The sequence below is a fragment of the Leptosomus discolor genome, chromosome 9 (genome assembly GCF_034619465.1).
Source record: "Leptosomus discolor isolate bLepDis1 chromosome 9, bLepDis1.hap2, whole genome shotgun sequence".
Lineage (NCBI taxonomy): Eukaryota > Metazoa > Chordata > Aves > Leptosomiformes > Leptosomidae > Leptosomus > Leptosomus discolor.
Window position 1 is genome coordinate 36,959,681 of NC_141399.1, and position 70,843 is coordinate 37,030,523.

At 53.1% G+C, this 70,843-nt stretch overlaps 1 protein-coding gene across 1 annotated transcript; it reads right to left on the reverse strand.

The window, feature by feature from the left end:
• Positions 1-15,296: 15,296 nt before the first annotated feature.
• On the reverse strand, positions 15,297-46,090 carry FRMPD3 (FERM and PDZ domain containing 3). The gene is made up of 14 exons (XM_086470020.1): positions 45,940-46,090; positions 45,590-45,692; positions 45,206-45,251; positions 43,931-44,035; positions 42,760-42,867; positions 42,081-42,212; positions 41,407-41,526; positions 41,125-41,261; positions 40,165-40,288; positions 39,383-39,472; positions 37,804-37,983; positions 26,587-26,731; positions 18,950-19,771; positions 15,297-18,160 (listed from the first exon to the last, which is right to left on the reverse strand). The coding sequence occupies exons 1-14, from the start codon at positions 46,088-46,090 to the stop codon at positions 15,297-15,299; spliced, it is 5,127 nt and encodes a 1,708-aa protein (XP_086326146.1).
• Between the last annotated feature and the right edge of the window lie 24,753 nt (positions 46,091-70,843).

Below are 70,843 nucleotides of genomic sequence, written 5' to 3' on the forward strand. Positions count from 1 at the left end.
AACTCTTATGTGGACATCCTTATTCAGAATTACGTACCTAATTCCAGTTGGCTTGCTTCATTCTGAAAGCAAAATATAATACATTGAATTATCTACTTCCAATCTAAAGAATTTTATTTTATTTTCTGTGGTTTACAATGTGAACAAGCATGAGTTGGTTTTGCTAGTGCAAAGAACAAGGTCATAGGCTAAGCTGCTGTGTTCCCTCATGTTTTGGAAATTGTGAAGTAAATTACTGCCCGACTAAGGAGAACCTGAAAGCACACAAATAGCAAAAAACCCTCTTTTTATTTACTTGATTCTATGGAGATGAATTTGACCAGAAATACCATTGTACATCATACCCTGAGAATATCAATTTTCCAGGAAGTTTTAAGCAGTGCTTTAACACATCAGATTTCATGGTGATGTCAATCAAGTAGCCCTTGTCCCTCTCTTGGCACATTCCTGCATACAATTGCCACTCAATTACCACCAGCCACTCAATCAAGGACACATTTTCATTCTGAAAGCCTGTGGCTGAGGTTGTTTTTTCTTTCTGTTGCCTTGTGACTTGCACTGCCTCAAAGCCAGTTCTGTTAATGAATGGCACTTGATAGGAACAACAAAAGGCTTTGCCCTTTGCCTTGATGGCTAAAAGAAAAGCAGAAGTTGGAAAAAAAGCGAAGTCCAAAAAGGAATGGGAGGCAGAAAGAAAAGCAGAGGTGGAAAAGGGGTGGAGGGTTGCATAGGGAAGTAGAGGATGAGAAAAATTAAGACCAAAAGGGGTTGCAGGGCTGGAAAGTGAAGGCTGAAAAGGGGAGGGAGAACGAAAGAAAAATAGATGCCAAAAAAGGGCTGGGAGGCCTCAAAGTGGTGCGAGGGCAAAAAGTGGTGCGAGACTGACAAGCCATGGGAGGTCAATAAGGGATGTAGAGGTTGAGAAAAAGCTAGGACTGAAAAGAGGTGGGAGGCTAAAAAGGAGTCAGTGGCTCTTGGCGCTGGGACTCCGAGCGCACGACGTACACCGGCGTCACAAACGTCTCGATGAGGCTGCTTAGCACTTGGAGCCTGCTCGTGATGGCGGAGAGCATGTGGGTAGGACCCTTGTCAACGGCTGCCATGCGGCGGCAGGATGCCCGAAACTCCTTGAACTTGAGAGCGAGCTCTTGCTTGTACTCAGACAGCTGGGAGATGCAGGGTTTGCAGTCCCGGACATCAGGGCTCACCACACACTGCCTCAGGATAGTCAGGAGCTCATTGGCGTCCAGCTGCACTTGCAGAAACCCCTTGGAAAAGCTGTAGGCATGGCCTCGAAGGGTGTGTATGATAAAAATTTTGTCCCAAACCAGGTTTTTAAAACAAAGTTTCCAATTTATTAAGTGAATACAGATAAGCAAACAGCGCTGGGTGCGCCGGGAGTCTCTTCTCTACCAGGACACAGGTAGCAGGTAGCACACCAGGACGCTAAAGGCAGCGTCTTTTATATTCTTACACCAGCGCCCTGACCAATTCCCTTTTCTGTTGGGTCTTTTGAAAGTCTCGAGGGCTTTGTTCCTTGGCGCGCTTTTCTCCTATTGGATCCTTTGAAAGTCTCATGGTCCCATCTTTCGGCGGGCTTTTCTAAGCAGCGGTTACATCAGCTCTAAGCGGGGGTTTTTAAGAAGTGGTTACACCGTTCCAAGCGAGAAGCACACTTGTCTATATTTTACTCTTACAAATTCTTAATTTGATTCAAACATTCATCACAATTACGATATAAGTTATAGTGATTACAAATTACTTCCGATACTACCCGATACACAGGGTACAACAATTACATTTATCACACCATATTCTATTTTTACACGAATCATGCCTATGTTTTCCACAATTCCCCCCTTTATTTTTGTTTGTCTCATTGATTCGTGTCTTGGTTTCCAATTCGATAATGGCTTTCCATGCTGCAGTTAAATTTGGGGTTGTTTCAGTCTCCAATACCATTAATGGCATTCCACCATTCTTTATTTCTGGTTGCATAGTTTGCACCACTGATCGTATCAATTGAATAAAACATGGAATTATACAAGGGATAAGTAATAACCCTCCAAATATTCCAAGGAGTACAATACCCACTTTGGTAATCCAATCACCATTAAAGAATGACATCCATGATCCTAAATTTCCGATGTTAAATCCATTCCACGTTTGCACTGGAACATGGACTACCTTCTTCATGTCTCTAACCAGTTAATCTATAGCCCTTCCTTTGTCATCTATTTGTATACAACAATTGGTAAGATTAAATTTCGCACAAACTCCTCCTTCCTGTGCCAACAGGTAGTCCAATGCTAAACGATTTTGGTATATTGCAGTTCTCATATTTGTATTTTGTTTTGCAAGTAGACTTAAGGCATCTCCGGTTTTGTTTAATACTGTTTCAACTACTGCTTGTAGCCGTATAATCCTGTTTAACATATATATCGGAGTTTGGTAGCCCCAAGACCCATCCTCTGCCCATGTAGCTGGATCGTAATAGGCTATTATTCTCTCTGGAGGCCATTCATTATCTTTCCAATTCCCAATTTGTAAATCTCTCTTGTGTCTCTCAAACTCAGCAGATTCTGTATACACTGGAACCCCCAATCGTTCTCCCTTACCTCTTGGCAACAGGAAGAAGCTAGGTCTAACTGTACCTACTATACATGACTCAACCCAATTCTTTGGTAAAGATGCAAATACTAATTTTCCACAGATCCAATAATGTCCTTCCGGTGCAGGCCAACCATTTGGTATATTGTTCCCATTTGTCCAATTGGCCATTTGTGGATTTATCTCCATTGGGTCCCCCCATTTATCCCAGTCCTTCCTCATTTTATTCCACTTATATCCTCCTTCACAAATTAAATTTCCTACTGGTTCCCCTCTTTTAGCTAGGTGTTGGAAGCAGCTTCTCCCTATTATATTAGTTTGTAATATCCACTGTTGTTTTCTATCCTGACTATTTACCTTCCAGATCCTAGGGTCAGTTATATTGCTCTCTAAAGCTTCCCAAGGCCAGTGTTCTCCCTGATTTGTCCCTCCACACACATAACAATTAGTTACTCTTAGTGCTTTTGCGATATTTTCGGCAAGGTTGACAAACAGATTTTTAGCAACTGTGGGAATTTCATATTTGACTCCTGTTTCTATTTCATGATAAAACGAGTTAAATAACAAACGATGTTGTATGGTTTGTTTTACTCTTTCATGATAGATTATTCGGACTTGGGCTCCTGGGTCATAACCGGAGGCCCATATCTTAATTCCGAAATATGTTACCTTTGTCTTTATTCTCCAAGACCAAAGATCTATAATGGTTAGACTGACCAGCGTACAGTTATGAAGTCCACAAGTTGGGCTCGCCTTTATCTTTTCTAATTTAGCCTTCAGAGAGGGACAATGATATTCATAACCCCAGTTGGCAGTTGCCCAACACACAGCCTCCCACGTATAGCCACATAAGTGGCCTCCGTGGACCCTGGATGCCAAATAAGAATTTCCACGATTCATACACACGTATTTTTCAGTTTTCCCATATTGTCTTCTTTGATTTATATTTCCACAGTCAGCTGAGAAATAGTCCCGATCCACCGCCTGGCAGACATCAAAAATGACTGATACCGATGAACTAAGGCTATAAACCTGATTACTCACTGCTAAAGATTTCCACCCATCATATTTTCCTTTATCTTTCCCTTTCTTTATCCATCCTTCTGTTTTCAATTCTATCCAATATAGGGTTGGAAGTATTTCAGGATCATAGCACATGATCTTGTTGGTTGAAGGATCCTTACAGAGTTTATATTTGGTTTGATTATATACACAGTCACCCATAATTTGCCCTTTACATTCGTAGTGAGTATGGTAGATCAATGTATGGGAGACCATATCACCTTGCATCGTTACAGCAATACACTCACTACAATGGTCAGAAAGAGTGTCCACACCTTCCCACAGGGTTCCAATCACGACCCATATCAAGAGAGGTCCAGGCAGGATCATAATGCTCGGCAGTTACCGCCCCAGGGGTTGCAGCCCTCGGCAGACCTTGTCAGCTGCAGCACTGATTCCCTCCGGTCTTGCCCTCTCCAGTTTTTACGGAGGTGTGCCTTTCTTTTCCTTTGTGAGTAATAGGAATTATTCCATTCAATACTGGACTTTCAATACAATCAACACAAATAAAGGTTTGGGAAAAGTGGGGAAAGTGGACTCCTTTAACTTATAAAAAAATGGTTTTCTGTATGTTGAATTTTTATAACTTCAATTAGAATTTACCCTTTTACAGAAGTCAATATGAATTTCCCTCAGTCGTTACATCAAGCTCTTTTAAAGGTAAGTTTGGTGTCCCCAGGTTCAGTTACGACCCTCCATTCCTTCATAGGTCCCTTTACCCTTGAGGCATGTGTCTAAATACTTAAATGCCTCCTATTATTGATTGATTGTATGCACTTATTTTTAGAGACCTCCTTTATTTATTAACTATACTCTACCCAACTATTTTCTATTATTACAACTCTGTTAGTCCGACAGCAAAAATATTTCCTCCTTCTTAATACTTCTAATTGATTAATATGTTTACATCTAATACACAAAGGAGACAATGTATTTGCTAAATATACTTCCTGTGACCCATTAAACTGGATTATGTATTTCCCACAATAATAACAATGACAAATAAGATACAGGCTATATCGATGACAGATGGGACAAGGTTGAGTACTAGCCCGACTTGGGGTTCTGTTGTCCTGCGCCATTAATTGAGGTGTTCCTCCCATGCAACAATGGCTCCGAACTAAAAGTTCCTTCTGGTTCGGGGTCTGTATAAACACACGTATATTTCCTACTGGCCAATTGTACATACGATACAATCTTTGTTAAGGAGCCTGATGGTTAGCCTGGTTTCTCCAGGTTCAGGTGCTATCTTCCACTCCTTCACTGGACCTTTTGCCCGTGACATGTGTGTCCATCCTTTTTCAGCAGTTCTTACGGCTGTCTCTGTAGTTAGTAAAACAAGAAAAGGTCCTTCCCAAAGGGGAGATAAATTCTCTTCTTTCCATGTTTTTATTAGGACTTTATCTCCTGGTTTAAGTTGATAGATGGCAAATCCCAAAGGTGGCGTTTGAGCCATTATTCCTATTTCCCTTAGTTCTTTTAGTCTCTCCCCAATGGCAACTATATATTTTTGCAAATCGTAGTCTTCAATAATATTGGTCCCCAGGATTTTGCCACAAACTATGTTCTAAGAAGCGCAGTCCCAGCCACTGTATTCGGATCAATTCCAGAATACATTTGTAGGCTTTTTCTTAACCTCTCTAACCATTCTGTTGGAGATTCATCTTTTCCCTATTGTTCATTAAATGCTTTATTAATGTTTTGTCCCCGAGGCACCGCTTCTCTTATTCCCCATATAATTAGCATTCTTAAATCCCTCATATTTTGTCTCCCTTGGGGTTGTTGGTGATCCCAGTGGGGATCCACATTCGGCCATTTCTGATCCCCCGGGGGTCCTACTTGATTTTGTCTTTCCCAAATTCTCATTCCGGCTTGTCTAATCATCCCTTTCTTCAGCGGTAAATAAGATCCCTAAAATGGACTGTATTTCCTCCCAGGTATAAGTATTGGGACCTAAGAATTGATCCAGTTTTTCAGCTACCCCGAGGGGATCATCTAATAGGGTTCCCATCTCTTTCTTAAAATTTCCTACATCTGTAGTGTTCAACGGGACTGCTACGAACCCGATGCCTCCCTGATTGCCTCCAAGGGGCACCTCTCATAAGGGATATAGAGAGGCTTCCTCAGATGCTGCACTTCTGCTTCTTGTACATGGAGCCGGAGGCTGCTCCGCTTCCGATGCTGTGGGCAGTGAGAACAGTACAGGCCCCGAGGTGGGGAGCCACCGGAAGGTGGGGGGGAACCGCCGCCGCCGCAGCCGGATTATTAAAATATGGAGGCGGCAGATTATGCAGTGGTTCCCAAATATCATCTTTTTCTTTCTCCTTCTCATTTTTATCTTCCTCCTTCTCCTCAAACTTCTCATCTGTTTTTAATCTAAGTATTGAAGCAGGAAAGGGACGTGAAGTCCTGATCCATAACTTTGCGTAATCACTCTCCTCCTGACTAAAAGTTTCCTTTGAGTTAACATATGTATTTAAAACCTGGCAAATCCAGTCCTCAAAGGATCCAAAAACAGGCCAAAAGACATGTGGTCTTAAAGGTTCCTTTGGCCATTCAACCATGCAACATTGAACCAATTTTAATTCACTTTTTCCTCTTCTGGGGCCCTTTTGATTCCAGTTCCTAATCATGGTTCCTAATGGACTTCCTGGTGGTGTATCTGGTAATTTGCTCTTTTTTCCAGTCCCAGGTCTTGACTTTATCTGACCCATCCAGGAATCTTACTGTGGCAATTCCTACAGCCCTTGGTCGCCACTAAGTGTATCTTGCAGGGGTTTTGGGACTTATTACCCACCCACAAATCCTATAGGAATCACTTTGGTCCTTCACCGGCCAAGTCCCTCCTCCACAATCACTTCAGAACCAGGTTCCATCTCAGCCACACTCTTACACACACAGGCAACCGAATCCCACCCAACTGAACAGCATACGTTTTCAATACTTACGGCTCCGCTGTCTTCGTTCGGATCTTCGCGTGCAGAATTACGGGCAAAATAAACCGCTGCAGCCGGCAAGGGAGCTCATAAAAATCAAATTCTTTGCTTGTCTCTATTCGCGTTCAGGATGGTGTTAGTCCTGACCCGACCCAAAGCTACCGTATGGTGGGGCAACCCTCCTAGATCAAGTCAGAACTCAGGAACTAAGACCACCCCAGACGAGCCCCCAAATTGTGATAAATAATTTTGTCCCAAACCAGATTTTTAAAACAAAGTTTTCAATTTATTAAGTGAATACAGATAAGCAAACAGCTGGGAGTCTCTGCTCTACCAGGACGCACACCAGGACGCTAAAGGCAGCGTCTTTTATATTCTTACACCAGCGCCCTGACCAATTCCCTTTTCTGTTGGGTCTTTTGAAAGTCTTGAGGGCTTTGTTCCTTGGCGCGCTTTTCTCCTATTGGATCCTTTGAAAGTCTCACGGTCCCATCTTTCGGCGGGCTTTTCTAAGCAGCGGTTACATCAGCTCTAAGCGGGGGTTTTTAAGAAGCGGTTACACCGTTCCAAGCGAGAAGCACACTTGTCTATATTTTACTCTTACAAATTCTCAATTCGATTCAAACATTCATCACAATTACGATATAAGTTATAGTGATTACAAATTACTTCCGATCCACACAGGGTACAACAATTACATTTATCACACCATATTCTATTTTGACACGAATCATGCCTATGTTTTCCACAGTGCGGATCTTGGCCAAGCTCCCCTCAAAACTGGAGGTCCTTGAATCCCTTCCCTGCGTCTGACTGTCATGAGGACCGCTGCGGGCTGCTGCTCCGGGAGCTGTAGTGCGGCCCCGCCCCCGCCTCACCATGTCTCCTGGTTGCTGAACTTCTTGGTGACCACCTTGCCCAGCTCCAGGCCCAGGCGGTCGGCGATCTTCTGGGACAGGTCCTGGTGCGAGCTCCCGCTGAAGATCTTGATGTTGGGCATGATGGCGGCTGCGGCAGCGGCGCTCTCCTTCTCCTCCTCCTCCTCCTTCCCGCTCCGCCTCGCGCCGCGACCGGCTGCCGCGCGGGGACCCACCCGCCTCCTGCGCGGGGACGCGGCACGCTGAGCACAGGCCACGCCGACGCGCCCCTACTCCGCCATCTTACCCCTTCCCGCCAGCCGCCAGGGCCCTTTATCGACTCCTCGCCCCCGACGACACGCCTCGGCCCGCTTCCCATTGGCTCTGTGGCAGCCAGGGGCGGGGCCCCGCCCCGGCGCGGCAGGCGTGGCTCAGAGGTCTCCTCCCGCCGCGCCGACCGCCTGAGCCACGGCCGCCGGGGGGGGGGGGGGGGGGGGCGGGAGGGAGGCGTGCGCGGCTGCTGGCCCGCCCCTCCGGGGGGCGGGGCGCAGGGCAGGAGGAGGCCTGCGATTGGTCGCTGCCTGGCCGCCTGGCCTACGACTGGTCACGGCTGCCGCGGAGGGCAGAAGGAAACAGAGGCCGGAAAGGCGCGGGGGGCTGGGGGGGGCCGGTAGGGGGAAAGGAGGGCGTGGGGAGGGGAGATTTACTGCCTAAGGGGGGCGGGCGGGCGGGCGGCAGAAGAGGGCTGCCCCGCCAGGGTTGTGACTTGCTTGTCGCTCCCCTCCCCTCCTCTCGCTGAGGCTTCAGAGACCCGAGGCTGTTCGGGGCGGGGGTGGGCAGAAAAACCGGCCCTGGCTTGTGGGAACGGTTCTGCTGGCTGCTCGCTCTCTGCCTGCTGCTCTGCGTCCTCCACTTGCTTCACAGGGCTTGTTTTTAGCTAAATCCTCTCTCTGCTACCCAAAGCCACTCAGATGCAGTGAGATCCCTCTTGGTTTGTGTTTTTACTGACTCTCCAAGTACCCCCTGTTCTTTCCTTTGGAGAGAAGATCACTTTGTCACAGGTATCCCACTGGGCCCCGCGAGTTGTATTTAGGAATGAAGCTCACCTGTAGTACTGTAAATGCTACCAGAGTTACACAGGACCTAGATGAGCTGGAGCACATCCACCAGGAAAAAGCACACCATTTGGCAGGAAAAGGAAAAAAAACTTTGGGAAATAAATGGTATTTTCAAGTCTCCACTAGAAACAATACAAATGTACAGATGAGAAGTTCTTTAAAGGATCCTGAGCGGTCCTTTTGTGTTTTTGATCTTTCTACTCAGCATTTTCATTGTGTTTTTCCAAGAAGCCCAGTTGAAAGTTTGAGGATGGAGTCCTGTTGCTCTAGCAAGAGATGAATATCATTAGATTCAGGAGTGTTTCCAAGGTGCTTTTAAAAAGTGGAGTTTAGTGAAGCATTATAAAGTGTCCTGGACCGTGTATGTAGACACGGTGCATATTCCCAACCCTTTCATCTCTCTCCCCAGCCCTTGGCATGTTCAACAAACCTCAGAGAGGCCGCACTGGGATTTCTGCCACTTTGAACGCAGCCTGTTTGCTTGTTAATGACTTTGTAGTCCAGCTGCAGAACACACCTTCCCTCTTCACTCCGTCACTCTGGCAGGTGACGGCAAGGGACAGCATCTCAGCTGGGCTGGAAGGTCGTGCAGCGGCTGCAGTGGGATGAGGCATGGTCAGGTTCCTCGTCTGCTCATGCCCTGGCATGTAATTACATAGACTGACACAAAACCTTTGGAAAAGTTTTCTATTGTGTGTACGGACTGTTTTCATATGCAGTATATAAGGTTGGGTGATGCAAACAAGCTGATAACACCTGTCTTCCCTGGCAGACTTCTCCTGTGTCCAATTAAAGCCATTGGTGTCCCAGCCAGCTCCACCGTGTCTGCCTACGTGAGGAATTTGTTAGGATGTTTTACGCAGGAATCCAGACACTCTGCTTGAAATGAGGCTAAAATTTAGACATTACTCATTTCTATTTGACTGTCAGCTCCCTTGGGCATGATGAAAGCAGCCGTGGGTCCCAGCTATTCAGCTTGCCCCGCTGTTGTATCTGAGGCTGCTGCGGTTCCTGTGTAGTGTTGCCAGGACCTTGGAGAGGATGGAAATCCCGACAGGAGAATGCATCTGCTACGCCGTGGGGATTAGAGTTCAAAGTGCTTTAAACCGTGTTGTCCAGTTGTTGTTTCCAGCTGACAATGACCAGCAAAGTCCACAGAGACACGAGCAATTTTATCCAAACCTATCTTAGGACTACTGCTTGAGGTCTGCTAATTTTCCAGCTCCTGCTTTCGACACTTTAACCCCTGAAAGCCAGGTCTTCTGTTTTTCTCATGTCTATTAGAGGGACCAGCGAGGGACCAGTTTTTGTTTCTTTTCGATCCATTGTCACTGATAAAGTGGGAAGTCTTTGGGAATGGACATAATTTAGAGAAGATTAAGGGAGGGAGCAGACTGTGGGAGCGCAATGACATCAGATGGTCACGAGTGCATGCGGAGCTCATGGGAGCTGTGAAGGCCCTGGAGGAAATCTGGGCCAGCTGTAACACTACAGTAAAAAACTCAGGGCAAAGGCAGTGTGAGAAGGGCGGTTACTGCTGGTGCTGCTCTGAGAGGATGCTAAAGGGCAGGCAAACACAACCTGCCACGTTTGCTCTGGTGAAAGGGGATGGAGGAAAATTGATTTATTTTTATGCACACACACCTACAAAACAATATTGTCCTTTTCCGAGAGCTGTGTACTTTGCTTTAACTTGCTGGGGGACAGTGGCTCCGATCTGAAGAGATGCTGGTGCTAAATGAGAACAAGGCAGTTTGCAGGTAGATAAGGTAGATGGACAGTGAAATGGGAACTAGATTTGGAAAAAAAATGTTACCTTTAATTCTCTCTGTTGTGTAACTGAGATGCATTTTTTTTGAAAAATCTGTGATTCAAAAACATTAACAACATTTTACTTGCATCATTTCCTTTAAGAGTGCCCTTAAAGTGAGTGCCCCAACAGAGTGAGGAGACAAGGACAGCACCTAAAACACGAGTAGAGCCATAACAAAGGCAGGGCTTCATCATCCTTCTTGGGTACGTACCAGTATAGCTCCTCCCTTCACACAGGGACATTTGAGTGATCCTGGAGCACCTATCTCCACAGCTGTGCCAATAGTAACAGTGTGCTGTGAAGAACTAATTCCTTTCTGACAGGATGCTGATTGCCCACTAGATGGTACTAAGCATTGACTCTGAAATTGCTGATTAAACTGTCTGCTGTCAATAACATTTTCAGGCTCTGGGGGTTGTTAGAAAACTTCTTGGCTTTTTCATTTTTTTGATCCATACCCAGCTTTATAAATACGTGAGGTTTGTCCCATTCAGTGTCATTGTTAGTTAGTTCAGCATGGGAAATGCTGTGATCCAGATTAAAATAATGAGCCTGGAGGCACAGAGAACATGTGTGAGCGGCTGCCTTTGCTTTAGACAACACATTCAATCCCTGTACAGAGAATGAACCAGTTCCTACGTTTTTTTTGTGTTGAATCTTGGCTTTTATAGTTCCTGGAGGCTCTAGGGCACAGAGGGCACATGTTAATGCCTTCCTCCCTGATAAATAGTGAGTTCATTGTACCAGGCAAAACGTATTCTCAGAGGGAACGGGATATTGGAAATGTCATCTGTAGCTAGGAAACTGTTTGCCTTGCTCAGATTTCTCCCTGGGTCTGGCATTATGCTTTTGCTGGGCTTTCCTCTGCAGACATGCCAGAGCAGTCCCACAGGGCAGCAGAACCATCAGGCCACTGACAGCAGGTCAAACGCTGTCAGGTCTTCCCAGCAGAGCAAATGCCAGGCAGAGGCTGCAACTTGGCTGAAAACACACTGGAGCCGGTCAGTGGATGCTCAACGTGGCTCTTCCGAAAGGGATCAGGCAGGAGTTTGCTAACAGAGGGGGGTTAAAGCATGTCCCGTCTCTCCCCTGCTTTAGGGGCAGGAGGGTGTCCTGTAGGCACCAGAAGGACCACGCTTCCCCAGCACTGCCGCAGTGCCCAGCGCCAGCGGTGAAGGGGTGAGTGCCGCTGGAGGGGTACCCCTCCCGGATGGGAATTAAGACAAAATGCCCATTAACAACACAAAGCTGTGCCAAGTCAAACAGTTCATTTCAAACTTGCATTTTTGCTGCTTCATGGCTTCCTTCATAGCCTGGTACTTAACCACTGTGGAGTCCAGCGACGTTGTGGAGTCCTTATGCTGCCCCCTTCCAGTACGGAGATATGTGCATTTCCATATCAACAAAAATAAGGGGTTTTGCTTACGAACAGTGTTATTTATATAGCTAAGAATAGCCAAATTTCCCCACAGTTCTTTAAAAAAGACACAAATGCTAGTTTGGATATTAAGATTAATATATTTAATCTTTCTTGTTTGTAAAACAAGACATAAATTTGTGTATATATATAATTTATATATTTTTATTTATATATACTATGTACAGACAATAAAAAAATTTTCCTCTGTATTAGACTGAGAGATTTATGGAGGAATGATATAGGCATAACGTGGAGCTCGAAGAAACTCAGAGTTTTGTAATAGATAATTCACGGGAAAAAGAAAAACACGGCTCTGTGTCGGCCTTCAGCATTATAACAGGCTTTGCCCACCACAGACTGAAATCCGAACTGGCTCTTCCACTGTATGTTTGCTACATGGTTCTTGAAAGCAGGAGGCTGTCCCCACAGCAGGTTCCTCTCTGCCTTGCTGACAGCAATGGCCAAAGTCCGGGACAGCCATGGGCCAGGGGAGGTTATTGCACTTGGTAGAAGATACGCATGTTAAAAGCACATTGTGCATTTCCATAACTCCTATGGAAGAACAAGAGATTTCGAATGTGCGTATTTATAAAAAATAATAGAGATGGGAAGCGATTGATCGTACGGAGATCCCTGATCATCCCCAAACGCTGGGGCAAGCTGGCTGGGTTTGACAACTGGTCTCACTCCTGGCACCGTGAGGCCGATGCCATGATCTCCCTTTCCAGCTGGAGGTGGGTGCGATGGGGAGAGGCACAGGGACCCCGGCAGGACCTGCTTTCCCCATGCACGTGAAGTGCAGTGGGTGGCAGGGTAAGGGCAATGCAATGTGTAACCTTGCATTTTTCTCCTCAGTTTGTTTTGGAGGGTGGGTGACTGCAGTGAAGCACCAGTTAAGGCGGTCTGATTGATTAGGTCTAGAAGCTAGACTGAGAGGAGGAGGGGAAACTTGGTGTGCGACAGGAAGCAATTAGGAATCATTTTACCATTCGCCTGGAAGTGAAAAAAAACAATCCAAAAACCCCAACTCCAAATAAATAATCATCACACAGTAATAAAGAATGCTTCTTATGGCAGTCAGTCTGGTGGAGACCCCAACACGCTGGCAAGGAGGGCAAGTCCTTTGCTGGGTGCCAGTAGCACTGCCTGGCTCAGGGGCAAGCCGTGGCTCACAGGCAAAGCTGATCTGGGGTTCCTCTCTAAAGGACATGGTGCAAGGAAATAGGAGAGAGTTTGGGCTGAGCCTTGGAGGCACAGACCTGACCTCTGGAGAATGGTGTGAAAGAGGTCCTGTCTCAGCTGCTAGCCCACCTTCTGGCTTGCAGTGGTCAAAGATCAACCTGGGTTCCTTGCAGGCTCTTTAGTGTGGACACAGCTATCCAGCAGAGGATGGGGGACATAGAATCACAGAATCATTAAGGTTGGAAAAGACCCTTAGGATTATCAAGTCCATCTGTTAATCTAACACTGCCAAGCCCACCACTAAACCATATCCCTAAGTGCCACATCTACATGTCTTTTAAACACCTCCAGGGATGGAGACTCTACCTGATGGTGATTCCCTGGCCAGCCTCTTCCAATGCTTGATAACCTTTCAGTGAAGAAATTTTTCCTAATGTCCAATCTAAACCTCCCCTGGAGAAATTTGAGGCCATTTCCTCTTGTCCTATCACTTGTTATTTGGGAGAAGAGACTGACCCCCACCATACTACAACCTCCCTTCAGATAGTTGTAGAGAGTGATAAGGTCTCCCCTCAGCCTCCTCTTCTCCACACTAAACAACCCCAGTTCCCTCAGCCGCTCCTCATAAGACCTGTTCTCCAGACCCTTCACCAGCTTCGTTGCCCTTCTCTGGACACGCTCCAGCACCTCAGTGTCCTTCTTGCAGTGAGGGGCCCAAAACTGCACACAAGATTCGAGGTGTGGTCTCACCAGTGCTGAGTACAGGGGCATGATCACTTCCTTACTCCTGCTGGCCACACTGTTGCTGATACAGGCCAGGATGCTGTTGGCCTTCTTGCCCACCTGGGCACACTGCTGGCTCATGTTCATCCAGCTGTCAACCAGCATGCCCAGGTCTTTTTCTGCTGGGCAGCTTTCCAGCCACTTATCCCCAAGCCTGTAGCTCTGCATGGGGTCGTTGCGACCCAAGTGCAGGACAGGGCACGTGGCTTGTTAAACCTCATACAACTGGCCTTGGCTCATCGATCCAGCCTGTCCAGACCCCTCTGTTAAGAGTCTTCCTACCCTCAAGCAGATCAACACTCCTGCCCAACTTGGTGATGTCTGCAAACTTCTGAAGGTGCACTCGATCCCCTCATCCAGATCATTGATGAAGATCTTAAACAGAGCTGACCCAAATATTGAGTCCTGGGGAACACCACCTGTGAAAGGCCACCAACTGTATTTAACTCCATTCACCACAACTCTTTGGGCCCAGCCATCCAGCCAGTTTTTTACCCAGCAAAGAGTATGCCCATCCAAGCCATGAGCAATTTCTCCAGGAGAATGCTGTGGGAAACAGTGTCAAAGGCTTTACTGAAATCTAGGTAGACAACATCCATGGCTCTTCCCTCAACCACTGAGCGGTTACCTTGTCACAAAAGGAAATCAGGTTAGTCAATCAGGACCTGCCTTTCATAAACCCATGCTGACTGGGCCTGATCACCTGGTTGTCCTGTGCGTGCCATCTGATGGCACTCAAGATGATCTGCTCCATAACCTTCCCTGGCACTGAGGCTAGACTGACAGGCCTGTAGTTCCTTGGATCGTCCCTACTTGCACGCATTAAGCACTTGCCTTTCGCATAGGCAGTATCTGTGCTCAGGACTAGGGCATTGGTGCCTAAGCTGTGAGAGTAGAGCCAGCTAGGGTGACCTAGCTCTGCCCCAGAATTACGGCATTCTGCCTGGGCAAGGACTACTTCCCAGGCTGTAGCATAGCAGCAGGGACCTGCATCCCAGAGGTCCCTTCTGCTGCTAATTACGTTGCATTTGTGGGCCAGGAAGACCCTGGAGGCAGAAGAGCTGTTTACGTGGCAAGACACTGGTTTGGCTCCAGACTGCCCAAGTGAAGGCAGGAGATCTCAGCTCAGTTCCTGCTAACTCACTGGCCCACCGCACACTGTGACAGGTCTTTGTACAAGTGAGGCCCAGAACCACACGAAACCAAACTAGCGTGGAGACGAGGTGACTGTGCCTCCCAAGTACCATGACCAACAAGCCAGCATGGGAGAGCAAGCAGAGCAGCTGCTTGAGACCCCCGATGAGCTGGTTGCACAGCCTGTGACAGGGCATGAATTTACCCTTCAAAGCACCACCAACACAACCATCCATTCTGCAGAGATAAAAGAGTGTCTTGGCTACTGCAAACCCCAGTAAATGTGGGCCTGTACACATGCATCCTCATTCGACCTAGGCGATTTGAGAACCACTAGCACATGGCCCGGCACACACTGGTTTGTTGGTTTTCGTAGCTGGCTTACTTATTGATCAGTGTCTTTAGGGAGCGTGTAAGCGTGCTCATGACAGTGGCAACTGTGGCTGACTGGCGGGCGAGCTGCTCCACCGTCTGCTGGTGGCTCAGCATTCTGGCCGTGGACTCCTCCGCAGCCTTCAGGAGGAAGGTGTAGTTTCTCACCACTTCCTCCACCTTTGTCAGCAGCTCTTGGCGCTGGGACTCCGAGCGCACGACGTACACCAGCGTCACAAACGTCTCGATGAGGCTGCTTAGCACCTGGAAGCTGCTCGTGATGGCAGAGAGCATGTGGGTAGGACTCTTGTCAACGGCTGCCACGCGGCGGCAGGATGCCCGAAACTCCTTGAACTTGAGGGCGAGCTCTTGCTTGTACTCAGACAGCTGGGAGATGTAGGGTTTGCAGTCCCGGACATCAGGGCTCACCACACACTGCCTCAGGATAGTCAGGAGCTCATTGGCGTCCAGCTGCACTTGCAGAAACCCGTTGGGAAAGCTGTAGGCATGGCCTCGAAGGGTGTGGATCTTTGCCAAGCTCCCCTCAAAACTGGAGGTCCTTAAATCTATTTCCTGGGTCTGACTGTCATTAGGACTGCTGCAGGCTGTTGCATCTAGGACCTGAAGAGTCCTGCTCATGACTGGGACCATCTGATTGTCCAGCTTCATTCCTGGGAGTATCTGCATGGGGATGGAATAGGACAGCTCATCCTTCTCACTGCCATCATCTGCAACATCGCATTTCCTGTAGTAGAAGCAGTACCGGATAGAGCAGCACTTCTCATCCTCCATGTCTTCATCCCGCAGCTCAGCAGGACTTGGATACATCTCCTCCTGGACAGAGTACACTGCTGAACCCTTCTGGTTCTTTTTCTCCTGTGCTATCTGGACATAGGAGGGGTCAGCCACTCCAGAGGCTTCCTGGATTTTGCTCTTCAGAACAGGACAAAGGATGCTGGGCTCAGGCTCTTTCTGGGGGCCTTTCTGCTTAGTTGTATAGATGTTCTGGTAGATGTCAGAGGACAGGGATGTTCTATCAGTCTTATCTATTTCACTGACACTGTAGCGACGCAAGAGCTTCCTGTAGTGTGGAGCACCCATGCACTCCCCCTGGGAAGCGCACGTTGTCAAACAGGACACGCTGTTCTCTGGGTCTGACCGGTAGTCTCTGGACTCCAAACTTGTGGATCGTATCCGCTTGCCTTTGGAAAGGCTGCTCACGCTTGTCAACCTAATGGCTTCTGCCTGCTTCTGATCATCGGTAACTTTATCCCTCCCTCGCTTCTCCAGTTCTGGCATCACCAACTGGTTAGGGGGTGGCCTCACCCCCCTGCAAATCCGCTTGCAGTCACAGCTGCGCCTTTGCTCCCTGGACATCCCTGGCACTTTTTGCACAGGACTGCTCCTTAGCTGGCAGCTGCAGCGCCCAGGGGCAGGAGGGTGCAGATACTCCTGTGGTGGGAGGTCACCTTTGCTCTTTGGCTTGAGCAGCTCTTCAAGGAATTCCAGCTCATACTGCTTCACCTTCTGCAGCTGGGCCTGCCGCTCGTCTGTCTCCTTCTTCAGCCGTGTTGGAAATGTGGCAGAGAACAGGTTCCTCAACCTGAAGGGAGCTTTTGGAGCTTTGGGTTTAGCTGGGACATCAGCATCTTGTTGGGTCACCTCCAGGACTTTTTCTACTTTTTTGGAAGGCACAGTGCTGACCTGCAGGCTCTCGGATCTGGGCACCAGCTGGACTGGCCCTTTGGGTTCCTCACTGGTGCTCCTGAAACTGCTACCAGGTGATGGAGAGTGCAGATTGCCACTCTCAGCTTTTAAGCTTTTGGCTGAACTTTCCTGTTGCATTTTCTGTCCTTGGTTTGAAGGAGCTGTGTGTTTCTGAAAGACAAGGCTCGTGGCTTCCCCACCTGCCTTCTGACCTGGCTCTCCATTTGTGGCTTTTCCTGGAGCATCTCTACTCACTTTTTGCTGGTAGCTTTTAGAAGCAAAAGTCTTATTGGGCAGCATTTCCTCACCTGCTGAGGTGAGGTGGAAAGCTTCAGCCTTACTGCCATGAGCTTCCTTAGGACATGGAGAAACTTCACAGTGCTGCTGCGGAGAGAGTTGCTGCTGCTGCTGACAGTTGCATAATGTCTCTGAAGTTTGTGGACCTCCTTTAAGTTTCAAAGGCTTGCTGCTGGCTGATGCACAGCTGCTGGTACCATTCATGTTCTTGTCTTCTTTTGAGGCTGCTGCCACTTGGGGAGCTGAGCCTTTTGCATTTGCCGCTTGCTGCAGAGGAGCTGAAACGATGGCTGGAGTTACAGCACTTTTTTGTTCCAAGAGGAGCTTGGAGCTAATCTGGATCTCTTTGGGCATCTTCTCTTGTAGATCCTGTGCCTCCTCCCTGCTTGGGGCTGCTGTGGCATGCAGAGATTCCTCAAAGGCAGCTTTTGTGTGGCCTGCACCTTTGCATTCGGAGCCTGGCACTGCAGCCCCCCTGTTCTGCTCATTAAGCTGGGGGGTCAGCACCGGCTGGACAGCCAAGGTGTAGCTCCGCTCAGCATGCTGCGGCTCCTGTTTGCTCTTGCAATTGGTAGGGTTGGGGTTTTGGTGAGAGAAAGCTGTCTTCAACGAAGGGCTTGGCTCCTGGCAGCTGAGAGGGTAGGGTGAGGAGAGAACAGCCTGGGCAGCACAGCTCTGGATTCGGAAAGGCAAGTCCTTTCTGGTCAGGAGGTTTTCTTTGTTGATGTGTTGAGCAAGGAAGTAGGCTGCATTCTGATGCTGCTTCATAGCAGAGACCATCTCTGAGACATCAGTTAGCTCTGAAGAGTTGGTTTCATGGCCAGAATCCAAGGATGACTCAGGAGTGATGGCAGCCAAGACAATAAGACCTGAGGAGGGACACAAAAAAAACCCCCACGACAACACTCACACCACACTGCTACATGGAGAAGAGGGGAGCTCCATGTGGCAGGAGAGTCCCAGGAATGCAGGACACAGCATCCCATTAGAGAAACTTTAGTGACTTCCTGCAACTAAGGGTTAACGCTTTTAAGAAAGATCACTTGTCAGCACTGAGCTGGCTTGCTAGCTCAATTCAGCAAGAGCTCTTGGCCCAGGAAAAAGTCCTGGGAAGCTTTCCAGTGTTAGCAATGGCACAGCTACAGGGACTTGTCTGGAGAAAGAAGGAAAATCGGGCAACAGCTACTCTGCCATAGTGAGTAGGGCAGCCAAGGCGGGGAGATGGACAAAGGACCATGCTGTCATCAGTCTGGTCCCAGAGACACCCATCTGACAGCAGGTTTGCCCTGTGAAGGGCTCACACACTGCAAAGACCGAGGGCCGAAGGTACCAGCTGAGGGGGGTCACAGCAAGGAGGAACTCATGCTTACAGTACTGGTTAGTGCCTTATCCCAGCATTGTGGCATGTGGACCTGGGTAGATAGGGGATAACCAAGAGACTCCTTCAGCCACTGTCAGGGAGAGGAGTCCCATCTCAGCTTCTTAGAAATCTTCTGAGCAGCAGCTTGGCTGCTCCTGCTACAGCCTGTTGCCACAACTTAATTTTTTCTAGAAGCTGCTCCACAATCACACATAGGATGGGAAGAGACTAAAGGGAAGGATGTACCACAGGAAAGAAAGGCTATAGAGAAAAAAGAAAGTCACAGCCACTAAAATACCTGCTGTCTGCTGTGGTGGGGGATGTGGACAATCCTCTGAAGCAGCCAGGGCTTCCAGCGCCTGCAGGGTGGACACCAGGGCATCATCCAGCTCTTGGGCATGGTCTCGGACTGTCCGTGGTTGCACGTTGTCTATCAGCGTGACAGGGATCTCGTCGTAGAGGATCCCACAGAGGTGCCGGCCCTGCTCCTGGCTCTGGGCAGCTGCCCGGCGCTTGGGGTCGTCCTCATCTGAGCTGTTGTCTCGGAAGCCGGGAGGAGGAGCGGCAATGGCGGGGAGCAGGGATGTTGTCTCGTCTTCTTCCTCATCACTCCCAGGAGGGGGAAGTGACATCAAGTCCACCATATTGTCCCGGGTGCTGCCAGGCTTGCCCCCCTTGCATGAGGCCAGACGGCTCTTGATTTTGGCTTGGCAGGACTCACAGTAGAAGTGCGAGGCGTCACTCCGCAGGTGGGTGTCTATGGTGTGTGCCCTGGCCCTGCTCCTGTGCCTTTCTTGGTCATGGCCATCTGGGTCGTACTCGTTAGCTGCCCCATTGTAGCCTTGGCCAGAGCTTTTGGAAGTGGGGTCGGATTTGGTCCTGGGACGAGTTTCCTCAAAAAAAATCAGGTTTTCATTGATATCTGTCCTGCTCTCTTTTTCCTTCCTCTGCTCTCGCATGTGCAGGTAGCAAAAGCTGATGAGCTCTGAGTCCGAAGCCCTGGCGGCTGGAGCCCCGGCTGCTCCGGTGCCGGCAGCAGAGCCACCCACCAACCCGCTCTCTTTCTTTCCCGTGTGCCCCGCCGTGGCAGGCCGGTGGAGGTTGTGTGCGTTGATGTAATCTAAACCAAAACCACAACAGGCACATTAGCAGCAGCACCCGGGAGAAGGGAAAACATCATGGGGAAGCTCCTGCTCACCCTGGAGAAGCATCCACATGCTCTCTGTCCTCCAGCCCTTGGCATGCTGGACTGCAGTGGGACACTCGTGTTCCCTGTGGAACAGCCAATCCACCTGGCTGGTCTTTTGAAAAACCATCTTCTGCACCCATTGGGCCTATCTGCCAGTAATGAGTGCAGAAAGAAATGTCCTACACATGCAGAACATAAAATAGTTTGGGTTGGAAGGGACCTTTGAAGGTCATCTGGTCCAACCCTCCTGCAATGAGCAGGGACAGCTTCAACTAGATCAGGTTGCTCAGAGCCCTGTCTAACCTGACCTTGAATGAATGGGCTATCTACCACCTCTCTGAGCAACCTGTTCCAGTGTTTCACCACCCTCATCGTAAAAATTTTCTTCCTTATATCTAGTTGAAATCTACCCTCTTCTAGTTTAAAACCATTATCCCTTGTCTTATCACTACAGGCCCTACTAAAAAGTCTGTTCCCATCTTTCTTATAAACCCCTTTAAGTATTGAAAGGCCACAATAAGGTCTCCCCAGAGCCTTCTCTTCTCCAGGCTAAAACCCCCACTCTGTCAGCCTGTCCTTCTAGGAGAGGTGCTCCAGCCCCCTGATCATTTTCATGGCCTCCTCTGGACCCACTCCAACAGGTCCATGTCTTTTCTGTACTGAGAACCCCAGAGCAGGACACAGTACTCCAGGTGGGGTCTCACCAGAGCAGAGTAGAGGGGCAGAATCACCTCTCTCAACCTGCTGGCCATGTTTCTTTTGATGCAGCCCAGGATACGGTTGGCCTTCTGGGCTGCGAGTGCACATTGCTGGCTCATGTCCAGCTTTTCATCCACCAGTACCCCCAAGTTCATCTCAGCAGGGCTGCTCTTTATCCCTTCATCCCCCAGCCTGTATTGATATCAGGGATTGCCACGAACCAGGTGCAGGACCTTGCACTTGGCCTTGTTGAACCTCATGAGGTTCACACAGGCCCACTTCTCAAGCTTGTCCAGGTCCCTCTGAATGGCATCCTGTCCCTCAGGTGTGTCAACTGAACAACTCAGCTTGGTGCCATCTGCAAACTTGCTAAGGGTGCACTCAATCCCACTATGTCGATGAAGATATTGAACAGTACTGGTCCCAACAAAGACCCCTGAGGGACACCACTCATCACTGATCTCCGACTGGACTTTGAGCTGTTGACCACTACCCTCTGGATGTGACCATCCAGCCAATTCTGAATCCACCAAACAGTCCATCCATTAAATCCCTATCTCTCCAATTTAGAGAGAAGGATGTTGCGGGGGATCGTGTCAAAGATGTTACAGAAGTCCAGATAGATGACATCTGTAGCTCTTTCTGTGCTCACTGATGAAGTCACTCCACCATAGCATGCCACTAGGTTGGCCAGGCAAGACTTGCCCTTGGTGAAGCCATGCTGGCTGTCTTGAATCACCTCCCTGTCCTCCATGTTCCTTAACATAGCTTCCAGGAGGATCTGTTCCATGATCTTCCTAGGCACAGAGGTGAGGCTGACAGGTCAGTGGTTCCCAGGGTCCTCCTTTCTACCCTTTTTAAAAATGGGTGCAATGGTTCCCTTTTTCCAGTCACCGGTGACTTCATCTGACTGCTGTGACTTTTCAAATATCACCGAGAGTGGCTTGGCGATTACATCAGCCAATTCCCTCAGGACTCTGTGATGTATCTCATCAGGTCACATAGACTTATGTATGTTCAGGTTCCTCAGGTGGTCACGAACCTGATCTTCTCTTACTGTGGGAGGGACTTTGCTTCCCCAGTCCCCGTCTTGTGGCCCATCCACTCGAGAGGTGTGGGAAGAGAGGTTGCCAGTGAAGACTGAGGCAAAAAAGTTGTTGAGTACCTCAGCCTTCTCCTCGTCCATCGTTACCAGTTTGCCAGTCGTGTTCATCAGGGGCGGTAGGCTTTCTTTGACCTTCTTTTTCTGGATGACATACCTATAGAAGCCCTTCTTACTATTTTTTACATCCCTTGCCAAGTTCAGCTCCAGACACACCTTGGCTTTCCTGACCCCATCCCTGCACAGCTGGGCAGTGTTTCTATACTCCTCCCAGGATACCGGTCCCTGCTCCTACTACCTGTGCATTTTCTTCTTGCTTTTCAGTTTAACCAGCAGGTCTTGACTCATCCATGCCAGTCTCTTGCCTTTCTTTCCGGATTTCTTACACCTGCTGATGGAGAGCTCTTGCGCTCTATGGAAAGCGTCCTTAAAGATTTGCCAGCTCTCTTCTGCTCCCTTGTCCTCGAGAGCAGTTTCCCAGGGGGTCCTACTGACTAACTCCTTGAACAGATCATGGGATGGAAAGGATTTTGGGTGATCAGCTTGTCTGTACCCCACCTCTGAGGCAGGAAAACTGTAACTAAAGCAACCTTCATAAACGCATATGTGATGGAAGGGAGCACATTCCCATGGGAGGCTTTGTATGTGCCACACTTGCCTTGGCCTCCCTACCTGAGTGTGTGGGTCTCTCTAGAGGAAAGTGTTAAGCCCTGAGAGATACCACACATGTTGCCACCAAGGGCAGGAGGAGACTGCTGACATTGAAGACAAGGAACCTTCTGGCTCTGAGACATCAACCCCTCCCTGCAATATGGAAAGGAAGACCTGGAGGAGGCAGACAGGAGAGGGACATACATGGTGGATGTGGAAGATGGCCAGCTTAAAAAAGGCCTGTGTGGTATCGAAGAAGCTGACATGCCTTTTTTTCCTAAATCAATAAAATCTGGATTTCTATTAACAAAGAGCTGTTGAAAGTGGTTTAGGGAGGCCCTTAGGTGTTGCTGGGGTACAGTGATGATGGAGGCCAGAAGAGCCTAGAGGGTGGCTGGACAGGATTTAGAAGCAGTTGGGCTCCAGCCAGCAAAAGCCCTGTGACATGCTGACAGAGCAGGCCACCTCCTCATGTGGTTTGCTCCGTTGTCTCCAAAATGATTATGTGCTATAGAGTTTAATCAGATAAATTTAATGCAGTTAAATATTATGACATTTATGATAAGAAAGTATTGACCCTAAAGCTGTTTTTTGTGAGGAATTAGATCAATGACATCATGGACCAGCAGCTCAACTGATCAGTGCCCTTTTACAAACAACCTTTAGACATCAGAAATATTGTCCTGTTCCTCCCTCTCCATCTCCCCACCCATCTTTTTTCTAGACTAACCACAGCAAATTTCTTTAACCTTTCCCAACAGGTCTGCTTCCTAAATATCTCAGCCTTCTTACTGCTCTGGGCTGGACTCCATCCACGTCAGCTACCTGGGAAAATATCTCGTTTCTGTGCTGCATGAGAGCAGCAGGGAGAGGAAGCAAGATCCCAGTAGCCTGCTGGGAGGCAAAGCCAGGCAGAACCAGAGGAGGGCTGGCCATTGCAGTGGGCACTGAGACACAGGGAGGTGGGTCCCACATCACTGAGACACCAGCCATTTCCAGAGGGCGACGGGAGCAGCCTGGCTGCACGCACAAACGAGGACCTTCAGCCTCAGTCTGCCCGTTCATGTGTTAATACAGCAAGAAGGAATTGTCACTGTTTTTGCATAATGTTGGCCAGACCAAGCAGTTTTCCTCAGGAGACTGCTAAACGTGGTGCAATATTGCCTTTTGGGGAAACATCCAACATAGCTTGGCTGACTTTAAGTGACAGACACACCCCCAGTCCCTTGTCCCTCACTGCCCACGATCCATGTGTTGTTTGTCTGGCTGACAGCTACCGGATCAGGCTAGCTCTGAAAGAGCCCTCTGCTCCTGCTGTTAAGCATTTACCTGCAACAGCCTCCCCTGGCTCCTTTGTGTGAGGCAAGCGGCTGAAATATTGCTTGAACTTCTGGCCAGTGGTCCAGCCCTCAGGAGTGAGATCTGTCTGCATTACAGGTTGAATTGTGCAGCTGTGCTGAGAACGGCTGCCAGGGGGATGCAGGCTCTGTCTTACCAAGTATAAATTAAATCAAATAAATCCTAATTAAATTCATTAGCTCAACAAATTGGACAATTTGTCTCCCCAAACACACATTTGTATTATACTGTTCATCGCCTGCAATGCTAAAATCCCAATCAAAACAATATCTCTCTCATTTATGGACATACCAGTATACTCGGAAATGGCAGCTGTGTGAGTGAACACAAGGCTGCTGCAGCTGGGGATATGTGTTTAGTGCTGGGCTGTGGTGGGGTGGCGTGGACCTCTGAGGGGTCACGCTAGCAGCCTGCCCGGCTTGGATGGCCTTGCTGGCTGCCCACGCTGAGCCAGAGGCTTTTACTGAATGGGGCCAAACCCCTAAAATCTATAATCAAGCTGCTGGATGCTTTGGGGGAGAAGGTCCCGATGAAGAGCTGAGAGAACAACTAAGGGCATGGAGCTGCTTGGCTGACAATGGTTGCTGGTGGGAGCAGGGAGAGGAAGGGTCAGGGAGGCAAATCGCCTGTGCAGCTCCAGCATGGCACAACCCTTCCTGTTGAGGGCAAGATCTGGCATATGGCTCCACAGAGAAATGTGGAGACATGGATCTAACTGACAGGATCCAGACAGTGCATGCATTTCTAAAAACGTCTGCAGTTCAGCAGGAGGTTTTAATGGGCTGCAGGGAAGATGGATGTGCTCCTTTTCTACGCAAAAAGCACAGGCCAGGGCTTGATTTTACATTTAAGATTTTGACACAGCCTGCCTGCAGCCTGGAAAGTCAAAGCCTGGGCTAACTTGATTCATCCCAGTGGGGCTTTCTTATCGTTCCTGCAGAGACGTGCTAATGATCAGCAGTCCCTGCTCCCTGTGATCTGCCTAGCTCCTGACAGCTCAGCTTGCAGCTGTAGCGAGACCAGAACTGTGAGCAGACTTTGTTTTCTCTATACGCACTAAATTCACTCTTTCTGAAGGATGCCTGAGTGGCGGGGCTGAGTGTATGGGTTCTGCAGGGAAACTGTTCCACTCCATTGGTCAGAGAGGTTTTCATTGTACCCCTGAGGACAGACCAGGCCATCCAGAGAGGGGCTAGCTCTTTGGTATGAAGACCATGGATCCATTGCTCCATCACTATCCTACCCACACTGTGACTTCCCCTCACACTCACTCCATACCCCTGCAGAGTGACATTGGTTTCTTGACAGTCTCAAGAAATGGCAAGATCTACTGCCCCTTTTGGCATAGGTTTGGACCATGCCCACAAAGCACAGTCTCGCTGAGGAAAAATCCTGGGTATTATCACTGTTGTTAGAGTGCGGAAAAGCACCACTTGCACACTGAGATGTCCCCTGAGTGACCAGTAACTGTGGGCGCCACCAGCCTCCCTCTGAGCTCTTGGGGATGTTCTGGGATGCTCTCCACTTTCTACTGCATTCCTCTGACTCCCCACAGCCATGTGCCCCATATGTCCCCATAGGCCATTTCAGCGTGACATGAACCAGGGAAGGGCCACTCTGATGACAGCCAGTTAAGTTGGAAACACCCTCCACTCATAGCAAAATGTGACTAGTGTGTTTCTGCAGGGCACCCAGAGCAGATAGCACAGTGACAGCTGTCAATAAGAGGCAGAGGTGAAGAAATAAAAGGAAACCATGCGCATATACTTACACCAACACCACCTGCCAGATATTTCCCTGGATTCACCGAAGTTGCTGCAGATGCTTTCCTGATGCCTCTTGTGAGTATGTCCTCCCACATGTGCTAAGTCCATGTCTGGGTGCCTTCCTCAGACCTCAGAGGCACCGAGTCCTTTCCTAAGGACCCTGCTAGCTTTTGGCACTCCTCCCACCTCCCCCAGCTAGTCCCATCTTGAGAAGGCAGTTTTGACACTCCGCCAGCTAACCTGAAGCCTTGTCACAGCTCTCTGGAGCTGCAGTGGTACTTGGGAGGTCTGGAGGCAACCTTCCAGAGTCAGCTGGGTTGGTATTTTGCCCATCTCCAGCCACTGATCCTGTACTTTCTATTTCCCTATACAAAACATATTTGATGAGAACACCTGCATGCAACAACAGCATGCAGCTCACGGTTGGCTCTTGTTTGAAATCACTCTTGAGAATCATTGATCATTTTGAGGGTGACTCACACCTGCAATCCATCCTCAAGGAACAGAGCACCAGTGTGTGGTGGGACAGAACCTGTCTTTAGCTGTTATGGTCTCCTGCTGTGCCCAGACCAGCCCTCTGCTACCTGCGTCAGGCTGGGCACCTGAAAAGCTGGGACATCAAAGTTTCCTTCCTGATTTAGGAAATCAGCAGAGCAGCTATGCTTGCAGAGCTGCCCATGCAGCTCAGAACCCCACTGATGAAGGCAGCAGTGTCCAAAGACAGCAGCGTCCAAAGGCAGCAGGACTGCAGTCCCTGGCTGAGTGCATACACTCACGTTTGTCTCCAGAGCCGGGATGCTGGCCAAGGAGTGTGTGCTGCACCCCTGCGGCAATGCACAGGCTGTTCTGCAAGGACTCAGCATTCAGCTGGCAGCACCAGAGGTCTTTTCAAATGGCATCTCCTGGATCTGCACTAGGAGCTGCCAGAACTCGTAGTGAGTGTTTAGGGCCCAAGCTGAAACCTACAGTCAGAGCTCATCCAAAATGAGGACTTGTCTCCATGCTCCTTGTTTTCTGGTTAAAAGGGGGTCTGCTGGTTCTGCAGGGGGAATGGGAGCAGAGGGGAGATGCCAGAGAAACCCTTCTTTCTATGCTGCAGACCCCTGGGCAGAGGGAGGAGCGGGAGGCTGGGGAAGGGGCTTGCACAGAAAACAGAGGCTGAAACGTACCTGCCTTGATAATCTGAGGCGGGGGCTGCTGGCTGGGGGCCCTGGAGAATATCATCTTCTTGGAGTCCACCAGGAGACGGCAGTAGCCTGCGATCAGGCAGGCAAAGTTGGTGGCTTCAGGCCACTCCATTAGCAACACTAGCGGCTGGAAGGCAAGAGAGGCAAAGCGCATGAGGGCCACACAGCTCAGCTGACACAGGAACAGTGCTCCAAAGGGGCAGTGCCCTGCACTGGTGTTAACTGGTGAGCTGGCTGGCACTTTTAGCACCCACAGAGGAAAAAACAGCCAGGTGCATGTCCTTGCTCCAGATCACCCAACAGATCGCTATGCACAAGAAAGTGCCCCGCTGCAGCTGCAGCTCCTGCTTGCTGACTCCCCTAAGAGTGATGGAAGAGGTGGAGCCCCGCAGGGCACAGCCTGTGCACCACAGGGCCCCCATGCAACTGGCTCCTGATCCTTTGTCTGCACGTCAATGCTCTGAGCCTACCTGCAAGCGCCAGTTTAACCATCGGGCCCTGGGGAGCTCAGGCAGTTTGTGGAGTCTCCTGCTGCCAGAACCCCTATTTCATTGCAGGCACCACGTCGCCCTCCCATAAACTAAGGCATCTGCTTCCAGCAAGATGCAGAAGGGGCAAAAAACCATTACAGGCTTCCCCAGCCACCACTCTGAGCCTGTGGATCTTATTTAAATCTAACCCTTCAGAAAATTAAATTTGTGCCTAGGAGCAGATGGTGGCTTCTCTTTTAGGAGAGCATTTATTCGCACACAAAAAAGGTCTTCGCTTTAGAGAAGAAAAAAAATGAGACGATCTGTGTGCCACATATAACCTCACTGCACAATCTAGCGGCACACACTGTGACTCCCCAACTCCTGGCTTGTCTCAAGGAGAAGGTTAGCTAGCCCGGGGAAGCTGTCGGGCTGGTATCCGCTCTTACCTGCCCTGTGAGGTCCCATGCACTGCTGGGACCCGGCTGGGCAGAGCAGCACGCACCAACACAGCTCAGTTGAGCCTCCAGCACTGCTCAAGGTGGACGCATGAGGTGGAAAAAAAATTGACAGTGCCTTCAATAAAGTTATTGCATGGCAGTTCTAGCCCTCATCTACCCATTGCACAAGGCACCCCTACCTAAAGGACTTTCTACCCAGGGACAGCGTATATCTGAGGCAACAGGGATGTTTAGCTACTGCTGTGGCTCGCGCTGACCATCCTGCCGTGCTCAGTCTCTTGCACACTGACAGCCCTCCGGGCTCAGAAGAACTCATTTACCACATCCAGGGCAAACCAAGCCCATTTTAAAAACCACTTAAGCCTACGCAGTGTGAAAAGCATTAAAGCTATTTTGGTTTTCTTGTTTCAGAACCACAGGAGGTTCCTGGTACCCACTGGCCAGTTCTGTGCTCTGCTCAATGCCTGCTTTTTCAAGCCATCAAGCCAACTCTGGCAAAGGAAGACCCAGCCTTACAGCACATCATGCTCTGGACCATACAGTGCAATAAACCTGGGTGCGAAGCCAGCAGAGCCGTGTGTGATCCCCAAGCCATGCCAGCCCCTGGCAGGGGCTGACTCCTCCTAGGGCCAGGGTAAAGAAGTTCCCTCCTTGGCTGCTAGGCAGGAAGAGAAAGGAAAAGAAATAACCTGACAAGTGAACGTGCTCTGCTGAGAGGCTCTGCCCCTCTCTGCTTGACGAGGCTCTTTCTGCATCAGGGAAAATAAACCTGAGATGACACAGATCAAACAGAAAGTATCAAGATAGAGAGAAAGGAGAGAAGAGATTCTCCACATAGCTTGAAGGAGGCAGGCATGCAGCGGTGAGCGGGGGTGACACCTCTTAGCCTAGCTTCAGTCTTGACATAAGTGATGAAAGGAAACCATGTGTTCCAGTTCTGCCACAGGAAGCGTCCTTAAAACAAGTGCCTTCTACATAGGGCTAAGTCTTGGGTTTTTCAAGCCATCTATTGAATGAAGAGACATTTGTGCATTTCTCCCCCTCCTATGCAGCAGTGAGGGTTGGAGTGCTAGCAACAAGAAAGCAAGCAAACACCAAGGGCAGGGAGGCAATGGCTGATGAATATTCACTACCGGGAGATTAAATGAAGAGGTCAAGGTGGGTTGAGAATTCCCTTTCAAAAGGAAAACTAGGGGGTAGTTTCCACCACATGCAAGTCAAACACCAGAGATTCATGGCTAGTCCTTGGGGACAGAGTCATGGACCTTCATTGCCTCCCTCTCAGTGCTTGCTGTCCAGCCTGCAGTGCAGTCCCGGTGCCCCAGCTGGGTACCATTACCTCTGAGACCCAGCCCTGTTTCCATCTTTGCTCAGATACCTCTGCTTCAGGCTGCTCACACCCATCCAGAGATGGGACTGTAGGTTCCTGGTGGCAAGAAGCAGCCCCTCAATCGGTCTTCTCCTGAAGGTAGACAGGACTGAGACACAACCACCCTGACTGGTGTTTCTTGCCCACAAATACAAGACATGCAACGCACCAAGATGCCACGAGCTCCCTGCCAGGTCTCCGAGCCAGCCCAGCCTCCAGACTGGCTTCCAGCAATTGGTGTGTGGCATGCTGGGGTTAATTGTAGCACTCTGCTCTGGAAAAGAGGAATCTTAATACTGATTAGCATTACAGCTTAGCAAGGGGTCTTAGAAACGATTACTCTCACATCCTGGCAAGCAAGCAGCATGAGAGTTCTTCTCTAATTGTCAGGCATTCAAATATTGTTATTAGGGATTAAATTGTGTTAGGGGCAGCTTGAAGCCGTCCACCCACACTGCCAGGGCAGCACTCCAGTGAGCTCCCCATGGCCCTGGAGCCCCCACTGCAGGGGCTCTGTGTCCTGCTGATGGATTGATTATTGGCTGTTTAAAAGGACAGTGAATGTGAGCAAAGCTGCTGCAGTTGGGCTGTGTGTCTTCCCCGGCCTCGGCGGCTCCTCTGCAGCTCACTAGCAGAGGTCTGGCTGTAACCCTTTCCCATACAGGGATACAAGACTGAATGTCTCTTCCACCCACCTAGGTAATTTTGCTGAGATTGCAGCAGCTCAGCTGCCTTTGAGACTTCCACCCTGCTGCCACATCTCCCTGAAACATGAATAGATCTGAAAGTGATTTGTGGGGTCAAGAGGCAAAAAGGCAACACAATCGCAGCAACCTTGTTTCCTTGGGCAATCAGGCTACAAAGAGGAGGTGCCAGGAATGGCAGCTAACAGAGATGTTATTTTTAGACATCGACAATCTTGGTCACCCTGTTCCACGCAGGCAAGGCAAACGAGGTCTTGTGGAGACAGCTGGGCACAAGCAAGCTGAGCAAACATTGACTTTCTGAACAGTTGCATGGAACATTTCCAACTAATATTGCTACAGGTTTTAGATGGTAAATTCACGGCAGCTTTGCAAAGAGCTGCTCTAAGTAACAACAATGCAGGACTGTAGCCTGTGCTTTGGGCTTCCTTGTGATACCCATTGCAGCGAGCGGGACTGATCTCCTTTCTTTTGGACATGTCCTGCAGGGAGCAGTGAGGGCTCGTGCCTGTGGTCCAGCATTGGCCTGGACCCCAAGTGGTTAGGCTTCACGTAACACCCCTGTCTCCCCCTGCAATTTTTTTAACTCGCTGCTCAATCTCAGCGAGACCTGACAAAAAGGCAGCAATCTGAAAAAGCATGAATCTTCGCTACGTTTTCTAAACGCGGTGGTGCGGTAGAGCAGAGAGACTTCTGTGTGCAGCCAGAAGGCAGAGAAGGATGCAGCAGGAGCAAAACTCCTTGTTGTTCCTCTAAGACCTGCTCCCTGCCCCATCAGCACTGATTTTCTTGGAACTGGCCACAAAACGCAGTACCTCTTTCCCAGCTTTTAATCAGGAGATGGTGTTAACTACCAGTGGGGAACAGGTTATTAACTAGGATAGTAACCCTCCAGTTATCCTCCCGCCATGCACCAATGGCGTGTCTCATGCCAACCAGTCATTCCTCTTCCTCCTTCTCACCGGCACGCTCTCACTGTGACAGTGACGGGGGCTCATACCTCGGCGGCCCCAAGGGCTCTGCTTCCCTGGGATGCCAGAGCAGAAATGCCAGTCTGATTTTTGTCAGGGCAGCAGCACCTTTAGGATGAAAGCTGGTTTTATATAGAAGCAAACTTCCTGGGATAATCCTACTGCTCTAAAAATTCCAAACATCAGATTCCCAGTGGGATGCACAGGTAAAGGTTCATGTCTGACCCGTAACATGCCAACATGAAAAGAAGAAAATTTTAAAGAGAATGTTCTTTCTACATCTAAATGCATAATATCAGACTGAAATTATTGATGTTTTTGTTTCACTTATACTGGTTTTCTAGATTTTCTAGTCCTAATGAGAAAAGGATATTTTTTCACTTAAAAGTTTCCTGCTTGGCAACCAGTCTCTCTGGAAAGTAAAACAAAATACATTTTTATTGGATATGAGAGATAAGTTTTCCATTAGCTTATTAAGGATATAGTGCTTTTTCTATTACGCCCTGCCTTTAAATCAACTCTTGATGTCCTTCTGGAGAATATTCTCTTATTCAGACAAAGGTGAAGGTTTCATAGAAGAATGTCTGGAGGAAATTTTATGGCCAGGGTTTTTCTAGAAGATCTTAACAGTCCTCACATTCAAATTAATTTATGACCTGATCTGTGCGTGCTATAACACCTAAGCTTATGTGCATTTCCTTTTAATCTCCTCCCTTTATAATGTACTTTGGGTCTCATCCTGCTTCCTTTAATGTAGTGCAGTAGAAAGGTGGGAGATGAATTAACATAATTTATGTTCCCTGGTTTACCTGAGGTGCACTGCCAAGTGTATATTTAATAATACAGGTATCCAGGCCTAATGAGACAGCAGTCAATTTTTCACTTGTACATTGACCTTTCCTTCTCTCCCTTTAAGCATTATTAACTCAGCTCTATCAATACCAGGCTGCTTGTGATTAGGACCATTATTTCCCATTTATTGATCAATAAACCTCCTGCCTTTGTCAGCGGCAGACCTTCAGCTTTCTGCAGCAGCATCTCCTTCCTTAGGGTCTGAGCAGCTGCCACCTCTGCTGGGTGAACACCCTCCTTGTTCCCTGCACGGTCCCACAAAACGTCACAGTGGATGGAGAGGTACCTCTATAGACTACACACTTGTAGGTGTCTCCTTCTCTCCACTTCGACAGTGCTGCTGTGTCCTGGGGAAGGCGCAGGTGCAGCCTCCACCTTCCCATCACACTGCAGCTCCCTCCCTGGCCAGCTTTCATCTCCCCACGGCTACTCAAAGGGCTTGTGCTCTTCCCTGTGGGACTTCTAATAACCAGAGCCTGCTGATGCTTTTGGCATCCTCCGTGTTTCTTACTTGTTGAAGCAAGCTCTCAGGACTCCCAAGGTTGCAGCACCATCGGGCTGCACTCAAGCCCACAGCACTGGATGCCTGAGGTCTGCTTGCTTGGTTTTCTGTTTGTTTGGTTGGTTGGTTTTTAAAATAAACAAATCAAATTTGGCTTTGCAGGCTTGGAAGCTCATCCTCTCCACATGTTGTCTCACTCTTGTTTCTGGCTGGCTCCAATCCTGGGTGCCCGCGGGCAGCACTATGGGTGGTGCTGGGGCTGGCACCACACGCTGGTACGTGCTTTGCTTTACATCCCGCTAGAAAGGCTCTGCGAGGCGGGGGGAACTGCATCTGCCCCTCTCTCCCCAGGTACGGTGTTTCAGAACGGCTTACTGCAAATAAAGATGAGTTCAGCTTAGGGAACCAGAGCCTTCAGGTCCATCATCACTCCAAAGCCTCGCTTTTCATGTAGGAGAAATGCGATGGGCTTCAGTCACTGCTTGCACGAGCAGGAATAATGCTGGCCTTGCCTGCCCTTGCCAGTTGGATGGGGCTCCCCACCATTTCCAGACTACGGTTTGGCAAACGCACATATGGCACTGGCCGTGCCACCCACAGCGCGTCCCTGCCATGCTCGGCTGGGGGAAGCACCACTGGGCTCAGGGCCGGCTGCGGCCCCGCTGGCACCCACTGCCGCCAGCTCCGGCAGGGAAGGCTGGAAGGCAGCGGGGTCACCATCTCATCGCCAGTGAAAGGGAAGAGTGGGCAGCGGGCAGGGCTCGGCTCCTTTCAGGGGAGAGGAGGAGGCTGCACCGCGGCCGTGCACAGCGGCTTTTTATTTCCATGGCAGGCTGGAAGCACACCAGGGCCCCTGGGACACTGACATCAGTAGTGAGATTCCAGGCACTGCAGCAGGCGGGGACCTCTGTGAATTAATTTTTCCTTTGTTTTTCTCTGTCAAGTCTTGATCTTGGCTAAAGTGCCAGCTGGCTGCAGGCCCTGCTGGGAGACAAGAAGTCAATTACCCCGATGCCTTTGATTGAATTGCGCCTGGTGAGTGGCCAGCCACCGTGGGCTTCTGCCCCGCAGCCTGGCATGGGGACGAGGTGCAGCCTGGGACAGCTCCTCTGTTAAATTGCAGATGCTTGTCCTGGCTCAGGCAGTCCGGCTGTCCCCTGAGCACTCCTCTTTCATTCCTATTCAGAGGTCTTCGGCAGCTTTTTTGCCAATATGTCAAGACTGTTAATAATCAAAAGCCCAGCAGCATGTAGCTGTGTAAATCAGAAGGGAGAAATGCTCCATTTGAAACGGCATTTCAGTAAGAACAAAATCTTTGCTTCTGCAGGAGCTGCGGAGCTGCACAGCCAAGGGTGCGACCTGGTGGAGCACCCAGCTGGACATCAGGAGCTGGCTCTGATGTGCTCATGGAGCTGAGCAGCTCTCCCCATGCCTCCTGCACTGCTGAGCTGGGGTGAGTGCAGCGAGCAGCAGCCCCTCTGCCTGTTCTGCACTCATCAGTGCTGCCAGGCTTGCCCAGATGCTGGGCAGGAGATGCTGACACTGCCCTTCCTGGGATGCTGAGAGGTAGAAGAGGACTTCAGAATCCTGCATGCTGGAAGCCCAAATCTGAGCTGGCTTAAAAGCACTGGCCACTCTCAAATGCTGGTCCCAGCACTGCTGGGCAGCTGGAGGGGGAAGCCCCTGGGAGATGCAGGCCTGCAGGGCCCCCAGACCACTGAGACATTTAATGCATAAAGATCACAGGAGACAACATGTGCTATCGCCCTGTCCCCAGCGAATCCATGAACTCCAGAATCAATGCTGGCAAGTCCAGAGCACAGGAGGAGGAGTGGAGAAGCGACGGCCCCAGCAGAGAGGGGACTTTGCCAGGTGGGAGTGACCACACAATCCTGCAAAACACCCGCACTGTGGCAGCGCAGATAGGGAAGCACTGTCCTGCCCCCAGCTGCAGGCTGTGAACTTTCTCAGCATTTCCAAGCAAACCTGCCCCACTCTCTGTGTCTGTCAAGGCGAAACCTGCTCCTCCCCTCCCACCAGCTCCCTCGGACATTGCAGGGAATAAAAATCCTTCTTGGACCCAGTAGCGGAGGCCTGAAGGCTTTTGTTCTTCTGTCCTGAGGCAGTCCAGCTCCTCTACAAGGGGTCCTGACAGCATTTGTGCCCCCCTTGCCACCCTTGCAGTGGCAAACAGCTGAAGAAAGCAAAGCAGAGGCACCAGCCCTGAGTTTGTATCACAAATGGGTTGTTTTAAACAGAAACTGAAGCCCAGGATGGAAAAGCTCCAAAACAAACCAATTAACTACCCAGTGAATAATTTATAAGACAAACACCGTTTCTTTTCCTCATGAACTAAATGCAAATGGTTTATGATCTCCTCAAGCCTGATTGTTACCTGAAAGTCTTGCCCAGCTCCTTCCTGGCAGGTACGTCTGGGCTGTGGTTGCAGGCAAGCAGTGGATAAGGACGTTTGGGTGGCGCTGGCTGGTGTGATCAGGGTGGGCAGACCTCCCAGACGATGGCTGCTCCGTGACCTGACCCCTCTTTTTAACCCTTAGGATCAACTACACAACATCAACAAACCTGGCACTTAGAAATTAAAAATGGATTTTCTGCACAAATCCCTTAACCTTCACTGACCATCTGCTGTTTCCACAGTAACGCAGCGAGCAGCTGCGATGGGCCACCCCCCCCCCCCCACCGGCTCAGGCTGGCTCGGCCGCATCACTGCAGTTACCTGGGGAACACACCGGAGCTGCCCCAGCACCAGCATCCTGCAATGCAGCTCCAGGCATCACGGTGCAACGGCCCCAGGGGGACACTCCCACCTGCTCTGCAATTCACAGGGCTCCAACAGGCTTCCAGGGGGGACGGGGATTTGGGCGCAGGTCCCCAGCACAGTCAGGACACTACTTTGAGCACAACCCTCTAATGGTTTATGACTCATGGTGGAAACAGATTCATTCGCAACCCAGGGCTTTAGCCAGCAACGCTTTCAGTGCAATAGAATCATTGCCGAAAGCAGATTAGCGCTGCGAGGTAATGATCTTTTTGCCTGCTTTTCTTAGCCTGCCTCATCCATCGCTGTCCTGTGTAGGATTAGCATATGCCTCATTTTGGAGCAGACATTCTGGCTTTAAAACCCAGCCCTTTGGATCATGGTTAAATGAAGACAGATAACAGCAGCCTCCGCACTGGCAGGGTGCTGTTGAGCCTGCTGAGGTTCACAAATGGGATGTTTGCTCTGCTCCAGGCAGGCAGAGGGGCTTTTGGTGGCTGTAGGCACCGGCCTGGAATTTCTCAAGGAGACAGAGCCGCCATGCATGCGTACGTGCTTGCGGGACATTGCACGTGAGCTGCCTTTTCTCCAACTGGGAGGCTGGATAGAGGGGACACGGGAGAAAGTCTGCTCCTACAGCAGGAAAAGGCTGCTGGTGTTATGTAGTTAATTATCGCTGCAGAGCACGGCTGAGGGGAGCGGCACTGCAGGATCTGTGGAGAAGCTGCGTGGGAATTGCCACCTAATTTATAGCAGATGGACGTCAGCATCACCTCAGCATCCAGCACATCTGCCGCTCCTGCGGCTCGCCTCAGCTGTGCACCGGGCCGCGCCAGGGGGGACACTGCCCTCTCCCATGCCAGGGAGGGAACGGCAGCACCAGAGGGGTCCGTGCACCCCACGCTGAGCTCGATGTGCTCCCAGCGCCGCATGGAACAGAGCGAATGCTGTACATCCCCCCGCACAGTACTTGCAGCTAGCGAGACGGCCACGGAGCTAAGTGACAGCAGGAACACGCTGTGCTCTGAGCACTCGCAGTGAGACATGAGCCATCAATCATGGGATTGTGACCAGCCTATCATTAATGTATTAATATCGTGAGTTATACACACATAACCAAGGGGCACGGGCACCAGGAGGAACCAGTGCAGACGATATCCCTTGGTTATACCTGCCCCGTAAGCAGTAAGGAGAGCCGGTGGTCTCCTGCACAGCCCAAGCAGTCAGAGGGGCTGGGCAAGGAGGGCTTTCACCTGTCCAGGCTGCAGGGGGGAGGTTTGAAGGTTTTGGAGGGTAGGGACAGCAGGACACCAGAACTTCACCTGGGCAATGACTGACCTCAGTGGGATGAAGAAGAGGGAATATTACAGATATTACAGTTGACCAAATACTCACTGAATTACAAACGCAAAAAAAGGGCTTCACTGATGAGGCCTTGAGAGGGGATGAGGATGAGCACAACTCTGGCGGAGGCTACTGGGGTGTTATTGCAGTTCAGCAGAGCTACTGGACCAGGCACACAGGCAGCAGGAAAACAGACTTGGAGGAATTAATGAGCCTGGTGGGAGGAAGTGCTAAAATCCACCAGGAGAGGAGGCAGCAGGAGCATCCTAAACAAATCCACCACGATTACATCTGCGAGGCTATGGCTGAAACAGAGAGTGCAAGGAAAGGGCTGCAGAGAGGGCTGAGGCTTAGGGACCTCGCAGGAGATGTGGAAATGTGGAGATAGCCAGCAAAGCAGCTCAGCTTCATCAGCCTTGGGGGTAAAAGGGATAAATGCAGGGGGCAGCAAAACTGATCTACAGCCAAAGGCTTGGGGGCGGTTGTGCAGATACACCCTGTCTGCTGTGCGCCACAGCGATCACAGCTCCACTGTGCCAGATGTCATGGCATGAGGCAGGCTCTGCCAAGCACTGCTCCTGTCTAACTTAGCTCAAACTCAGTCCTAACTCTGTCCTGTTGAATTCAAGGTGGGAGGAGAAGATGAGGCTTGGCGTTCATCTGTCAGATCGCTGCCTCTCAGCTCTGTCCTTCCCCATGGGGCAGGGAAGAGCTGGGCACGGGGAGGCAGTGAAACAGAGGATGCCCTGGATCAGGCACACAGCTACCTGCCTGCAAGTCTGCTGAGACATGTCCTAGCTTATTAAAAACCTGAGCAAAGGCCAATGGAAGATCTCCTTGTGATCTTGTTGCTGCTGGACCAGACACCAAAGAAGTCAGTAAAGCTCTTACTGTGTTGCTGACAGTCCTTCTGAAGGGTTTGGGACCCAGGAGAGACAGGAGACTGTGAGGGCTGAGGAGGGGTGGCAGGGCCTAACCATGGGGATTGACTACCAGAACCAGCACTGCACCATGTGACAACTAGCAGGGGATGTCATGACGACAACACACAGGGCCCAAGAGGGCATGTAAGCTGAGGAGTCGAAAGACTGCTCGGTGGGCTGAAGGGGAGGATAACAGAGGCAACTGGCAAGATACCCAGGGGGTGGCTTACCAGAGCCAGGGACACCCATGCCCAAGGACATCCAGCGATCTCACACTCTGAGCCCAGCACTCCCCATCCCATCATTTCCAGTTCATTCAATGATCCTGTGTGGCTTGACAAGTTCCACAAGTGCTGCTAATGCACGAAACCCCACCAGTCCCCTCCAGTACCTGCATCCAGCCCAGGTATGGCCATGGACCACTCTTCTCCAGCCCTGAGCAGAGGTGAGGTGCTGTTCTGCCTCCAAAGGACCCTGCTACCTGCCTGGCCTGTTTTGTCACCCCCATCTGCCCCAAGGACCCTGCTCAAACTGTTGGGTAGGTATTTGGGTCATGGCCAGAATGCCACCATGCCTGCACCGCACACCCTTGGCATCAGTCCCTGCCTCTATGGCACAAGGAGTCAGACAGGCGGGGAGATGCCGCAGACCACACGCCCTGTGACTGCAACGTTAAAGCGGCTTGAGTCCCTAGAAATCTCCAAGCAGTTGCTCCAACATGCACCTGTGTCCTGAACCCCCTCAAATGCGAACACCAAACTCCCAACCACAGCCTCTGCACCAGCCCTCTTCCCAATGTCTGCCTCTGTGGCACTCGTGCCTACCTTGGCATCCAGGATGCTTGTCTCCACCCGGGCCACCCCCTGGTTCTCCCTGAACAGCTGGATCTTGCTGACCTTGCTGAACTCTGACAGCACAGTGGTGAGGTTGGTCTTCAGGTCGATGACGTGGCTGATGCCGTGCCGGGGTCCCACCAGAAGCGTGGTGGCTGGCTGCTTCTCGTCCTGGTAGCATGAGCACATGGAGAGAGACAGACGGACAGGGGTGAATAAACGCACCCTGGGCTGCATGGGCTGCGCCTGGCTCTCCCCATGGAGCCAAGCCTCAATGTCAGCAGCTCAGCTGGGTCCTGGATGGCTTTTGCAGAGCAGCAGGTAAAGCTGGTGCCATGAACCCCCCTCCCTGAGCCTCTCTGCAGAGCTGGGAATGGTGTGCAGGATGCCAAGACTATTTAAAAATAAAGCACTGAACTGACTGTCCACATGAAATATTCAGGCCTGCTGGTGTCACTACAGAAAAATAAGAGCATGTTACAAATCTGTCTGATCTGACATTGCCTCTGAGAGAAGGAAGCAGAGGAGGGAGTGAATGCATTTTAGAAAAGAAGAAAGACTAAAGCCTTGACTGAAAACAGAGATCTTTCTTGCTCTGGTGTACCCAGGAAGGATGCTTCAAGCCAGACCTGGAGGTGAAGAGGAGCTGGGCAGACCCATGCAGAAGAGAATAAGGGAATACTTTTTACAACCTGCACATGGTTCAACTCTTAGCCTGGCTCAGAGTCATTGCTTTGGTGACAGAGATGAAAAAAAAACGCAGGACAGCCACACCAGAGGTGAGTTGCCCAACGCTGCACACCAGGCAGTGTCGGAGGCAGGCTCCGATCGGTCAGCCATGGCACTGACCAGACACCACGTGGTTCTGCCTTCACCGATTTCCTACAGGCACCTTTGAGCTGCGAGGTGAAGAGCTCTGAGGTGTGGTGGAAGCAGATCAGATCAAAAGCTGCAAGAGATGGAACCCAGGAGGCAAAGCGAGGGACGTTGGTTGAGGGTAAAGGGAAGGATGGCAGAGAGATGACACTTACATGGAGACCCCTGGATGGGATGTGGAGCGAGAGGGATGGAGAGGTGAGCCAGGTAGCGGGGAGCCTTAGTGGGTCCACCATTCTCCTGTTTGGCTTCGTGGCTTTCCTCCTGCCATGGAGAAAGTGAGGTGGCTTGGGTGAGGGGTGGAGATGCCTCTGATGGAGGTGGGGAGGAGTGGGCTGTGGCAGTGACAGATTCCTGAGAGCTGCCAAGTAGCGGTCAGGCTGGACCACTGCTGATGGAGATGGTAAGGCCAGCTATAAGCATGTGTCTGAAACTACTCCGACTTCCTTGAGCAGGTCATCTTGTTGCCTAAAAGGCTGGCAAGAACAGAGCCAACGCTGACCCTGCAGAGCTGAAGATCTGACCTACTGTCAGCAGAGGCTCTGAAGGCTTCTCTGTATGCACTTGGACCCAGCAGGGCAGAGCAAGAGCAAGAAGTAATTTCTGTGGAAGCCACTTCTCCCCTGGCCCTCCCCTTCAGCACACACTCAGGACCAGTGCCAAGCACCTCCCAGCCCATCCTGAATTACCGTACCAGTCCCACTGTGTTGAAGAGGACCCCAGCAAAGGTGGGCAGCTCGTTTAAGATCCTCAGGTACTGCAGCTTCGCCTGCGCCGTGGAGACCTGACAAAACACATCACATGCGCCATCACCACCAGCACAAGGGGGAAGAAAAGCAAGAGGCCTGCACAAGCCTAGGAGCTCCCAAGCAGGGGTGCGCGGTGTGTTGGCAGGCAGCTTGGGGCATGGGCTGTACTGGCAGCGAGCCTGGGGGCTTGCCATAGGGTGGAGGGGGTCTCTGCTCCTCTGCCATCCTGGGCAGATGCTGGGAGGTAACTCAGAGCAGAGGCACAACCAGGGAGGAGCTCAGCCGCTTGATGTATAACCCTTCTGGGGGATGTATAATCCCCCCCGAGATGTATACCCTCCTGGGCAATATATAACCCCCCCCGGGAGCTCTGATGGCTGCAGGGACCGAGGCAGTAGCTCAGCAGCCTCCTCCAGAGCTTTCCAAGCCCAGAAGCAGAGATAACAATACTGATGTGTGCTGCTTTGGCCAAGCTGAGAGCCGGCTCTTGGCTGATCTCACCCCACAGATCTGCACTGGAGTCCCGGAAAGCCAGATCAGCTTTTGGAAGTGGATTCAGAAGAGTGAGAGGCTGCCTGGCTGTCACCCCGGGAATTATCTCCCATTCAAGGGGACTTAAGCAGCAATAACAGGAGTCCCCGAGCAGCTGGGGACAATAGGATGTCTGGGCAGAGGTCATGCTGCCACTCCATCAGCCCTGAGCCATGGCCACGTGGGCTGGGCTTACCTTGGTGCCGCCGGGCTGGTTCTGGTGGGCTTTGAGCTGCTGCGAGAGGGATTTCCGGAGGCTCTTCTCTTTGATGAGCTGCAGGAGCGAGGGGGGCAGGAAGGGCTCCAGGCCCCACTCCTTCCTGCAGGGAGGGAAGCCTGCCTGAGCCACCAGGCCAGAGACCCCTCCGACGGGCGGAGATGGACACGAACCAGGGATGATGCCCGAGAGCATCTTGCCATCAGAGGGAGCTGGCGCCGCACCGGCACTTCCTTGGTGTCACAGACGGAGCAGCGGCAGCCCCCAGCCTGGGTCCCCAAGGAGGTGGGACCCCCGGCTGGTGGCACAGCCACCAGCACTGCGCTGGGGAATGCAGCAGTGCCAGGCTCTGCAGCCAAGCCCAGCTCCCACTCACCTTCATGTAAAGTTAAGGGATGCAGAGTAAATCCCCAAACCTCTTTTGGGGTCCTCCCAGGGTGCCATCTCCCCACTTCCTCCCCCGTGGATGCTGGGCAAGGCCAGCCTGCGCAGACAGATTCTGTATGAATTTAAGACTACCAGGAGCTCCAGGAGGACTGAGCCAGGGCTACACGGCTTGGTGACAGGCTGAGATTACACAGCCACAGTGCCTTCTCCTTGCCTCGGATGCCTGGCAGAAAATCAGCCCGGATTCCCATGGAAATGATCCTGGACTCGCAGCAAATACACCCGCCAGCCCTGGCAAGGCTGCTGTGCGTGGCTGGATGTCAGCGTGCAGGGGTCTTACACAGCCTTATGGTGGGACCAGGGGCTGCGTGTCACTGCTGCTAAGCCTGTGAGCCACGGACCAGCTCCAGGGGTGGTCTCAGGGCATCTCATGCACAGCACCCTGAAATGTTGCTGGGAGGACCCCAGTTACACAGGGGCTGTGAGCAGGAGCACAGGGAGTGACACAGAGGAGGGCTGTGCGGCAGTGTGGGGAGAGGGAGGAGGACTCACTCTACGTTCTTGAGGGAGACCTTCTGGCTGGGGCGGGTGGCTGAGACAGTGATGTAGATGTGGAGGGCAGCGAGCCCCAGCAGCATCTCTGGCTTGGGGTCGGTGCCGAAGCGCTCTCTGATCACATCGTTGCGGCTCTGCAGGAGGGAGGAGAGGTGTCCTCAGACAACCATGGGGACAGGGCACCCGCCACCTGAGGGATACCTCTACAAGGCCCAGCCTGGGCAGACACATGGGCCACGAGCATCACCAGCTCCCATATCCTAGGAGTGAGTCCCGTACCTGGATGTACAAATATTCGAAGGCTGCAGGATCCCGGCGCAGCAGCTCCACTGGGTCCTTGGGGAAGAAGCTCACACGGAAGAGGCATCTCATGCCATGGTAGTGTGTCCTCTGCACAACCTGTGGCAGGAGCAGAGGGGAGCAGTGAGCCCAGGATTTGTGTATTATTTGCCTGCAGGGCAGGACACCCATTATCCTCTCCCCTGGGGGAGGTATTTGATTTCTCTCCTCCATGCACCACCTGATCCTTTCATCCCGGGAACAGCCCAGCCTTCCTTGGTATGACAGCTTTGCCTGATGCTGCAGGGGTTCATGTCACCAAGGCTAACGCTTCCTCCCCGATCCCTATTTTATCACTGGTCCTGTGCAGCACCAGCCTCCTGGCTCTCCCAGGCAGGCTGAGGATATTCACGAATGCTGTCTGCAGCTGCCCAGGCTGGAGCACAGAGCGCCTCCACGGAGCTGTCAGAGTGGGATGGGTAAAACCCTCATCATCTCCCTTTTTGCCCACCCTTTGCACCCCTGAGCCCGCAGGACCATGCCAGAGGCAAGGAGAGGCTACACTAGCCCATGGCACAACCCCAGCCAAGCCCCGTGCCGGTGGGATAAGAGCCTCCCTGTGCCCCAGCCACTGGCCACGGCTGTCCTAATGCCCCCCACACCCGGCGGCTTACATGGGCCAGCGGCTGCTTGTCCTGGAGCAGCAGGAACCGGTGGCTCTGCTCCGGGCTGGAATACTCCAAGACCAGGGCAAAGTGCTCAATGTGCCTCAGGGACAGGCGATCCTGCAACGTCACCATCACGTCCTGCAAACACCATGGACAGGCTTGGGTGCAAGGCACTGGCTCCCTCCCAGCGTGGGAGCTCGCACCCCACCGAGAGCCTACTCCTCCCCAGCACCTGGGGCTGCGCCAGTGCAGGATGAGGCCCTGCAGTGCTGAGAGGGGCCATGGAATGGTACCCAGGCATTGCCAGGTGAAGTGACCTCGCAGCAGGAGGTGACCAGCAGCCAGAATCCCAGCACCTTGGGTTACACTGCTGTTTTGGAGGGAGGCTGCAGGGAGCTGGCCTCTGCCAGGGGGACTCACAGGAGCATCCATCCTGGCTGGAGGGCAGGCTCACAGCAAGGAGAAAAGTTAGGAGCGGGAGGAAGCCAGCAAAAGCCGATCCCTACCAGCTGCAAAGCATGTCGCCCGGGGAGGCGGAGGGGCTATCCATCATGCGGTGGCAGTTCGCAGCCAGCCAAGCGCCACTGCGGTGTTTGTGCAAAGAAGCAGAAGACAAGGAAAAATGGATTGGGCAGGCGGGAGGAGAGAAGCGTCATGGTGCCATGGGGGGAGCGGAGGGGCCCACCTTCACGGTGGTTCGGCCATCAAACGTGAAGGATTTGATCTGCCCATTCTCCAGGAAAACCTTCAGCACGTTGGGAATGAGGAGGAGAGCTTCTTTCTTCAACATGTCCTGGCACACGGGGCCGGCAATGGGGGAGGCGAGGAGGATGGGGGCACAGAGAGACAGAGGGGGGGTGGGGAGAGAGAAGGAGTGTCAGTGATGGAGCGGTTACGGCATCCTCCGCTTCTCTGGGCTTATGCGCTAAGAGGCACATTTCCCTTGAAAGACCCAGTGTCTCTGCTGAGCCATCGAGAAGCGCAGAGCTGGAGTAATTCAGAGCTTGCTGACAGATTCACCTCCCCAGCTCCCAGCAGCTGCAGTGGGAACAGAACATCCCACTCAGTCCAGCACGTCCCAGAGCCGTGCCCATGCCTGGCAGCCTGTCCTGCTCCCCAGCTGGTGTCCCAGAGGGGGGGCTATGGCTGGGGTGGCTCAGAGCCAATCCCCCTTTCCTGACCCTTAACCCAAGTCTAGCCCACCTCAACCTTGCCCATGCCCTGTGCAGGAAGTTGGATGGAGGCTGATTTTATTTAGCGAGAAGTGTTTCAATTAGATAATTACTTAATTGATTTTGCTTAAAAATAGAATTTGCTACAAGTGCTTTACAGGGGTTTTTTTGGTTTTGTTTTTGGAGGTTTTTTGTATGCTATTTAATAAAACCTTTCTTCAATCAAAAGACAATAGCACTGGGCTGAAACACTATTGCAGCATAACAGCTTCCATGGCCACACAGCAGTGCCCTGGTCACCCTGCCCCATGCACGGGCGCTCCTGTGAAGGCTCTGGCACTGGGTTGGAAGCCACAGACCTTCCTTAGGGCAGGCGCTGGCACTGCCTGAATGTCACCCTTGGGTGCCCAGGGGGACTCAGGTGAGACCAGGTTTCCGAGGACAGTTTCTGGGGCTCCATCCAGATGGAGGGACAGGGGAGGACCATGGCATGTCCCCCCAGCACTGACCCAACACCTTGAGTGTGCCCAAGGGCATCTGCCCTGTGGGGCTGCCTGGGCCTGAGGGCTGCTCTTACCTGCAGAGCCCAAATCAGGGGAGAGGAGCCCTGCAGCCCCCAGCCACCATGTGCCCCAGGGATGTCTCACGGGGGTGAATCACATAGGAAGGCAGGGCAGGACTTACTGGGTCTGTCTCGCCGACTGTCACCTGCTCTGAAAATCGGACCTTCGCCGGGTTGGACCTTAGCTTCGCCTTCTTGGCTGCGCTGATGAAAGCAGATTTGGGAGACTGGAAAGAGAGCACTGGGTAAATCACCTGCCTACTCTCAGAGCTGTGGCATGGGGAAAACCAGGCATGCGGCCCAGAGAAAGCCTCTCCAGAGCCAGCATGATGATGGGGAGCAGGTAGCAAACCATGAAATGGGGGGGTGGAAAGCAAGTCCCCTTCACTATGGTTATACAGTGCTGCAGGCACAGCCCCTGAAGTCACACCAGCACCCTCAGGGGATTGGGGAGGCTGCACCCCCAGCGGGCACATATGCCCTGTACCCCCTGTGCAGGCTGAGCTCCAGCGGATGAGCCAGGGCTTGCTTGGAGGCACTGGCACTGGTTTGGATGGGAGAGACAAGCTCCTCGGACATGGGTCTGCAGCCGCGGGGAGGAACTGGGTGGCTGGGAGGTGGCAGGACCCCAGACAGCCCTGCGGGACATTCTGGTGGCAGTGCCTGGCACCAGGGGGCCTCTGATTGCCTACAGTGTGTGTGTGTGAGGGTGCCGGCGCTGGCATTAGCCGAGCAGCCTGTACTGGCGGCCATCCAGGGCCAGGAGCAAAAAAATCTCTTTTGGAGCCTGGCACACAGCCCGCTCTGACAGAGCAGCACCAGCACGGGGTGGTGGCACCTCCTTCTGGGGGGAGGGGAGCACAGGGGAGCTCTCACACTTATCTCCTTCATTGACACCAAAGGGCTTAGTAAAGCAGAAATGATGCCCTGCCACCGCCGCCACCAGCAGGACCATTCAACCTGCTCTGGTGCCACGGGTGCCGAGCCCCAGTGCACCACCGCCAGCTGCACTGCTCGGGGCCCGCATCTCCCCAGGGACTCCCGGGCCAAGCCTGCCGGGAACGGCAGTGGCATGTCCCTCCATGCCACCTCTGGCATGACAGGTCACTTCATCAGACATGCCTGATGCCCTCAGCAAACCATATGGGTTTGGGGATATTTTTCCTCCCTCCCTCCTGTGAGGAGGTAGTGACAAGGACAGGGAGATGGCCACGTGCCCTGCGGGGCTGCAGCAGCTCTCAGACCTCACAGCTTGCAAGAGCCTTGGGGTGGTAGGACATCAGCCTAACACCTGAGTGGTCCCCTAGGGCCTCTAGGGACCACACCTCGGTCTCCCAAAGGGCTCTCAACCCCCGTCCTGGCTCCCCCGGGGCTGGCCATGGCCCCATCCGTCTCACCTGGTGGGTGTGCAGGACTGTGAGGATGATGAAGTCCTTGGCCTTCCTGTGACAGAAAGGAGAAATGAAGGTGGATGGGCCCTCACGCTGGTGGACCTCAACACGTGCATTTGGCTATCGAGAGAGCACATCCCACCCTCCCCAGCCTGATGGTGGCTGGGACCTTTGTGGGCTCCTTGGGGTCCTTGGTAATATGGCTGTGGGTGCTCTCCTAGCGCTGCCCACCTCTTGGCCAGCTGGGATCAGCTTCCCCATGCCAGCAGTGACCACCAGTGACAAGTGGAGGCTGGGGGTGTGCACTGTCACCCCAAGGCTCTGGTTGGGGCACAGCAGCCTGGAACAAGCCCCCTCCATGGTGGTGATGAGGGACGAGTGTGAACTGACCTGACAAGCTCGATGAATCTCTCTCTGGGGGCTTCACTCACATCCTCATCATTGATGGCCAAGATCTGGTCTCCTGGCAGGAGCTTATCCTCAGAGGGGCCGCCTGCCGGGAGACAGTGTCAGGGCCAGCCCAGGCATCCCAGGGCTGCAGGGTCAGGGGCAAGCAGGAGGTTCCCAAGCACCCCAAAGCATTTGCCCGTGTATGTGGCTGTGGAGGGCACCGTGCAGGCCCACCAGAGGTGACAGGAGAGGACAAGCAGCTCAGGGAGGGGTCGCACCAGGGGAAGGTGTCGCTGTGCTTCCTGGCACTCTGACGCCATGTCCAGAGACCCCACCCACCCCACACCTACCTGCTGCCACCGAGCGCACCACCACCGGCCTCTCGCTGCCGGCCACGAAGCCAAATCCGTAGTGGGGGTGGCGCTGGACTGTCACCTGTCGGAGGGTGTCCGAAGGCAGCTGCCCACATTCCATATCATCACCACCACGCTCCTCCGGCATCACATGGCTGCACTGCAGAGCGGAGGGGCAGGCTGTAAGGCACCCCATCATGGCAGCCCTCCCCGCTCACTCCAAGCCCTCTGCAACCTGGAGGGCAGCCCCACTCCACGTGCCTCCCGCATCTCTCCTGGCACTGCAGGTCCCAGCAGATTGCCAGAACATCCACAGCCCACCCCTCACCCCTGTCCTCCCTTGCAGAGCGGTGCTGCTTAGTGCCCGTCCTTGCCACAGTGCCAGCAGCTCGAGCAGGGGGACATTCACGGAGACACCCCCAAAGGGTAAATCATGCTATCCCCTTCCAGCTTCTCACTGTCCCATCCCCGTCCCAACATCTCACTTCATTAGATGGGAGACCTGTGCAGGATAAACTCCTGGTGGTGCGACTCTGGCGATCACCTGAGGGATGCCACCGCCACAAGTTTCAGAGGAAGTGGCAGCCCTGGCACAGCCAGAGTGCCACCACTCTGCCCATTCTGCAGAGGTTTAGGAGCAAAGGGCTGGCTTTTTCACAGTGTAACATCGCTGCACAATGTCAGAGACAAACGGAACCAAGTTCAGCCAGTCTAAAAACTGGGATTAAGGCAGGCTTAGCCATGGCTGCTGGCACTATGACTGAGTCTCTGCCGCCAGCTCCGGGACTCCTCGAAACACTGACAGCCAGAAGACAGAAAGACTCAGCCCAGGGCAAGGTCATGCCAAACCTGCCCTTGGCATCCCAGAACAATGCAGCTGTGGCTCTGGGCTGCTCAGCAAGGCTGTGAGCCTATCATCAGGGAGCACCATTGGGATGGCGGCAGAGCGCAGCACGGACAGATAGCAACGTGCATGGCCAGGACCAGAAAAACAGTGATGAACGTGCCATTGTTTCTGTGCTGCTCATTGCTTGTTCCTGTCCAGACTATTTAGCCTTCTTAAAAAAGATCCTTCCTGGCCTTTTGGCAATACATCAATTGTTCCATCTCTTATCAGTTTAGGATTTGACGCATCATCCATCTAATGCAATCTGTCTGCATTTCCAACACCCCCTGCCCGCTCCCAGCACCGCATGTTGGCACCCACTGCACAGTGAAAAGAGATGGCACGCGGGCCCAAAAAATAACAGGAGCTTCTTGCAGCTCTGAGCCAGCCCACGGGCAGCTTTGGGCTTGAGCACATCGCTGCCAGGGAAGACAGCCCTGTGCTGGCCCTGATCCCCAGGTGACCTGTCCTGACATCCTTTAAGGGAGCAGGGTCTTGCTGTGTCCCTGCTGCCTTGTCTCCCATGGGAGCCCAGGGGGCTCTGAGCACCAGGTGCCTCCACCCAGTGTCAGGGATACAGTGCTGGCTATGGATGAGCTGTGCTCTGTGGTGATGGGATGCCACCACTGTCAGGTCCACCCTGACCCATCCTCAGTGCCCAGCCAGACGGGTACCCGCGGTCTTCTCCTCCCTCACGCAGCAGCATGTGGCTGGAGAAGCAAAGCAGTGAGACCCAGGGAAGGCAACTGCTGAGGAGCAGAAGGATGCGGGTATCTCCCGGGGCAGGGGGAAGCCCTGTACCCATCAGGGGTCCCAGTGGGGGTGCAGCACCCGCAGGCACGGGGTGCAGGGCTGGCTCCAGCGCCAGGAGAGTGCAGCTGTGGGGAAGCGCAAGCGAGACCATCTCCCCTGCGACTGGCTATGCGCCGCCTCATTAGCTGCTCTGCTACTCCCATGAGCATTTAAAAGAACAGCAACAACAACAAAAATATCACACGATTCAACCAATTTTCTCAAATGAACGTTCTCCAAAGCCATTGTCTGCAGCTGAAAAGGAGACTGAACGCAGTGCTGCGTCTCTGCACGGCTGGCACGGCCAGGGAGAATGCCTGCTGTTTGCAGAGATGGAGCTGGCTGCCAAGAGACAACAGAGCCCTTTCGTCGCCTCCAATCTGCCCACAGCAACTCCAGCCCCACCCCCCCATCCAACAAGTGCCCGCGGTGCGTGAAGGTGAGGATGAACTGCGGGGCAGAAAGCGCTGGGATGCCTCAGGGATGTGAGGAAACTGAGGCAGGGGTTTGCTTATCAAGTCACAGGCAAGTGGGTGACAAGTCCCAGACTACAGCTGCCCACTGAAAGCTGTTGCGTCCCCAGATCTGTCCTTCTGGGTGCAACTTGGGAGTGGGTCTCACCCCTGCTCCTCCCCATGGAGCTCGCAGCCAAGCCATGACCGCCCTGCAACAGCAGCCTCTCAGGCAGCTGAATTACCATTAGAAAAGGTTAGCAGGGAAATCTTTGCAGTCTAAACAGACAAGAGGAAAAGAAAGCACACCTCATTTCAGCCACAACCAGTCTGCCGTCCAGCGTTAAAAGGAAGGGGGGAATAAAGAGCTGGATACCGACAATAAAACTCTTTTACCAGGCTCTTAAGCTGCTCCTCTCCTGATAAGACTTTATGCTACAGAAGCATTACCAGGAAATTAAATAAGAGAGGACCAGTGTCCTCGTAAGCAGGACTTATTTGGAGAAGTAGTAATGTGCTCAGCAGCAGGTACAGCACGCCTTCTCTGGGCTGTGGCTCTGAACGTCCTTCCCGTGGCAGCTCTCCCATGCTGGACTGGGGGCATGACATGTGCTTGTCCTGGACCAGAGCAAGAGGCCAGAGAAAACCACCAGCAGCAGCAGCGGGTAGTGCTCTCGCTGACACTAGTAAAGACAGCTTGGCTGCACCCCAGGACTGCAGGAGCCTGTTTTTTGTGTTTCTTCTTCTAATTCCTCAACAGAGAAGTGCATTGGCCTGCAAATCTCTCAGCCTTGCTCTTGCAGCAGGGGACTGGGGCTATAAAACCGCTCCTGGAGCTCAGCAGCTCTGCCGCATCAGCAGCACCCAAACCCAGCCCCACCCCAGGCTCAGTGACCAGTGATCCGGGCCATGCAGCTTGGAAAACATCCGCCACCCGCCTTGGTGGGCACAGACCAGCGCTGACCCCATCCCACTGCAGGGAGCAGAAGGCCATTCATGTCCGTGTCCCCACCCTGCCTATGTCCCTGCCTGCCTGCTGCCCACCCCTAGCCTGAGGGGCTGCACTCCATCCCCTCGCATGCCCAGGGACTACTGTGGCACAGTGCCACCGAGACAAAAGGTCATTAGAAAACAGCTCAGCACAAGGTAAAAGGATTCGCCAGGAGAAACCCCTCTGTGCCCTTCAGCAGCAGGAGCCAACCATGGATGTGGCCCTGTGGGATGTCTGCTCCTCACCCGGCTCTTCACGGTGTCTTGACCGATATGGCATGAAGATAGCCCTATCTCCTGGGGCTTGGACACTTATCTTCTGTGCTCAGAGCTCAGACACTGATCCAGTCACACTCTGCCGCCCAAGGTAAGAGAGACATCAGCTCTGTCTGGTCACTCCCCAACACTACATGCTGCCAAGGGATGTGCCTTCAGCTTCCTGAGCACCTTCAGACCCCCGCGCTACAGAGCGGGGCTGAATCCAGAGCCCTCATTCCCCCCCGACAGATAAAGGCAGAGCAGTAGTTACTTCCAAAGCTGATGCGTACATTTTTAATTTCCTACTGCAATAAATCTCTGCTCCCTCTGAGGACTGGTTTTCTCCCTTTGCTTTTAGTGCTGACTGACCATTTCTGCTAGCAGGAAAAGCCACCAGAACAAACCAGGACCACCTGCCCGGGAGGAGCGACGGTCTCCATCTACCCAGGACACTAGCACCATTTCCAACTGCCTTTAAACAGGAGGGCACCAGGTGGGGACACTTTCTGCAGCTGAAGGAGGGTTTATGGCTGAGCCCCAGGATGGGGAGTGGGTATGGAAAGGTCTTGAGCCTTTTGCTGAGAGGCACTTTGCACAGACGTGCTGCAGGGGTGGGTGCCAGCTCTCCTCCCCCTTCCACTGCTGCCATGAACATCCTGAGAACAAACAGAGCCTGTGGATTCCTGTCTTTTCTGCTGCAAAACCGTGCCCAGCTCCTCCATCTGCCAGGCTGCAGTTGGTGAACGGCTTGCGAGGCATGTGGGATCCTGAGCACGTGTGGCAGCGTCAGGAAACGCCGGGGAACGGGCCAAGCAGTGTTTTTATGGGGAGCATATGGCATCTCCAGCCTTGCATGCTGATCTCCATCTCAGACGAAGCCCATGGGGCTGCAGGGTGTGTGGTGACCAATGGCAGAGACAAGAGCAGAGTGGGCAGAGCTGGCTGGCATGGGATCCACTGGGACATGCACCTCTGCTCCATCAGCCCTGCACATCTGTGCCCAGCAGGTACGGTCACCTTGGAAGATGCCATTTGGACCATGTTAACATGTCAGTCGTCCCCAGCAAGGGCAAACAGATGCTCTAATTCCAGATCGCCACGAAGCTGCTCAGACACGCAGTGCAGGCGGAGGTGGTGTTTGATGGCCTGGTGACAACTGCCCTTGCTTTGACAGCAGTTAACAGCTGGCCGAAGTGAGGAGGGCTGGACTGAGGGGTGCCAGCCTGGCTGAGACTGACGTTAAAGGCAGCAGAATGACCCAGGCCTTCATGGCCGAGTCCTTCATGGACTCAGCCAGCAGAACTGCAGCCTGCATATGGCTCTGCCATATGACCCAGGACTTTACCCCCCGTGCTCCAGCTTGGATTAGCTGTCAGTATTAGGAAGAAATTTAAAATCAGTGGAGCTCTTCAAAAGGGTTAGCCTTACTGTTGGTGGTGGGTCTGTCCTTAGCTGGCAGGTACACCAGGTACGCTGCCGGTACAGAGGTCGGGTGTCAGACGGCAACCATCTGAGGGCAAAAACACTCCAGGCTTTCAGCACAGGAACAAGCAGACGGCGAGCAGCATCCCCCAGCACAGACGGAGCTACGCTGCTGGAGAAGCCAGAGAGCGGCCAAAGGCAGCTGTAAATAATGAAGCAGCAGCCGCAGCCTGGCTCCAGGCAGCAGCCACAGCTCTCTGCTGCTCAGCCTGCAGCTTTAACTGGTCCTGGCTTCTCAGCCAGAGATAAACACAGGCAGAAGGGCAGGGAGGGATGGAGGCCAGGTGGAAATTCCAGGACCTGTGATACACCAGGGGTGGCAGAGTGGAATGGAGAGGGGCTCAGCCCCCCCAGCAGGGAGTGGGACCAGCCTGACCTGGTACACAGAGCTGCATCTTGGAGGGAGAGAGGGGCCATTCCCAGAAAATACAAGTGTAAGTGTGGCTAACAAAGACCTGGCCCCCCAACCTCCAGACACACCCAGGTCAACAGAAGAAACAGTTTCTGTGCAGGGAGAGGCTGTCCTGAAACAAGCCACATAAAACATGGCCAGAAGCACCACCGAGAATCTGAAGCCCAGCCTGAATTGCAGCTCCCACAGGCAAACACTCACAAACATCGTCTTCCCCATCTAAGACTTGGGCTCTCCAGCCTGGAAAAGAGAAGAGGAAGAGGGACCGTGATGGTACCCCTAAAACCATCCTGATATGGGGCAGAGAGCTAGCACCGCATAAGAACTCGGGGGCACCTGTGGAAGGAGGTTTAACACATGGAAAAGGCAGGACTTTGCCACCCAAGAGCAAATTAATCCCTGGAGCTCGCTGCCACAGGATGCTGGGGAAGCTGTAAATTCAACTGGGTTTGAAAAGCAATTTCCAGCTACTAAAGCCAGAGGCCTCCAAAATTCCCATGTTAAAGCCTTCCAAATCCTGAGAGATTTTACACCAAGAAGAATCTGAATGGGATGAGCCCTCTCCCTCAATACACAGCGGCAGAGAGGACCTGAGCCCACCTCTCTAGCACATCCATGGGGCACATACCCACCTGCGTGTGTCAGGCCACTGGCGTGTGCTCCCCAAGGCGTGCCTGAAGTGTGGCAGAGATGGGACCCTGCTGGCACGCACCCGAGCGTGCCGCTGGGTGCCTTCAGGAGGCAGCAGGTCTCCAGGGCAGGTGCTTGGCAGCAGCGCTGCAGGGCATCGGGTACCTGTGGGAGAGCAAAGGATGCTGAGGGTGAGATGATCAAGACCTCCAGAGTGTCCACACACACAGCCTGGCTGTGCCAACAAATCTGAGACAGGCTGGGGTGCTGTGCAACCTGTCTGAATGTGCCCCAAAGACAGTGGGTTGCCTCATTTGTGCAGGTTTCCATGTTACAGACACCGTTTTCCTATAAATGCAAACTGCTTTTACCCGGGGGCTCCCACCATTTTCTCCTCCGATTTTCCCTACAATTTTCAGCTGTTTAAGCGATTTTTGTTCTCCCCAGCTGGAGAAGCATCTTGCTGAGAAGAGGATCAAAGCAAAATCCTTTAGCAACAGGGTCAGGCCCAGAAGATTCATGCTCCTGCCTCACCCAGCAGCAGGCAGGGGAGCTGCTACCCCGGGGCTGCTAGCAAAGCCAAGCTGAGCTGGAGAGCCTGGGACGGAGGAGAGGGACTTGGGACAGGCAGTGCCTCCCTCGCAGGGCTCTAACAAATCTGCCTGCAGTGAGGGAGGGATGGCGGCAGGAAAGCCCGGCTCCTCTCTAGTGCGTTGAGTGTGTGCCCTGAGCACGGGCTGCAAAGCCACACCATGGGACAATTTTTTTAGGATATTTTTCTTTCTCTTTGGGGATGCCCAAGCAGCTGGGCCTGGGAGAAACCGGTTTCCAGCCCCTTCTCTGCTACTATCTGCCATGGTGACCACAGGCATGTTACTCTGCTACCATCTGCCGTGGTGACCACGAGCACGTTACCTTGATCCTCTCCTCCGTGGTGCTCCACCAGTGCAGGAGTGGGCAGAAGTCCCCCTTGCTCAGCCAGGGCAGGGCTGGGGAAAACGTTACAGACTCAGAGGGATTTTTATCTCTGTGAGGACTAGAGGAATACAGTAAACAGACAGTCAACACTGGGCTAAAATGAGATGAACACATAAGAGGATTAATCAGAGATAAGGAGCGATGGAATAAAATTTGCAGCACTTTTCTCCCTTATTTGCATGACACTTCAGATGTGTGATGGGGGCTTGGAGCGACACCAATTCCCCACCACAGCCTGGCCGCTCTCTGCTGCTCGATTACTGCTGCTAATTGAACCACTCAGCTCCTGTGTTCCCTGATTTTGACCCAGGAGACCTTTGTTTTGTATTAAACTTGCTTTCTGGCAGTACTGGAGACAAACACTCTCGGCCCTGCGGGGAGGAGTGGGCTTACACTGGGCGATGGGTGCCAGCCCCAGGTGCTCCTGGCCCTCTCATGCTGGCATGGGCAGCTTGAACCAAAACCAAGCCTTTCCTGCAAGAGATCCCAAATGCACACAGCGTGCCCCCAGAGTCTCATGCTCCTCAGGGACAGGCTCTGGCTGCTGCACAACACGGCAGCTCCTCTCTGGTGGCAAGGCAGCAGGAGCACGGCTCCCTCCATGCCTGCCCAGGCATGAGGCGAGGTACCCTGTAGCTGCCCACCTTGCTCTGAAGGATTTGCAGGAGGAGAAATTTATTGCTGCATACAAAGTCCAGAAGGGAGCTAAATAAAAGGTGGAGAGTTACAGATCCTTTACATCCCATTAGCAAGAAGGCACAGCCTGCACCCCCTCCCAGGTGGCAGTGAGGAAGATTCAGGAAGGCTGTCAGCCCCTCTCACAAAGCTGCAGAGAGAGGCTTGAAAATCCAATCAAGCGCTTTCCTTTGGGCCCTCATGAATCCATGAACTTTCACTCTGGATTTACAGAGAGCAATTTGCTCAGCTGATGACTTGCTGGAGGTTTTTGGGACTGCTATCTCCACCCAGCACAGTGCAGAGCAGAGCAGGGAAGGGGCCTGGAGGAAGGGATGCCAACAGAGGAGGCAGGACCATAGAAGCGACAGCAACATCCTTGGCCCAGATAGCTGCGTGACAGCCCCCAGGTGCAGAGGGAGTATGAGTTGGACCCAGTGAACTCACCCAGCACCTCCCAGCATCGTCCAGTGACCCACGGCTCAGCCCTGCCAGCCCATTCAGGATGAGAGCTCAGCTTGACATAGAGGTGGCAAACCCTGGAGTATTTCTGGCAGCGCAACATTGACGAGAAGGTTCCCCAAGCCATGGCAGAGCTGGCCCATGAGCTTGCCTGCATGGCAGTGCGGGCTGTCTCACCAAGCCCACAACCAGCTTCAACCAGAGCTACACAGGAGCCTGCTTATGGGAGGTGATGAGCACAGCATCACTCGGTCCCCCTCCACCCCTGCCTTTTCTGGGACCTTGTTCCATGCTCCAAGGCTCAGTGAAGCTCTTGAGCTGATGCCAAATAAAGGGAAAACCATTAAAAAAAAAAAAAGAAAAAAGTGAAGGAGCAGAGGGAGCCTTTGAGCGTGATGCTTTCAGCCTGGGGCTGCTGGCGTTTCTAGCAGAGAGGCTTAATTTATACTTCTTTATAATCTCTTTAACCTGCTCTGAGCTTCGCTGCCTGTGCCAGCGTGCTCCCGCGGGCGCAGGGCGAGGATGGGACTCTGCAAGCTGCAGTGAGCCGGCTTGCAAGTGCAGCGTGCTTCCCAGGTAGCCAGGGCTATATTTAGAGACACACCCGCCCACAGGTACCCTGTTTTCTACACGTGTGTGTACAAATGTTGCACTGAACCAGCAGCCTCGGGAGACGGCGTCTGTCTGTTTGTCGACAGAAGACACGCGCATCTCACCAGCCACACGCCGCCTCGCCCACAAGTCACCTGGAGGCACTTGCCTGGGGAAGAGGCACACAGGGACGCAGAGCTGCTCCTGTGGCGGGACAACCTCACACGTGTGCCCCAGGGTCCCCGTGGGATGCATGCAAGCACGCTTCCCTGTGGGATGCAGGCACCCGGGGTCCCTATGGGATGCAGGAACACGTGGTCCCCCCTGAGATGCATACGCCTATGGTCCCCCCATGGGACACAGGCACCCAAGGTTCCTGTGGGATGCAGGAACACGTGGTCCCCCGTGGGACACAGGCAGGGGTGCTGGGAACACCCAAGGGACCTCCCTTCCACCAGGCCAAACGCCATCCAAGAGCCACCACCTGCCCACGGCACAAATCCCTGTCAGTCACCCACCAGGCTGCCTGCCCACTGGCACATGGTCCCCAGGGTCTGCCAGGGCTCCCAGGCAGCACCCAAGGTCACACTTGCCCGGCTGTGACAGAAGAAGGAGCACAGATGCCAGCGCAGCCTTTCAGTCCCTGGAGTACCAGCGGGGACCAAATTGCTAGCAAGAGCGAGATGCTCATCACTCAGGTGCTCTGTGGGTGCCCCCCACCACCGGTGGCTTGGCTCTGCCTGTGCTGGCACGCGCTGCTCCGTGGGGCCACCACGCTCTGCACGCACCACAGTGTTTGGAAAGCATCAGTAACGCAGAGAAACACACCAACAGGTTTCTAAACCAGACTAAATGATTTACAAATTATCGATGTCATGAGTTTGCCTCCTCTGTCAGATGAAGGAGAGCAACAGCTCAGGCTGCTGCTGGCAGGCGAGTAGTGACCACCTCAAACGGAGCGGGCACACCGGCCATGTCCTCTGCATACCTCCCGACGGAGATGCTGGTCTGGTTGCTGCTGAAGGCACAGTTATTCTGGCAGGCATCTACGCACTGAGCTCCATAGCAGCAGACCTCAGCACTGCTGCTGCATAAGAATCTGATGATTTTCTGAGTTCCTGCTGTAGTAATTAGCTTGATCAGCCCATGCAAATCGGTTTCTATTTGAAATCAGCCTTATTTAATGGGACCCGCTCAGTATTTGCCTCCTGAAGTTTTCATACAGATCAATCTTCCCCATTTCAGGTGTGAAAGCCAACTGGGGCAGGGAATGGTTTCACCTGCCCCAGAACAGGACCCAGCTCGGTGCTTGCTGGCAATTTCTTGGCTTCATTTCTCATGTGCGAGTTGACAACGTTTCCAGAAACAAAGGGGCTTAGGCTCTGAAAACTCATCTCCTCTGGCAATGGATTATATTGTTAGATCATTCTAGTCATTTAGAGGAGCGTTTGGATAACTGAATTTACCCAATTTAGCCCTTGGTGTCAGCAGGTTCAGGAGAGCCCCTCTGCCACGGCCTATTTTGAATATGCAAATCAATTGCACACAAGGAGATTCATTTTGTAAAGTGCAAGCTGAAAAAGCAATGCCAGTTCCCATCCATTTCTGGCTGACATTTTATTTAATAGGCTATTCATTTGCCCCAGCATCCCCAGCAGCAGTAACAACCACCTCTTCAGGCTCCTATAACTCACTGCGAGCACCCTTCCTGGAAGCCAGAGCAGGGGTCCCATCACCTTGGTGGGATTTAACCCTCCCAAGCCCTCTGGGAGCACACTCGTTCCCTGCCTGGCAGTTCATGAGCTCTCAGGGCAGGGGCTCCTCTGATAGCTGTCCTGGAGGAGGCTGATTGCATTAGCAGGGGTGAAAGCGTTATGACAGCAACCTGCCCTGAGCTGTTCGATGCCGCATCCCCAGCAGTGGCTCCCGGAGCTCTTGGACGGCGCCATGTCTTCCAGCACTGACTGATAACCCCAAATGGACAGATAACCCCCAAACCTCATCCCTTGGGCCTGATCCTTCCAGGGATGCAGAAACCTGAACCCTCTTTGAACGATCAGGACAGGGGACTTCTGAACTCCTTAGGGAGGCTGGGCTGGAACCCAAGCCAACCCATGTAGGCTGGGTCTGCACTGCACAGACCTTCCCCAGCTCCATGGGCCCAGCACCAGGCATTTTGGCATGCTGTACCCCAAGACATGCACAAGCCCACCAGCGAGTGAAACCCCTGGGGACACACACAGGTCTGCTCCAAGCCCCTGCCCAGGACCCCTCTTGCTGTTTGTCCTGCTTGGGTTTGTCTTTCTCTCTCCTACCTCTTTTCTGTTTGTCTCCAGAGCCCTGCTACGGTGCTCCCAGCTGATCTGATTTAGCTCACCATCCACTGGCCTGGACTCGGCGTCTTATCCCCAGCCAGGGCAGGTACAGAGAGCAGGTCTCAGAGGCTGTGCTCCCGGTGCTCCTAGATCAGGCTCATGCAGGGCAGACGCTAAGCCTAAATGAGCTTTGCCGAGGGGAAAAACCCCTCCAGCAGAAGGGAAGGGGGATGTTGGAAAGGGCGTCTCAGCCCTGCAGAGAAAGCGAAAGGGCTGCAGGGAGGGAGCTGCGCAGCAGGGCAGGGAGCTGCCTCTGGGAAAGGAGAGTGTGCTTGAAGCAGCCAGCTGCCCTGGGAGACCACTACCTGCACGGCTCTCCCCACCAACCGCACTGCTCTCCTCTTTTTTTTTTTTTTTTTTTTCCCTCTCCTTTTCTCCAATTTATCTTTTTGACACGTTCAATGATGCTCCTGCAGACTGAAAACAATAGAGACAGAGTTTCAGCCAAGGCAATTTCAGAGCTGAATCAAAGCTAAAATAACCTAGGCACAGAGCAGCTGAGCAGAGACAACTCAGCGAGGGGAGACAGAGCAGTACGGGTGCCCTGTTCCCCTCCACAGCTCTGATTGCAGCATGATGGCCAGCACGGGGGACAGCGAGTCCCACCCAGGAGCTCAGTGTGTCTTGATCTCCCCTGCTGACCTACCATTCCCTTCTGGCCCTGGTAGCACCATTTACCCCCTCCCATGGATGCAAGCCCCCACCCCAGTGCAAAGCCGGTCCTTGCAGCTGCAGCTGAGTAAGTACCTGCTTGCCCAGCACGCCAGCTCCGTGCTCTGCATAGCAAGCACCAGCTTTTGCTTTCCTGACCTTACAGCCCTGCAGAGCAACCCAAATCTTCCAGGCAGAGATTTTTTTTTGCTCCCTACAGATGCTACTCTGCTGCTACATGAAGGAGCTGGGAGGGATGGATGGACAGACAGGCAGATGGGGAGAGGTGGATGACGAGCTGATTTCTGCTGAGCAAATATCGTATCTGGACTCTTAACAAGGAACAAGACACAATCCTCAGCATGATTCAGCCTGGAAACACATGCTGCTTCCCAGCCCCACCGCTGGGACCGGTGCATCCCCACCGCTCAGCCACCATCGCATAAGGGAGCAGCCCATGGCTGCCGCCCCAGCGCCCACCTCAACTGCATTTCATGGCCAGGACAGGTAGAGCCAGGCAGCTCCTGAGACACGGACAGGCTGCGCGTGCCAAAAGGCAGCTGGGCAAAACGGGGGTTGATGCTTTGCAGGACGAGCTGTGCATGGCTGACACGCTGCTCGGTCTCTCGCAGACCTCCTGGAAGCAGCTGTCAGAGCCTGTCTCGCTTCAGCTCCCTGCCTCTCCAGACACGTCGGTAATTCTGCTTCGCCGTGCGTGTTCTCGGTTTGTTTCTCTATGAGAATGAAAGGGTTTGAGCACTGGGAGCCTCACTGCTCTTGGACAGCACCAAGAGGACCCGGCAGAGCAAAGAAATGGAAGCCACGGGACCGCACGCATCCCCCCCGGGTGGCCCCTGATGGCACCTCATGCCCCAGAGATCCTGCAAGGGGTACAGTGGTTGGTACAGGATGCTGCTCACATCCTGGGTCAAGTTCAGGGGGCTGGGGAAGGCAGCAATACGTCCTTCTGCTCCTGCATTTTACATGTGAAACTCCACATCCAGCTCCAGGGTTAACTGTGGGGCTGGGCAGGAGCTTCCTCAAGCACCTTCTCTGGATGAGGCCCATGTGAGCACCTCTAGCCCCTCCCTTCCTAAAGTGGCTCCCTGAGTCTGGCAGGGGTCAGCAGCTACCCCAGCCCCAAGGAGCTGATGCCATCCCCACTCACTCCCCAGCCAGGGCACTGTGAGCACTGTATGCTGTGGCAGCTCGCCCAAGTGGGTGCAACAGCCCTTGGTGGGGCTGGGTGGGGGTGAGCCCTGGAGCAGGGCATGGCAACGCTCGGCCCCTGCCAGAGCCCTGAATCTCCTAAGGGAGGTGTTCAGCATCACCTCCTCGGACCAGGTGGATGTCAGACGCCCCTCCTCTCCATCCTCCCCCCAGCCGGCTCCATCTCTCCGGAGGATACAGCCCAGTGCCAATTAACACGGGGCTGAGCATCTTCCTGAGGACATGCAAATAAAACCACAGCCCTTTTCACTCCTTAAACATTGGGTGAAAGAGTTACCCATGCTGTCTGTTTACGATAAATGCCGTAGTGCGGAAGCCAAAGAGTGACAGCTCTGAGGATGGCATGTCAGCTCTGGCTGTCCCAGGAGGACCTGTCAAACCGTCACACAGCATTAGCTGCAAAACGTTACTGCATGGCACCCTGCAACCTGCACCACCACGGGGCTGTGGCTCCCCTGCTATGCCACAGCACCCAGGGCCCCCAACATGTGGGAGCACTGTCTCCCCTCCATTACCTCTCTGGGCAGCCCCCCAACCAAGGGGTGCTGGCCACTACTTTTGTCATCTGGGACCTTGTGTCTATTCTCCTGCAGCAGGATGCCCACAGTCTGCTGCTCATGGGCTTTGGAGACCATGATGGACTGATGGGACCAGTCTGAAACAACCAACTGGCTGCCACTCAAGCACCTGGAACTGGGGCTGGCATGGAGGGCAGGGGGAGTGACGGAGGTCCCGTGTGACAGCCCCAGGCCACCTCACACCCACACTACAACAGGCCTCCAGGAACACACCCCCAGTGAGGAAACTGGTGGTGGCACAGAGAGCTTGGGAAGGAGTAAGACGCCTCCCCACACCAGCCCCATGGGGCTGGCCAAGTCCCCTGGGATGCAGCCCTGCTCCCCATCCCCTACCTCGCCACACACTATCTGCCCCATCTGTGCTGCCGAGCTGCTGCAGTGTGAAGTAAACAGAGCTGCCTACAGCGCCGCCACTTTGCTTTCACCAAGTGGGATTGAAACAAACCCATTTTGCAGCAGGTTGAACCCGCTGCTGCACAGCGGCCAAGCCTTGGAGGAGAGGTGGCACAGCCCAGCAGGGCAGCAGCAGCTCCCTAAACTGCCATGCCTGCTCACATCGGCCACGTTAGCATCCAGAGAGCATCGCAGAGCCAGGACCTACGCTGCTTCTCGTCTGCAAGCGAAACCTCTGCCTGTGGTCTCCACAGCTGTCACCTTGGCACTTTTGGTGAATGACAATTCGTAGCTGCTGGCGGGAATGCATCAGATGACTTTGTCCTGAGTCACAAGAAGTGGGAGGGAGAGCTGAAGCTTGGTGGCCTTGGGAGCTCACCACCCCTTCCTCTGCCTGCTCAGATCAATGCTTTGAGGCAGCGATTGGCTCCAGGCAGCTGTGAGGCCAGGGTTAAGCATCACTGGCTGTTCGGGCACCAGCTGGGCCATGGATAACACAAGAGGCAGCTGCAGTCCTGCAAGGCCAGGCCAGGAACGCCTCTCCCTGACACTCCCAGCTTGGACGAGAGCATCAAAAGCACTTCCCAGAGATGTGGACAAAGAGCCACCAGCCCCCATCACCTCCTTGGCAAGCTCTGGGCACAGCTTCTCCCATTTCCTGCTTCACTGTCCAGATTAAAATCCTTCTGCTAGCCTATAAAAAATGTAATTAAAACGATAACAACAACAATCAAATGCTCTCAGCAGATGAGCCAGTTGGTCCAGCAGCTCATTGTCAAGCGGAGATGGGAGCTACAAGCTCTGTCCTGGGGCTAGGATGGACATCAATCCGGGAAAGCTGGGGAGTTCCTGGAGCAAGGAGAGGGAAGAGACAGGTTGGGGGTTCAGCTCCAGCCCTGGGGTTCATTGCAGCAGTGGCCAAGCCCCCACAGGAAGGGAATGTTTTTCATAGTAGCCCTACGCAGTGAAGCAGGAAGGATGGAAGGCCACCAGGGCGGGTGGAAGGAAGGCCACCAACCAAAAGGGCACCCTGGGAGGAGGTCAGTCACAGCCCCCCAAATTCTTCCGACTCAGAAAACCACCTGCTGAGCAGAGGTGTCCTGGGAGGGAGGTGTGTGCAAGACCTCAGGATTTAGTACTGAGACTTCAGGCCCACCATCTTGGTGCTAAATCCATACAAAATAGCCTCTCCCCCTGCTTGTTAACTAGGCATGATAATGGGCTCTCCGCCAGCATGGGAAAGGAGTTGCAATGAGGTTGGAGAGGAGCAGGCAGCCTGCCTGGCTCCAGGGGAAGGTGGTTAGCAGAGACCCCTCTCCTTGCTGAACAGACTGGGATGCTCTGGTACCCTATCGGCACTCAGCTAGCCAGCTCCTCCAAGTCATGGGGGGAGAGGAGCCTCCAGTCATGCCTGACTGCTGACAGGGAGCTGCATGGGTGCCAGGGAGGAAAGAGAGCTCACAGGCTTCCTGTGCTTGTGCTTGACCACAAAATTAAAAAGGATGAGGGGCAAAACCCTCCGACCCAGAGCATTTGCAAATCCTGGAGCCAGAGCCCACAGCAGAGGAAGGAGGAGCAGATCTCCCAGAGGCATGGCTCCCTGCCAGCCCATTTCGCACATTGAGCATGGATTGCGCAGCAGCGCTTTTGGTAATGAGAGGTGGTACCACAAATATTGCAGGACAGAGAAGAGATGCTCCCAAGTTCTTGGTCACCTTCTTACAGCCCCGCCAGTCCTCCTGCAGCAGACGTAGTAGCTGAGGTATATCGGAGGCTACAGGCAATTAGAGGCTCAGGGTTCAGGGGCAGTTTCCAAATAATGCCTAGGGCCACTGAGGCAGAGATGCAGCCTTATTGACTGAGAGATGCTTCCCAGCCTCCTTGGAGCTGTGGCTGGGGGCATTGCTTACACTCTGTGCAGGACTAGGAGATCAGAGACAGAGACTTATCTGGCCCAGCTCCTTCATGAACAGGCAGGAGCTGGGCTCTGCAGCCAAGTCACACAGCGAGTGGGAGATCCATAGGTGTTAAACCTGGCCTTTGGTCTTCACGTCAACCAGAGCGATTCCCAGGGAAGCAGCCTGCACTGAAGCTTGGGTAATAAACTGCCACCTTCTCAGCAGAGGAGCCTGCAGGAGCTGTGGTTAGCACACGTGAATTCAAGCCCTTTCCACAAGGACCCTCCACTGAACAAGTGCCAGGTGAAGAAGCAAGTGATGAGACGCTGTCATCTCAAACTGGTCTGGGAGATGGACCTTCCTCACACGCCACTGGCTCTCCAGCTGGATGCCAACGTGATTCCTCCTGACCACACACCTCAGCCTTGTTTTATTGGTCCTGTAAAACCTACATGCTGTGGCTCACATGCACCAGCATGCCTGCTGACATCTCATTTGCAAGAATATTGCCAGGGGCAGGTAAACACAGGCAAGTTATCAGTATCAGTGTTAGCGGAGACTAACTTGGATCTCATCCTTTGTGAGCAGGTAGCAAGGGATCTCCTCTGAAGAGCTGAGACAAAGCAAACCCTGGCATCCACCTCTTACAGAGCCAAGGGATGGGAGCTGAGACCGAAGCACCCAGCTTCTCTCCCACAGCCACAAGGTCTTTCTCCCTCCCCGGAGGAACCCATAGCTCTGGGATGGACCCAGATCTCTGAGGAACACTCCCTTCCCTCGCCCAGCTCAGGCCTGGGTCCCCTCTGGGACTAGAGGTTTTTGACTGAGGAAAGTACTTTTTTAAGAAAAAAACAACACAAAACCCCCAGCATTTTATTGCTGTTAAGCATCAGTGAGGCACACACTGTGCTGTGTTGGCTGCAGTCACACAGACCCCCAGGATGACGACCGCAGTTAATGGGGTGGGGGTACTGCTCGCAAGGTCTCTTCTCTGTGTCCCCACCCCATGCAGGACCAGGTATCTAATGCCTTCTCAGAAATGTCTCTAATCAGCAGGGTTACAGCAGGAGCAGACCCAAGGCTCTGCTACTCGAGTTCTCTGTACAGCCAGTGAAAAGAAGAGTCTCATGAGAGCTCCTCGGAGGTGACACAGCAGCAGCTAGGAGAAGAATTACGTACAGAATACAATTACCATTGAAGGGAGGGGAAAAAAAAGCAAAGCACAAAACCCAACCGAGCACCGAACCACTTCAAAGCATCCTCTGTCTAACCTGAAGAAAGGATCCTCTGCCAGTGAGAACCCACAGCCTGGGAGATGCTCCCAGCGCAGTCTCCCTCCGCCCTGCAGCCCACCACCTACCCTGCTCGTGAAATGGTAACAAGCTGCCTCCCAGAGGGGCCGCAGAGAGAAACCTCCATGGGGTCTGTGGGGTCCGTGCGGTCTCTGAGGCAAGGTGTTGGGTGCAAAGTGCTTTGAAGACCTACCTCATGCGGAAGGCATCACCTGCCTCCCTCTGGAAGGAATTAAAGTGGGAAGTCTGCATGGTGGGGGGCAAACACTGCTGCAGCGTCCCAGCACCCCATGCTCACTCATTCCGGGCTTTGGCTGCCTGGCAATGCGGGGGACCTTCTGCCAGAGCCAGGTGCTGGGGCCAGGTGAGAGCTGCCAGGAGGAGAGGCCATGGAGCCCAGCACAGCCAAGCCCCCGCGCCCCACACAGCCAGCGCCTGCGGTCGGGGCACTTCCATGGGGAGAAGGACCAGGAGAGGAGCCACAAGGGGTTGTTAACTGGGCATCCTGCTAATGGGAAAGGGAATTAAGGGCTTCCCAGAGAAACTGGCACTGGAATCTGTGTTTAGCAACATCATTCCTTGGGGACTGCAAAGACAATGTAAACTCCCAGGGGATTAAACCTGAAGAGGATATCAAACTAGAGGGAGAGAGGCCAGCACTGTAGGATGGACGGCAATTACAGAATTACCTGCCAGCCTTTAGGAAGATAAATGACATGAGATCTTATACAGATAAACCAAGACTTAATACAGCCAGGGAGACAATCGGTGCCGGAGCAGGAGCAGCCTCCACTATCTGGCTGATGGCAGCGCAGAAGCAAGGCCTGAAGGTAGAGCAGGTAATAAAGAGGAGCTGAGTTTGCATGGCAGAGCCACGCTGGGAGTGACGCTGGTGCAGGGAGCATGGACAGACAACCGTGCCTTGCTCCCACCCAGAGAAGGACGGGGGGACGGTGGTGGCTCGGCATGCACTGAGATCAGTGCTGCGAGAAACCTCAGCCCCTGCTTAGCAGTCAGGTCAGGCAGCATCAACGCCGCCCAGGCGCCTGGAAGAGGACGCAGTGTTTTTTCTTACAGAGAGCACTGGGATGGTTTAACCTCAGCACCATGTGCCGGGCTCGTTTCTGCATTGCTACCTGTCCCAGACCCACAGGCAACCCAGGGTCTGCGGACAGCACATGTGGGCTTTGCGAGAGCAAGACACAGAAATAATTAAAGACCAGAACAGGCTCTGCTTCCCCACGTTTAATGGGCAGCAAACCCGAGAGCCAGCTTGCAAGCCTGCAGAGAGATGGCTGCCTGCCTCTCCTTCTGCGGGGCTGTGGATGGCTGAGCCCTTGGAGCTGGGCATTTCCCTTGCTTGCCACCACATCCCAGCTGGCAAGCAGCTGCCTCCTCACGGCCTTTCCAACCTTTGCCAACACTGGGCAAGACCAGGCTTTGCTGCTTTCCACTCCAATGCAGGCTGCCTGGTTTGCCACCCACCCCAGGCGTGGAGGTCCTGCCTCCCCAGCCAGCTGCTCCCCTGCTGTCCTCAGCGAGGCGGGGGAGCATGCACGCCTTGCCCAGGCCCTGGGAACAAGGACCTGGGCTCCCTGTTCAGCTGCTGCCATTCAGAGACATCTCCTCAGTCTCTTGGAAACGCTGCTGCGTGGGAGCTGCCACTCGGGGAGTGAGTCACGCTGCCAGCCGGGCGAGGGTGGCACACAGGCACGCCAGGCACTGGCCACTGCTCACCCCCTGAGACCCACCCGCTCCCCCAGGAGCCGTGCCACAGTGGCATGGCACAGAAAGCCAGGATGTCCCCATGGAGTGGCATCTCCTGTGGCTGGGTGACAGCCCCACGCCTCCTGCCCCATTCCACTGCTTCAGTAGCTGCTAAAGTGCTGCTTTTCCATGCCACGGCATCAGGGAGAGAGGGAGCAATCCTGGGAAGGCAGCTCCTGCAGAGACGGAGACCTTGTGACCTGCTGCACATAGGCATGCAGCATAAGAAAATCCTACTCCTGCAGCTTGGAGGCTCTGGGGCTAAGGGGAAACTGAGGCACAGTGCAAGGAAGGGACTTGCAACAGGAGATCGCTGATGGTGCAGAAGCCTGTGGGCAAGAAGCTCCCCTGAGCCTCTTTGCCCTGGGGAAGAAATTTCCCAAGCCACAGGGCAGCAGCCCAGCCACCCCCCTTTGGGGACCACCTCCTCACCTGGCCTCAAAAATAGCACAAGCTCCCCAAAAACCGATGGGATGATAAGCACCTCTTCTGAAAGGGAGCAATTACCACAAAATACAGATTATGCAAATACCTTGGTTACCAAAACGATGCTCCCTGAATGCTGAGTAGGAACAAAAAGAGCCACGGAGAACAAAAATTTGTTTAGCCAAGAACTGTATCTCGTCTCTTCAAAGCGCTGAGAGGGTCCTCCTTGGGCAGAGGGGCTTTAGGAGGCCACCACAGCCCACTGACTGTCACACCAGGAACAGAGAACACGCTCAGAGTTTCCCTTTCCTCCCAAAGCACTTCAGAGCCATTACTATTGCTCCACCTGGAAGAATGAGGAAAATTAGCCACAGAAGGACAAGGCACTCGGCCACCAAGACCCAGTGTGAGGAGCCAGAGAAGAGGTTAAGGTGCTGCTGCCAGGATGCCCTAAGCCAGGGGCACAGAGTGGGCACCCTGCTGCTTCCCATTCCCCTGCAAGTGCTCCTGGGCAGCTGGTGTTCATCGCTGTGGCATGACAGGTCAGATTTGCCTGAGTTGGCTTCGCATGGAGCGGAGGTGTCAAGAGAGGCAACAAGAGCATGGGGCTGGGGGAAAAAAGCCTTATGTGGCTTATTTGGGATGGGCTGGAACAGCAGCAGCCACCATAGCAGGCAGAAGGCTGGTCAGGGGAGGGCTAAGGAGGACCTGTAAGTCTTGATTCAACAGGCAGGGACTGCCCTACCTCGGCATGCACTCCCTGGCATGGAGGCACTGGTATTCCCAAAGCCTGGCATTACCAGCTTGAGAGGAGCAGGGCTCAGAGTGCCACCCACCGCTGCACAGGCCTGGCCATGCTCCTCTGCTCTGGGTTTTTTCCAGCCTCATCTGACACCACGGTGGGTCAGTTTTGCAACCCCAAGCCCTCGAGCAGGCTGCATAGCTAGTGCCAGAGCCACAAGGGTGAGCATAGCAACCCTGCTGCTGAGAGCAGAGCAGGCCACAAGCGTGGTGCCATCCTCAGTGGCAGCAGAGGACCCTGACAGCCACTGCAAGCAAGGCAGCTTTGGAAGGATCAAGTGCTGATTTGGAAGGATGGAGGGTGACGGACATGAGACAACGGCCATCAGGCAGCACAGCAGTAGTGGCGCCGTTTCACACCTGGACACCATATTTCCCCCGGTTCAAGGTGGGTCTAACAGGGACAGCTGATACGGTACTGCCATGCCATAACCACGCAGCACCCCTGAGCAGGAAAACTGCTTCTCACAACGTCACTGGAGCCATCAGACTCTCACATGGGTCTGAGCTCCCGGCAGACCAGTCCCTGCCCTGCGCGTGCTCGTCTGCCTGGCAGTAGTCACTCGCCGAGTCCCACTGATGTTGCACGCGGAGGAAGGACAACTCATGACGCAGTAAATGCCAGCAGAGCCAGCCGTGTGATGCTATTTCCTATCCCTATGGAGCAGAGAAGCCATAAGTCAGCGGGAATGCTCCTTGCATTGTCCCCACGCACGGCTCCAGGCAGATTTATGGTAGCAGCACAGGCACTGCCGCGCAGTCCGGCAGCCCAGCATCCCCCCCTGCAACCAGCAGCAGGAGCAAGTCCCCAGTGCGAGTGCCTCCGTGGGCAGCACCGGCAACTCCCTCCCACTGCCAGCACTGTCTGGCCAGAGACAGCAAAGCGTCTCAATCAAAGGGAAGTTACGTGGCAAATCCTCCTGGGGACTGTCACAAGTAAACTGAAGCATGAGTTTGGGAAAAGACAACATGGATTCACCAGGGGCAAATCATGCTTAACAAACCTGATCGCTTTCTACGATGAAGTAACCCGCTTGGTTGATGCAGGGCAAGCGGTGGACGTTGTGTACTGGACTTCTCCAAGACTTTTACATGGTCCCCCACAGCCTCCTCCTTGAAAAACTGACGTGTTACAACCTAGACAAGTGGTCTGTGCGGTGGGTGGGGAACTGGCTGACAGGCCCTACCTGGAGGGTGGTAGTAAGTAGTCCATTCTCAAACTGGCAACCAGTCACAAGTGGGATTGGCATTGGGCTCAGTGCTGTTTAACATCTTCATAAGTGATTTGGATGTTGGGATCAAGAGCACCCTGATGAATTTTGCAGATGACACCAAAATGAGTGGGGTAGTTGACACTCCAGAAGGGAGAGCCACCCTCCAGGAAGACCTGGACAGGCTGGAGGAGTGGGCTAGCAGGAACCTTATGAAGTTTGATGTGGACAAGTGTAAGGTCTTGCACCTGGGAATACATAGCCCAGGAATGCAGCTCAGCCTGGGATCCACCTGGCTGGAGAGTAGCCCTGTGGAAAGGGACCCGGGGGTCTTGGTGGGCGACAAGCTCAACATGAGTGAACACTGTGCTGCAGCAGCAAAGAAAGCCAACAGGATGCTGGGTTGCATTAACAAGGGCATCACCAGCAGAGATAAAGAAGTCATTATTCCACTCTACTCAGTGCTGGTCAGACCACACCTTGAGCACTGCATTCGGTTTTGGTCCCTGCTATACAAAAAAGATGTGCACAAGCTGGAAAGGGTCCAGAGAAGGACCACGAAGATGATCAGAGGACCTGCCACATGAAGAAAGGCTGAGAAAACTGGGTTTGTTCAGCCTTGAGAAAAGAAGGCTTAGGGGAGACCTTATTACCGTGTACCAGTACATAAAGGGTGGCTACCAAGAAGCTGGAGACTCCCTTTTTACGAGGAGTCACATGGAAATGACAAGGGGTAACGGATACAAGTTACTCCTGGGGAGATTTCAATTGGACTCCAGAAGAAACGTTTTCACCATGAGGACAATTGGACATTGGAATAATCACCCAAGGGAAGTGGTGGATTCCCCCACATTGGACAGTTTTAAGACTCAGCTTGACAGGGTGCTGGGCCATATCATTTAAACTCTATATTTACCTTGAAAGGTTGGACTAGTTGAGGTCCCTTCCAACCTGGGATTCTATGATTCTATGATCTCCTCCAGTGCTTCAGGGTGGGTGGGGACCCAGATCTGGACCCAAAATCTGGGTCCCCACCTGCCCTGGAGCCCTGGAGGAGATGCTGGACTGCAGCAGAAGGCCAGCCTCCTGCTCGGCCACTCCCGATGGCCCAGCTGTCCCAGCATGTGGGACCCCATGCTGCAAGGCAGCCCTTCGTGCTCCCAGCCCTGTGAGAGGACCCTGCCTTCCCTCCTCTTGTCACAGCCCCTCTTTGGGCACCTTTCCAGCACAGCCTCTTTGCGAACAGCCTGGTGCAGCTATTGCACACCTAGGTGGTGCCACATGCAGACTGATGGCATCAGTTGCCCAGGAGGTACATGGCTCCTCCAGCTGATGCTCTGGTGCAGGGGGCTGCCCTGGGGGCTCAGGCAGCAGGACAGAGCCCAACTCAAACCAGCATCAGGAAGAGCTGCGAAGTCAGCTGAGCCTTTTCCATTACCAGGGTGAAATGCCTGCCTGAGGACCAGGACTTTGCCTGCTTGGACCGTGACAGCAGCTGCCTCTTCAAATCCATCTCTGGATTTGGGTGCCCCAGTAATACTTACAGAATGCAGGAGTTTCTTCCCATGCCCAGGAAGAGATGGATCTCACCTCCAGCTGCTCCACAAGTCCCTACCCAGCTGTCCAGCCTCTTCCCATCCCTGTCTTGCACTTGGGCAGGTCTCCTTCACCACAGAAAGCCATGTTTGGCCTCTCAGCACTCCTGCAACGCCAATGTTTGCTCGCAGCAACATATGGGTTGGATTTGCTTTTGATCAGCAAAAAACCACCTCCTCCTTATCTCCCCCCCTGTCCTGAGCTCACACTACCTCAGAAAAGACAGAAAGGTAAATTCATGGATGGAGTAAGAAAAGCCAGATGCCTCCTGCTACATACAACCACATCAAAGAGTGCAGGCACTTTGCAGGTCCTCTGTGACACCAGTAATCCCACCTGCTACCAATACAGCTCCTGACTTCTCTAAATAGCTCTAACTCTCTTACTTTTTCCTAAAATCAAGCACCCTATGCTCTGCTGGGGGAACAAGGGGCTTGCTGGAGGTGCCAGTCCACCCAGCAGGACTAACCTCAGTTTCTACGCACTTCAGGTGGAACAAGCCTGACCTTGAGTTCTACACAATACTGGGGACCAAGTGACCAGCTGGCAGCGCCTGGTCTCTCCTCCCTCTCACCCAGCGCCTCACTCCTGCCTGCTTCAGCATGCCACAGGCGGCTCCACCACTTTCCTTCTCCCCAGCAACTGTGCTAGGCCACTCACAGCACCCCAGCCCCGTAGCTGTGGCATCCCTGCATCCAAACCAAGGGACGAGTTTGAGGAGTTGCTGAGCCTTTACCTTAACACTGAGCCTTAACACACCAACTGCGGGTGGCTGGAGGCAGGCAGGGCGGCAGATCCGCTCTCAGCATGGCTGCTGCTGTGAGAGCAGGACACTACCCCGGCACGCTGGCACTGTGTGGCTTCACACCAGAGATGGCTTATGGAGGAATGGAGGGAGAAACCTCCAAACCACTCCCTGTGGAGGGACAGGTAGCTTCAAGTGCCTGCAGACAGTGCCTTCCCACTGCTCTCGTCACCCAAACACAGCGCTGCGTAGTAATTCTCAGTACTGACCAGTCCACGATCTTCGCACAGGCAAGACCCCCATTGCAGCCCAAAGTCAATGGGAGCAAGCAACAACAAAAAAGAACAGAAGGAGATGGATGTTCAAAAGTGGCTGCAGAGCGTGACGGAAGCAGGCGCAGGATGCAAGGGAGCCTCGCAACAGTGGAAATAAAGAGAGGCAGAGCAAGGAAACATGACCTGAATGAAGCAGTTAGGCCCCCCGAGAGGAAACGCACGGCAGGGCATGGACTGAGGCTGGAGAGCTGCACAGGGAGATGGACCCACCTGATCCACCCAGCGGCCTCCTCCCAACTCTTCCCAGGAGAGCAGAGCACTCGCTGTAGGCTATGCCACAGCCAGGCAACCCTGGGGAACAGATCTGCTCAAAAAAGGTCCCAAAGTTAGATGGTGGCCCGAGACACAAGTTCTTTCGGGCAGGAACCACATATTTTGCACCCCCTGCATCAGTCCCAGCACTCAGCTGAAGAGCTGGCAGGACAGCAGTGCCCTGTACCCAGGCCACCCACAGCACTTGTAGGAGCAGGCTGGGAACGAGAGCCGCCTGCAGTCTTGCCAGGCCTCTATAGGCATTTCAGCTGAGACACGCCTCGGGATTTGTTAAAGCGCTTATGATATGAGTAATGGCAGAAGAATATTGGCTACACTACATCAGCTGCCATTGCCACATCCTTTTTAGCGTTGCTCCTTTTAATAACTCCAGTTAATACTACATGCCTCTAGCAAGAGTCCTTTTAGACCAGCAGCCTCCGAGTTGCTTGGAAACTGTTTGCTACAGCGACCGAAAGGTGCTGTTGGGAGGGCTCGATGCCAGCCCACTTCCCGGGGCTGCCAGTGCTGGGAACCTGGTGGAACAACCATGATCCCTTTCCTGGCACGCACTGGGAGCCGGAGGAAGCAGAGATGAGATGGGAGCAGCTCCGACACGCACCAGGGATCGAGAAAGCCAGGAAAGGCTCAGGGACCGTGGGGCTTGTCAGAGGAGTTGGAGATCCCACAGCTCCGTTTCAAAACGTTCCTGGCCAGAGGGGAAGGGCAAGCTTCCAGACCGG

Coding starts and splice junctions, on each gene's coding strand:
- FRMPD3 (XM_086470020.1), bottom strand. CDS start 46,090: ATGCCGGAGGAGCGTGGTGGTGATGATATGGAATGTGGGCAGCTGCCT. Junction 41,262..41,406: donor TCGAATATTTGTACATCCAG/GTACGGGACTCA, acceptor TCCCTCCTGCAG/AGCCGCAACGATGTGATCAG. Junction 26,732..37,803: donor CAAGCATCCTGGATGCCAAG/GTAGGCACGAGT, acceptor CTTGCCTTCCAG/CCGCTAGTGTTGCTAATGGA.